The 61,661-nt window shown below is 38.1% G+C and overlaps 1 protein-coding gene across 1 annotated transcript; it reads left to right on the top strand.

Moving 5' to 3' along the window:
• Window positions 1-3,471: 3,471 nt before the first annotated feature.
• Window positions 3,472-46,578, top strand: LOC139145413 (xanthine dehydrogenase/oxidase-like). Its single transcript, XM_070716575.1, has 27 exons — window positions 3,472-3,584; window positions 6,435-6,492; window positions 14,593-14,689; window positions 14,845-14,953; window positions 15,306-15,494; window positions 19,817-19,981; window positions 20,704-20,845; window positions 21,071-21,238; window positions 22,320-22,396; window positions 23,775-23,871; window positions 24,071-24,171; window positions 24,266-24,453; window positions 24,766-24,976; window positions 25,490-25,592; window positions 27,631-27,682; window positions 27,936-28,062; window positions 28,308-28,427; window positions 28,585-28,809; window positions 33,314-33,505; window positions 33,903-34,048; window positions 34,695-34,776; window positions 35,042-35,266; window positions 43,571-43,645; window positions 43,877-43,929; window positions 44,500-44,680; window positions 45,510-45,698; window positions 46,342-46,578. The coding sequence occupies exons 1-27, from the start codon at window positions 3,510-3,512 to the stop codon at window positions 46,516-46,518; spliced, it is 3,624 nt and encodes a 1,207-aa protein (XP_070572676.1). The 5' UTR covers window positions 3,472-3,509; the 3' UTR covers window positions 46,519-46,578.
• The last annotated feature ends 15,083 nt before the right edge of the window (window positions 46,579-61,661 follow it).

Genomic DNA, 61,661 nt, shown 5'->3' with positions numbered 1-61,661 from the left:
ACCTTGAAATTGCATTAGCTGCAACTTTTCCCAGTATTTTCCTACTGATAGAAAAATGACTGCTCCTTTCCACTGTTCAGCTTGTCAACACAACACATGTTTTGCGTAATTTCGATTGTTATCGGTGGCAACTGAATGTTTGCCCAGACTAGAATTCAATCGTCAATGATGAAAGACCATAGTGTACACCATACGTTCAGTATACAAGGCTGACATTTGTATCACTTGCACCAGCCAAGTTAATTATCTTATCATCAAAGTTTCTTCAAGTGTCGTTCTACGTTAAGACTCCCCTGTCAAATTTGATATGTCGAAACTTTCTGGCTTGATCGTCTTCATTGGTTCGTCAGTGTGAATAGACACTATGGCAACGGTTATTTCGCCTGCGTTCGAGTCTGACGTGTACATTTCCTTAAAAGTTAGTCTGATGGCCTTATGAAGTGATCATACCCGGCAAAGTATGCGTCCTTGTTACGTGAACTTCGTATGCCAAACCCCGACTGCATGTACGCACACTACCCACAAAAAATGCAACACTAGACATTGTATCAGACGTCATGATAATCTTACGGCGTCGTCGAAAAATAAATGTTTTCACATATTACCACGAAATAGGGAGGTCATGTCAACATTCATAACCCTTGCATTGCTATATCGACGTATTTCTACAGAGACTGTGGGTGAGGTCGGACGATGTTTTAAAGTCGTTAAGTACACAAAATACTCTTCCATTCTTATGAGTACTTCTAACTCATCAATTTTGTTTAGAAGAAAACTACTACTTGCATCTGACACAATGACAGTATGTATCAGACATTAGCAGAAACTTTATTTTGTTGTTGTTGTTGTTGTTGTTGTTGTTGTTAATGTTGTTGTTGTAGTCTAGGCTATTTTCTCCACCATGGCCTTTCCCATTCTCCTTTCGACGTAGTATGTCTCTGTAGTTTTAACATGGTATATCTGAAGCAATATTCATGCTTAGGTTCGACGTAGTGTTACGACAGCACTAGAGATTTCCCACAATACATCACGATTTGTACCAACGTAGATTCCCCCGTGAAGTCTACCATGTCTCCATGTGTAGACAAATTCCTGGACCACTTGTAAAAATTCTGAGAACGTACTTTTAAAAACACCTTTCTTCTCAATTCCCATTTTAAAGGATTAACAAAATTGTGCTTGATTGAGAGAAGAGAAAGGATTTTTGTAAATTTTCCGCTGATCGTGTCCTCAGCCATACAGAATAAAGTGATGGAAAGTAGGGAGACTAGTTGCACCTGTTTTATGAAACAAAAGGATATTGATTTTTCCAAATAGAAAAGACAAAAGAAATTTACATGCTAGCTATTTTCAGAGAATGACCCCTTCAGTTGGTGATAACTTGCTTCCCAAAACTGTGACATTTGTAGTACCTGAAGAATGTAACTTTTATGGTTATTTAATGGTTTCTTTGAAATTATACTACAATATTTCAACGTACTATTAATAAATATATTAATCAATTATCGTGAGACTTCACATTATTGCTTTTATACAGAACTGAAAAAGTTAACTAACGTCGTTGGTACAAATCGAACAGCATTGTGGGTAATTTATTGTACTGTGTGTTATGATATCAATCTGACGTTGGATAAGGCCTGTGTTATTTCAAAATCCAAGCCAAATTCTACCTTCCACATACATAAGATTCCCCATGCTGGTGATAAACGACGCTGACACCACAGCCAGTAGTATGCTGGAATGCGAGCAGAAAGTATGAGAAAAGTTGTATTATTTATTTATTTATTTATTTATTTATTTATTTATTTATTTATTTATTTAAATTTATTTATTCAGATTTATACTTGTTAGCCCCCTCAGTCATGAAGACTGATTTCTGGCGAGTAGTGAAAGTGAAAAAGTCAATAACAATGATATGAAAATCTAAATAGATACACAAAGATAAAGTCAAATAAATGAAATAACATAAGAAGACTGATATTACAATAAATTCCTACGAGTTAAAATGAATGCAAAAATATCATTACCAACATAAATTACTGTGAAGGCAAAGATAAAAGGGCAAAATACAATATAGTGTATGACGTCACAGTTCAGAAAGAAATGAAATGATGCTTACAGAGTAGCCTAAAGCCTAGAAATTTGACACAAAAGCACCGGCCGCTTTATAATTACAAGGTAAAATATTCAAATAGTTTATCGAAATATATAGAAAGAATTGCAGGCTTTAGATGTTTTAATGGGCAAAAAAAGTCAAATTGTGCTCATATCTTGAGGAATACTGCTTGGTCGGTTTGTGACCTTTCAAGGATATATCCCCAACCTGCATACGCGCATGTCCTAATAGGTCTGTTTGTACCGCCATGACGTTATGTATAACACATCATTCCCCGTTTATTCGAGAGTAGAACCATTGTTTACACATTCCAGCCACATTACCAAACAATGCGAGAAGGGTCGTCAAACAAAACACGACTACGAACAAAGCACTTTCAACAGAAACACAGAGGGTAGTTTACTATATCTCGCTCCAGGGGTTATGATATAGCCATGATACATATAGTGATGCTGCAATCAGTGCAATGACGTCTTGTTGCCTGCATGAACTTTGTCCTGGATATGACAAACATAAAAAATGCATTATGGCATGTCAGCCGTCTGGTTTACGCCACGTATCTCCATAGCTTAGACTGTTTTCTGAACTCAACAATGAAAAATGCGACGGCAATGGCAAACACTTTAGTTGACCGCCATCTAAATTAACAAAATACACACATAGGTCGTCTACCTCCGAGAACTCACGAGGTTAGGCTGCGTCGGTTCACAAACACAGTGAGGGGGCAGGAGGACTTCATGGGGATACGAACATTTTGGGTAGTAGAGGGGAGACTTGAAAGTTTTGCTAAGCCTATAGAGGGGAGCAGAAAATGTGTTGTTCCCTTTTTACGATTCCAACGTTTGTGGGTAATTCAATGAAAATTTAATAACATTTTAATATTATCCAATTGTTTCCATGTTAGGCCTAATAATAATTAGACAAGCTCTACAACCATTTTGTTGCATTTCGTGACTTTTGTCTCGAAAACCTAAAAATGTATGAATTTTTGTAAAAAAAACAAATAATTAGGCCTAGTATCAGGGCAGAAGTTGCAACTGTTGATAACTTTTTTCCAATATTACATTGCAAAACATCAAACACAGCTTCTTCCTCTCTCCATATAACATGCTGAAGCACACGATATTCAGTTTGTCGACAAAAGCCTGTATATGCGTGATAATTGAATTAGAGTCTCGAGTCTTCACAAATTGTCAATGGTGCAAATTTAAATGCCCGGTACATATTCACAGGCTATGTAGGCAAGCTGAGTACTAGACAGTTCAACATAACTATACCATTCTGTCATACCACCACCACCACCCCCCCCCCCCGCCCCGGTTATTGTGAACGTAGCCTTACGGCGCCATGTTACGTTGACCTGATAATGGTTGGAGTAGACTAACAGTGTAACATGATCGATATGGAGGACGCTAAAACGCACGCTTCTCGTGATGATGAGCTGACATTTTTTGTGAATGGAAGGAAGGTTGGTTTTTGTCACTCTTTTTCATTCCCATGCAGTATCACGAAGAGATGATCGCTACAGACGGAGTTGTTTTATATCCATTTTCACTTCCTGTAATGTGGCTGTGGAAACGCAGCTGTCTGTGGTGGGGTCGGCTGCGTCTATGCGGGTCATCTTTTGGCTGACCTTTTGATGATCTACATAGATGCAGCCGTCCCAACCACAGACAGCTGCGTGTCCTTGGTGGGGTTGACCTTCTGATGACCCACATAGACGCAGCCGATCCCGCTACAGAAAGCTGCATTTCCAAAGCTGCCTTTAATGTAGATGACCTATTTAAATTTGTACACATTGTTTCCATACATCTTGTGCAAATATATCTGACAAGTTGTTTGGTTCACTGCCTCTCTGCCATCGCAAGCTGCGTTATGCATAAATGAGCACATTTACATGGTTATCTTTAATAGAATGGAGTTTTGTAGATGTTGATAAAAGAATAGAAAAAATATAATTTTTCATAATCTGCAATTGTTCTATTGGTAAGAGAGTTATTACTTTGTTGTTTGGTACATACGTTAGGGGGGATAATCATGCAATATGTTTTGTTGAAAAGAATTTCTTCCCAATTTTTGGTCAAATTCTCGTTTTCAGGAACCACACGTCACATACCAGATATCAAATTAGGATTTTAAGTTCTTAAGGATCATCTGATTAGCACATATTAAAATATTGATGGAATTTGGATAAGTAAATAGGAGCAAATTGGAAGACAGAAGTTCGGTGCAGCTTGCACACTGTTTTACAAAACAATATGCTATGAAATATCTATATATTGTGTCAAAAAGAAGTTTTGGGGTACAGATCTAGTAACTGAAGCCACGTTTTTCCTCTTTTATTTTTTTGAAAATGCCAAATATGATATTCTTGAAGTCCCTGATCTCATTGCAAAATATTGAGAATTGCTGCACATTTTACCTGTGTGTTTTTCTGGTAGATACATACTCAACTGTAAATTACTATTTCTTCAAATGAATTCAACGTAACTAAACAATGCTGATGAGCAACAAAAGAGTACACTTTGTGAAAATCTTAATAAACATTGGTCAGATTGTTTTGGCAAGGCAGCTAACATACCGTATTGCACAACAAATGTTGCATGGAAGTTGCCATGAGTGAATTTTAAAAGAAGTTGTGGTATAAATATCTTTCAAATAACCAGCTTTTCATTCACAGGATGCAGAATAACATAAGTAGATACACAAACAGTGTTATCTGTATAGACAGCAAACCTTGCTGCTCAATTCAGCAAGGTCAGGTTATTAATCACCAACTCTTAAATCTGTGGATTTACACATGACAATCTTGTATGATAAAAATGCTTGGACATTTTGTTTGAAAGGATCTTATTTCTTATTATTGTCTTATTACACCTCACTCATTCAACGTGCACTGCCATTGGTTAAACACGACTCACGTGACATGTAAAAGAACGTGATGATGCCCTCTGCGAATGTGATGATGCCCTCTGCGAACTTGATGATGCCCTCTGCATTTGATATTCCATGGATGACGTCATTTTACTTACTGCGCATCCTTTCTGCGCAAAAAAATTGTCGTTCGCTTGTTGTACTTTGCAGTTGGCAACTTATGGCTGCGAAACGTCATGCAGAGCTGTCACCGGCACAGTTAGACGATATTTTGATGCAGGTAAACAGCAAACGAACGAAAATGGCAACAAGGAATGCAATTTCTGTGTTCAGCGACTATACAAGCAACAAATTTGGATACGCCACCGAGGAGATCGGCAAACTTTAGCGGCAACCCTAGACTCGGCACTGACAACATTTTACGCTGAGGTCCGGACTCAGAAGGCGAACTGTACTCGAAGAAGTCTTTGTGTTTTTGTTTCTTTGCATGTTTGCTTGTTCGGTGTAATAAAAATAATAACACATGAGAGCTAGGGCAAGATCACGATTTTTTGCCTGCCCTCGGGATGGTGGTCATGATCGAAATACTGATGATGCCCTCGCCTACCTCGCTCTCATGTGTTATTATTTAAATATTGTCTATTTATAGATTTTTGTCTGTGTAAGCCAAGTAATGGCTTCTATAGAAATCCTTGGTTTGATGCTTTTAAAGGCTTTAAAACAGATGTACATATCTGATGCCACAGGTTTCTTGATATATTTAGGTTTGTGTCTGGAAGTTTCCCAATTTTTCTATGAAACTGCAATGCTTGTTTAACAGAATGGCAGTGTGGGACATACCATTATGATGTAGATGTGGAAGAAATCATTAACAGTTGAAGCTCTGAAGAATGCCCATTATTACATGTTAACTTGGTCTTCCATTGTGAAACCATGGACCTTCAAGAGACGAATTGTCTATATTAATTTTAAGCAATACAATATAATAAGTCACACTTTTAGTTTGGAATGGCAACTTATATAATTAATTATGATTTGACTAAAAAAGTTCGCGCGGCCGGAAATATCGGATTCTGCGTTTTCGGATGACACCCCCATGTTTATCGTTCTTGCTCTGCCGCCAGCGATGCACCAAGCAGGACACGGCCGTTGATAGTGGACATAAAAGTAGAAAGCAGTGGCCCCTGTTCATATTCAAGTAAGGGCAGTGGACCATAAGAAATGTTATTACACCTCACCTATAGTACTGATCTCGTGACTGGCTAAAAGTCCGCCACGTGACATTCCAAAAATGAGTGATATAACATGGCTCGATTCGCTATTGCCCTCGACTCTTTCCCACTACGCGCTAGTCGTTCGAACACAAGTTTGAAGTGCGCATATGCATTTGAGAAAACTACAAAGTTTACGTGAAAATCTGTGTTCGTATTTACCTCTCTAACAGATAAGGGACAGACAAGTGCAGCCAAGGATTACCTTAATTACCTACCTAAGAGACAAACGTATCCTTTTCAACCCTACTTCTGTCAATTCTTTGTGACTCATCCGTCAATCATTCTGTTGAAGGTATCCTCAGTGGTTTTGCTTCCCTATTTGGACCACACGCTAAAAATTTACGGTAGCACAGAATCACCTGCACACACATATCAAAGTATTTTACAACGACAATCATATCATACCAGTATATTGATGGCGATTGACCTGATCGGTCAAGACGTGAAAACAACGTAGTATATATACGACACCGTGACGGTAAGCGCAGCGAGCTCTCGGCAAGATTCGAAATTCTTTTATGGCATTCCATGCCAGAATTTCAATATACTATCACGATATAATGGCAATAAAGCACACCCAGCGACGTTATACAGCGAGATTTTGTCCAGTTCACTTCAAAAATGCACTCGCCATCGCTCGTGCATATGTGTCGATGGCTGGTCATAATCTCGGCGGGATACCGTAGATAGGTGTGCTATATATAAGCAATAGTCCATGAGCCAGATAGGTTATTGGTACCATTTGGGTGGGCAAATTCCACCATACATTTTCTGAACGCCCAAAATCTGAACTTTCTGAAAATTTTTGGTGGACAGGTCGCAGAAGTAGCTTTCTGTCTCAAAAGTTGTTGTCATGGCAACAATACTTACAATCTTAAAAGCTAAGAATTTTAGATAAAACTGATTTTCTAGGGAACGGTAAAAGATATTTACGTGATTTCAAGACAGACACTGGTACCTCACATCATGGCCTTTCAATTGACCCCATGACCTTGAACATTCTGGGTCAAGGTCAATAGGTCATGCCACATAACATCTCAGAATTTCGATTAAATAGAGCATTTTTCATAAATACTTTTCTGCTACATTAACATAAAATATGATAGAAACTCAAAAACTTGTTCAGACATAGCCACAGATATGTGCTCTTTGTAAATTAGTATGTTATGTATCAGGGATGTTGTTGGTAGTGAGAAATTACCAAGGCAACCATCAGTGTGTTTTCAGTTATACATGTACTCTATGAGCCAGGCCCCAATTATTGTCAATTGGTACTATTTGGGGCAAGCAGAGGGCAATCTCACACTTAATATATTTTTGAAAGTTGAAACTCTGAATTTGCTGAAAAGTTTTGGTAGCTTAGTAAATGGGTGAAAACCGTTGCCATAGAAACAAACATCTGAATTATTTAGAAAGTACAATTGTATACAAAAGTGAATATCCTGCTTTATGAAAATGTTCATTCCAAAATTGATAACATAAATAGGATATGTTACACATTCTAACTTTCACTCAAGATGTGACCACAAAGTCAAGGTCAGGCGTACATGACACAAATGAGGTCAAAGTTCAAAACATGGAAGTTTACATTTCAGGTCTCTTTTGTTGTGCACTTTTTGACATTTTCAAGCAAGGTGCACTCTTGTCAGCAAAGATGCACTCTTGTCTTTGATTATACAATATGTAATACAGTTTCAAATTTGCAAAGTTTGGTTGCTTTGAACAAACCTTTCCAAAAGTTGAGTTCCCCGAGCTTATTAAGATATGAGCCATGGCAGATACGTGGACGTAATATTTGCACATTTTTCGCCCGCTTGTTTTCAAGTTGATTAACATCCTCTGAAACATCCATTACGTTAGATGTAACAAAATTTTTCACAAACTCAATCGAGAAAATGATATTGCGTGAAAAAAGAAATGCCACTTAATCTTTTTTTACTTTATTGAAATATATATTAAATTAAAGATCATTTAGGAGGTGACTAATTGTATTTTAATCACCAAAGGTTAAGTGAATTTCCATGTCTGAAAAAATAAGTGAGTATATGACCACAACTTGAAACCAATGGGATGTACAACAAATGAATCACTCCCTTGGAGTACTAGTGAAGTTAAATTTCAAGATGTTTGATTTTATTACTTACACAACTCACTTTTCCAGTTTTATAAGAAATATCGCATGAAGCTGAATTATTTTATATGTTGATGATTTCTTTGTTACTTAATTACTCGGATATTGTATGCGCATGATATGTGTATTGTACATGCCTAGACAAAATTCAAAACTTTCAACAAAAGGCGAATAGATAGATTCAAAAAAGGCGAACTGAAGTTGCAATGCTACTTGCTGTAGCAACATGTGAACATTGAAACCGACAGTCATTAAATCAGCGCAACTAACTGGACCAAGATATTCACGACACAGCGATCATTTTTCAGGAATTAAGGCGGTTACGCAGTTTTTACCTCCGCTGTCAGTGACGTGGAGCATATCAGATAGGTGGATTGTCCGTCGTCATCCGTCATCTATCAACAATTGTTTAATTCTCTGCATGGGGAACCGCTGGTCTAATTGCTTTCAATACTGGTATGCAACTCATTTGGCTGAGTTCAGTTAGATTTGTTCAAATCATGGTGAAATTTACATATTTATATTTTGGGGCATTTCTTCCTTTTTATCAACTATGAAATGTGTTCGGGCCTATGTGGGTTTCTAGGGACATCCTGAGTGAGGTTTATTCAAGTTGAGAAGAAAAGTTTCGTACTTGAAATTTTTGGGCCTTTTTTCGTTTTTGTTTGAAAAACACAATTTTCTCACAATTATCTTTAAAGGTTCCTAGGTATTACTTCAGTTTCTTCAAATTTTGCTGATACTTGCATATTTATGGTAGAGATGAAAAACAAGAGCCCATTATTATATAATAGTAATACATGCATTTGCAAGGATGTCCTTGTTCAGTGTTCCTAAAATCAACATAAGCAGATGTATCAGTATTACAAAGTTTATTTACAAACAAAACCTGACCTTTTTTATTTTTAAGCAATACATAACAGCAGAAGTCTATCGGCTGCTAGGCCTCTTGTTAAAGCTTTTCCCATGTGACCTAAGCTCCGCCCCAATGGAAAATAACAACCAAAAGCATTTATCTGGAGATACAGGGTAGCTCAACATGAAATCCGGAAAAAGTTATAGTATATCGGTATCTCTTGAGATCAGACTACTTGTCCACTCGTTGACAAGCTTATAATCATCTCCCACTAACTACATGTACGTTGGTCCGACACAGATTCTCATTTTTGATAAGTGAACATGTTACTTCAATCATGAAAACAAAACCATAAAACTTTGCCAAATTTTGTTTTTAAACAATCAAACACACTTACGTATATTTGCCTTTTGACCTCTTTTACTGTCGATATGACTTTAGTTGACATTGCTGTGTACTTAGCACACAAAAGTTATGATTTTATAACCATTAATATACATGCAAAGGTATGTCCAATGTCGCTCTATTACTGTATCTGAAAATGCATTGATGGTTGCTATGGTGATTGCCGCCCTGTCAACAAGGTATATGATAAAAAACACTAGTATTTTAAAGAGATCGCATTAGCTCTTATAGCTGACCATAGGTTTTCATGTTTGTACTTTTTGGTTGGTAAAAATGTTGCAAAGCTATTTGCAAAAAAAATCCCACCTTAAACAATTTCTAAGTTGCTGAAGGCAATGCCTATTGACCTTGACCTACAAATCTAAAGGTCATGGGGTCAATTAAGAAGCAATGCGAACTATTGATATGCATCCTTAAATCAATCAAATATCTTTTGTCGTGTATTTGATAATCTATTTTACATAGTATGCTTAATTTTATTGCTTTTGAATGCTGATTCCACGACAACAATATTTACAATGAAAGCGTTTTCAGCAAACTGTCCAATGAAGATTTCTCAAAATTCAGATTTTCAGGTTTAAAAGGCTGCTTTGTTCCCCACTCGAGTCAAATGGAAGCAAATTGACAAAATTTGGGGTCTGGCTCATAGGCTACATGCATAACTGAAAACACACATATGGTTGCCTTGGTAATTACTCACTAATGACATCATCCCTGATACAAAACATACTAATTTCAAAGAGCACACATCTGTGGCTATTGTTGAGCAAGTTTTTGAGTTTCTATTATATGTTATGTAAACGTAGCAGAAAAGTATTTGTGAAAAATGCTTGATTTTACAGAAATTCTGAGATGTTATGGGCATGACCTATTGACCTTGACCCAGAATGTTCAAGGTCATGGGGTCAACTGAAAGGCCATAATGTGAGGTACCAGTATGTGTCATGAAATCATGTAAATATCTTTTGCTGTTCACTAAATAGTCAGTTTTGTATAGTATTCTTAACTTTTAAGATTTTAGTATGGTTGCCTTGACAACAACTTTTGAGACAGAAAGCTACTTCTGAGACATGTCCACCAAAGATTTTCAGAAAGTTCAGATTTCGGGCTTTCAGAAAATGTATGGGGGAATTTGCCCACCCAAATGGTACCAATCGACCAATTTTGGGGGTCTGGCTCACGGACTATAAGCAATAAAGCACACTCAGCGGCGGTATACCACGAGATTTTGACCAGTTCACGACATATATGCACGAGCGAAAGCGAGTGCATAGACGGAGTGAATTGGTCAAATTCGAGTGGCATACCGTAGCTGGGTGTGATTTATTTCTATTTTATCATAACAGTATATTGAAATTCTGGCGTGGAACGTCAAAAACGGAACTCTGCTCAAGTTGAGAGCTCGCGCGTGTGCCAGCCGTGGTATCTCGCCAATATATCAGGTTTCTTTCGCGTCTCGGCAAATCAGATCGCTGTATTTGCGGCACAAATGTACTGCCAGGTATGATATAATGCTTATTTATAGTATTTAACCACCCCAGCTCAATGTGTGCTACTACGTTTTCAATAGATCACTGAATGATTATGCACTCGCTATGGCGCGTGCAAATCGTGAACTGGTCAAACTTTTTTCAGTATGGCGTTCCTCGGTCTGGTTTAGTGCTTTAATACAAGCATACATTTCATTCTCTTATTCGTTTATCAAATAGTTTTGTACCGGATGTTGAACAAATACCAAAATGCTCGTTTGTATAACATTTTACGCGATCAAAATATGCCAAATGTTATAAAAAAACATTGTGTGCTACACTCACAATAGGTGCATTTGCAATTAAGGGACTGGTCAGTTTCTTCGGCCTGGGGGAGGCGTTGGATTTATGGGGGTCACCCTGTTTTTGACTTTGGTTATAGGGGTCACCAAATTTTTGAAATGCCCAATAGGGTGGGTCAGTGGGTTTTTTAATTTCGACATGGCTCATACTTGCAAAAAATGCATTGTGCCAGCCACAAATTTCATCATTCAGTTGCATTTTTCGGCGCGCCCTTCGGGTGCGTAACTTTAATAATAATAAGACATATTTTTCAGAGCCCCGTCCTAGTGCAGAACTTTAATATATCAGACATATATATATATCTGAGATACCTGTATGTTTATTTTTTCGGCGCGCCTTTCGGGCGCATTTCTTTAAAATATCAAATCATATTTTTCAGCTTGCCCTTCAGCTGTAAGACTTTCATATATAAGATATGTATATCTATCTGGATGTTTAATATTTTTCGGCGCACCCTTCGGGCGCAGTAAATTAATTAATGTATCAGCGATCTATGTCAGATATATCTTGATGCCTGTAAATTGAACGTCTGTTTTGCAAAGTGTACTAATCTTTATGATATCTGCAGTTAATTTGAAAAGCATGACAAGTTCCTGATATTTTTCAGTTTCCTCTATGAGAATTCAGTATTAGAAAGAAACATGCACTAATATTTCACAATCGCATTTTTCTTACAACAGTTCTGGACACCTGCTTACGCATAAAAAGATTGGAGTACATTCATAGCTCATTCAAAATACTGTATTCAAACTTTAGAATTGACACTTTTAAGTTCCTATCTTACAACTGACATGACAACAATTTCATTAAAATAATGACTGAATGTTTATATTATACCCAAAAAAATTATATATATATATATATATATATATATATATATATATATATATATAATATAATATATAATATATATATACACTGAATTATTCAATTTATATTCCACATTTTGTTTTACCTTTGCCGCGTGCGGGAGGAGGGCTATTTTCTGAAGTTGGAATAGGGGTGACTGTTTTCGAAAGTTGGAATAGGGCCAGGGGTGTCAGCCACTTTTTGACGTCGGCAAAAATAATCCACCGGCACCCCCTTCCCCGGTAGAAGACACTGACCAGTCAATCCGTGGCACAATAAACCAATTTTCATTTTCAAAAAAGAAAATCGAAATGGAGCTAATTTTCATTTTCAAATGGTTTTATCATCTTGATTATTAACTTTTAGGCCTATTTCTAAATTTAAAATCTTTGGGCTGAGATTGAAATATAGGAAACAGGTGTATACTGCTTTGAGGATGGCACTTTACGGCCATTCAAATTTCCCTCTGACAAACTCTATTTCCCACAATTCGTATTTCCGTTTTTACAATTTCCAATATACCAAATGTCCGATTTTCCCATTTCATTTTGGGCGTGGCGCTGATAGTATCTATGTTTGGCCTAGGAATGCATCAAATTGTGACAGTTGTTTGCGCGGACAAGTCGTTCAATGGATCGATACCGAACATACAAAGAACAATAGTGTTGCGGCCGCCGGAAAGGAAAGTCCGATATAATCAGCTTGACCTGACCTGCTGACGTTTGGCGCGCTTCCCGTCAACGTGGCAAACTGGAACATTGTGTAAATTGTGACAGTCATCAGCCCAATCAGAGCGCGGCATCCACATTTAATTTTATCTGATCAATTTATTCAGCTGTCAATCTTTGTACGCAATGATGTTCTGCTCATAATTATCTAAGTTACCCAAAATCATAGTTTTAATCCGTATGCCGGCTCACTTTATAAATTGCACCTGTTCCAACCCGATCAAAATCTAGACCTTAGAGGCGTTTGATATTATGTTTGAGACATCAGCGTCTAACAGTTCGTTCAGAGATACCACTTGCCCTGGGCGAAACATTTTGGAGATGAACACCTATTTCGCGGTGACTTCTTCCTTTATCACCCATTTCTTGAAAAGGCGGGGTCGACCTTTTGATGACCTGCATAGCCACGCACCCTACCCCGCCAACAGATTGCTGCACAGCTAGACAATTTGATGTCCAAGTGAAGAATGTAAGATGTATAATAATAAGATTATCACGAAAATACCGCAAAGGATGCACTATGACATCGGCGCCGTGCATCACCCTCCGCTTCGCGCCGAGCGATACGCTGCGCCAATGTCCTCGTGCATCCTTTGCGGTATTTTCGTAATAACCTAATATTAGGAAAGTTACGCGCCCGAAGGGCGCGCCGAAAAATGAAACTGAATGATGAAATTCATGGCCATCACGATGCATTTTAGGCAGGTATGAGACCATGTGGAAATTTAAAAACACACTGACCCCCTAATTGGGCATATCAAAATAGGTGACCCCATCACCAAATTGAAAAACAGGGTGACCCCCATGAATCCACCGGCTTCCAAGGCCGAAGAAACTGACCAGTCCCTCATTCCCGCTAATTTTTAAAAGTATTTTGTGCCGATTATCGTAACCAAGCCCCGCCCCGGTACATTTGTTCACACTGAGATAAATCTTACACCTTAATTCCAATTCGATACAATTATTTCTGCCATAGTATGAAAAGATACTGCGCCACGCCCGAAATGAAATGGGAAAATGTGGTATATAGGAAATTGAAAAAACGGAAATACGAATTGTGAGAAATAGAGTTTGTCAGAGAGAAATTTGAATGGCCGTAAAGTGCCATCTTCACAGCAGTATACACCTGTTTCCTATATTTCAATCTCGGCCCAAATATTTTAAATTTAGAAATAGGCCTAAAATTTAATAATCAAGATGATAAAACCATTTGAAAATTAAAAATTAGCTCTATTTCAATTTTTTTTTTTTTTTGAAAATGCAAATTGGTTTATTGGTTGGCCGAATTGTGCTACGGATTCCAGTCCCTAATCAATCTTGACAAGTGTAGTCTTCAGGCAGAATAGATTCCCTATACCGGACACCTGGTACGATAACTAAGCAATTGTCCGAGATAACCCTAGAGTGATTGACAACAATCTATTCATTCCTCGGGCTCGGTAAGGCTTAGTAATGTATTTATATCTATTTAAAGTTATCATTGGATCAGTTTTGATGTGTCATTACTAACTCCTTAACTCTAACAAGTAAATCTGAAAGGTGCTAAGCTGTCTTGTGGAGAGGGAGGATGCGGATCATGTACAGTGATGCTGTCAAGAGTTCATCCAGTCACTAAGGAAATAAGGTATGATGTGAAATGTTTATTGACATTTTCAACTTCTGCATTCACGCTCAATATAAACCTCTTGTAGACTTTTTAAAACAATGAAATAGCAACAATATGAAATCCTGACCGGCTGCACCTTCTTGACAGTATAAATGTTTACATTCTTTTTGTAGTCATGACTGCGTCTACGCATGTCTTGTGCCGATATGCTCAATCCATGGCATGGCAGTAACGACTATAGAAGGACTAGGGAGTGTACGAGACAGACTTCATCCCATACAGGTTAGAATGAATCAAAGTATAAACCCTGGTCGTTGTAAATATTATTGATACTTTCATAATCAGAGAAAGAATGTTATTGAAGCCTATGGTTGTTTTCAGAACAAACGTATTTGCCAGTGTAGCATTAAGGTAGAACGCGCCTCGAGGACAAATATTCGGACTCTGCAACTTTACGATTCTTTTCTAATCTTACATTTGTGGGGGTTCAGATACAGTAATGTAATTTTGCAAGTAAACTGTATCCGTCGTTAAACGCACAAAATTAAATCTAAGTAAATAATCTTCGACCTTGTTCGAATCTCTGATCACTCTGATTAAAATTATTTAAGCAAGTATGTCTTCCACTTACCAGGAAAGTCTGATCCGTTACCATGGTACCCAGTGTGGCTTTTGCACACCGGGAATGGTGATGACAATGTACACCTTACTTCGTAACAACCCAGCACCGACGAAAGAAGAAATCGAGATGTCATTGGAGGGAATGATATGTCGTTGTACTGGATATGCTCCCATTCTGAATGGATTCTACAGTTTCAGTCAGGTATGACGTCACAGACCTTTCGCCAAACATGCATGCATCCTTTAGATGCGTGATGGATAGAATATTTAGATCAATAGATTTACAGCATGTAAATAATATGTTATTTATAACAGTTAACTCTGTATTTTGGTGTATTGTGCAAGTAACTTTCCCTATGGAAAGTATGGCTTCAATGCTCTTAGAAAATGATGCAGGGAAACGTTTTCTTAGTACACTGTCACTTAAGTAGTAAAAGTTTACAATTACATACATTAATTATATGTATGAGCCTATATCTTTATTATCAACTTATTAATAAATGTAAATTATACTATAACCCAAACGGGATTCGAACCCCCACACACTCACGGCAACATCGCCTAGCTGCTAGGCCGTGCACAAAACCAGTCGGCCACTGCTTCCAACCCAAAAGAGTTGGTCACAGTAACCGACTTAGATGTTTCAATTCTGTGCGCGACCGAACAACACGGTGTGCGTGGAGCAGACGACACACAGACACAGTACACACACACAGTACACACATATATAGTAATCGGAAAAGCACGAAGCTTTTTACAAAAACAAATACAAAATGTAACAGCCCCCAAAAGTCTGCCTTATCTACCTATCAATCTATTTTGAGTTTGCGCTGACTGCTGCATCTCACCACGTCTCCTGGAAGTGTTATAGTTTTTTATTCTATTTTAGCGTTGATTTGTTTGAGTTTTCTTCGGTGGATTTTTAAAGTGTCCTGGACTGCCAACGGCTCTGGTTTTGTGTATTTCGTTGAGATTTGGATTCCTTTTTCGTGTTTTTCTGTTCAAGTTCCACGACGCCGGGCGGGTTCCTGCAGTAGCCAGCTCGCTTCTACACCTGTTTGATTCTTGGACTGTTTTTAATGCAAGAATGCGTTCTCTACTTTACACAAGACTTTCACTTTTTACCATAAGAATAAGTGTGAATGCCAATTACCATTACAGAAGACTTGATTCAACCGTATGGAACAAGCTGAGATCTCTGGGAATATGTAAATCACGCTCAACAAGACGTGGTACAACAGCAGGTACGAATCGTTACATTCCAACTCGATTAACATCAAGATCATCTATCAGTCGATACCCGCAAAGATCTGTGTTTCATCAGAACCTTATAAATGTTCCATTGTGCAAGCGATATTCTCCCCATAGTTACAAGAATCTTACCTGCTGTCTTGTCAACTCCAGATCTGTCAAAAATAAGTCTTCGCAAATATCGGACTTTATCAGTGAACATGACTATGATGTGGTTTTGCTAACCGAAACATGGCTACGCGGTGATGAGAGTGATAATTACACTATTGGAGAGATCACACCACCTGGTTATAATTTTCTCCAAGTGCCACGACAGTCCCGTCGAGGTGGCGGTGTCGCCCTTCTGTCAAAGTCAGTCTTGCAAGTTTCTAAGGAAAAACATCACCACCGTTTCGAATCATTTGAGTATTTAGAAGCTTCTATGAACTATGCCACGGATTACTGGAAATTTGTCATTATTTATCGTCCTCCCTCCACATCGAAAGGCACTTCTACCGTTTCAATTTTTTTGGATGAGTTCACGACATTTGTGGCTGACCTGACACTTTCAACGAAGAAACTACTGATAGCAGGCGATTTCAATATTCGTGTTGACAATAAATCTGAAACCAGCGCTCGTCGTTTGAATGAGATTCTCGATAATGCTGACCTGACACAACATGTTAAAGTTCCAACACATCAACGTGGCCACATCTTGGATTTGGTAATCACCAGAGAACCAGATAGCACCCCTGAAGACAACATTTGCATTCAAGATCCGGACATTTCTGATCATTTTGCAGTTTGATTTGCTCTTCCTCTCAAGAAACCCATCTCCACGAGAAAGGTAGTTACATCTCGTCGAATTAAAGATATAGACTTGGCAGATTTTTGTAAAACACTCGAATTATCTCCTATCATAAGGTCACCAGCAGCATCTTTGATCTTGCTTCTAGACCAATACAATGTTTCTATGCTTGATACTCTAAATCGTCATGCACCAGAGAAGATAAAAGAGATAACAATCAGACCAAATACTCGGTGGTACACAGATGAAATCACTTTGATGAAACAACTTACTAGAAAGGCTGAAAGGCGATGGCGAAGATCTCAACTTTGTGTTTACAGAGAAATCTATAAAGATCATTGCAAAAAGCTCCGTCAGATGATAGCGGACGCAAAAACCAATTATTTTCGTGATCTTATTAATGAGAAGATGTCCGACCAGAAATCTCTTTTCAACATCATCAACACATTATTGCACAGAAATTCAGAATTATCGCTTCCAAGACATGAATCTCCACAAGATCTCGCCGAACGATTTTCATGGTATTTCAATGACGAAATAAAGAAGATCAGTTCAGATCTCAGACACCATGATGGTTCATCTATAAATTATTCAGCAGATATTAATAAGTTATCGATCTTTGATCCGGCAACAGCTGATGAAGTCTATGAGATTATTATCAATTCTCCAAATAAATCTTGCACCCATGATCCTCTACCTACAATATTGTTAAAGAAATGCCTTGCCACTGTACTGCCTGCTATTACTGATATTGTGAACCTGTCACTTTCTACGGGCACTTTCCCTGACAAATTTAAAACAGCCATCGTCACACCTCTTCTGAAGATCTCTAATTTAGACCAGGATGTTCTCAAGAACTATCGTCCAGTTTAAAATCTACCGTTTTTATCTAAGATTATGGAGAAAGTTGTGTCAAGAAGACTCATCAATCACATGTCTGTTAATAATCTTCATGAACCAATGCAATCTGCATACAAAAAGCATCACAGTACTGAGACGGCACTGTTGCGAGTGCAGAACGACATCTTGCTTGCACTTGATCAGCAGAAAGTGGTAATGCTTGTACTCTTAGACCTTTCGGCAGCATTCGATACAATAGACCATGATATTCTCCTATCTCGATTATCAAATTCCATTGGCATTGATGGCACTGCATTATCCTGGTTTCGATCGTACCTGTCTGATCGAAAACAAATAGTCCAGATAAACCAATCTTTCTCTACAGCACAGTCATTGCATTACGGTGTTCCCCAAGGCTCTGTTCTCGGACCTCTGTTGTTTACAGTCTACACTTCTCCTCTTGGCGATCTCATCAGGCGACGCCATGTACACTTTCATCTGTACGCCGATGACACAATGTTTCAAAATAACCAGCATCGATTCAAGCATCAACATAATGGAAAATGCCATAGAAGACATTCGTCACTGGATGACCACAAATTTATTGAAACTGAACTCCGATAAGACGGAAGTACTGCTCTTCGGTTCTCGTCAGAATCTCTCAAAACTGGACCATGAATCAAAGTCATTAGAAATAGACAACTGTACCATCATACCAACTGCTTCTGCAAGAAATCTAGGGGCTAAATTTGATAACTCAATGAGTATGGATGGCCATGTCAATGCTGTGTGCAAATCTGCATTTTTTCATATCAGGAACATCAGTTACATTCGCAAGTATCTGACAATGGACATAACTAAACACCTAGTCCACGCTTTTGTTACATCGATACTAGATCATTGTAATAGTCTCCTCTATGGAATCTCTCAAAACAGTATGAATAAGCTACAACTTGTTCAGAATACCGCTGCCCGCCTCATCACCAAAACCAGGAAGTTCAATCATATCACTCCTGTCCTTCGCGAGCTCCACTGGTTGCCGGTCAACAAGCGCATTGAATTCAAGATTTTGTTGCATACATTTCGCATAATTCACAATAGTGCACCACCTTACATGTGTGATCTTCTTTCCAAATACCGACCGGTTCGTTGTCTCCGCTCTGAGAATAGTTGCATGTTGAAGTTACCGAGAGTTTCAACCAAGTCATTTGGTAACCGTGCATTTAGCTACGCTGCACCGAAATTATGGAATGACCTGCCGATTTCCATCAAACAGTGCACTTCCCTGGATAATTTTAAACGATTGCTTAAGACTCATCTTTTTAAACACGTCTATGGATTTTAATCTAGCCATTGTTTGACGCTTTTTTATTGTTTTGTCCACGTTTTATTTTGCTCTACGTGTTTTTTTTATCGGAGTTTAAAAAAAAAATTGTGAGTTTTTTACTTATGTCAAAGCGCCTTTGAGCACTTCATTAGTGGATATATGGCGCTATAAAAATGCTTAATAATAATAATAATAATAATAATAATAATAATAATAATAATATGTATCTACTTAAACTATTTTCTGTCTGTCTGTCTGTCTGTCTGTCTCTCTATTTGTGTATCTGTCTATCTTTCTGTCTATCTTACCTCATAACCAGGACAGCAGATGTTGCAATAAGTCGACAGGTGAAAAATGCTGTAGAGGAAAGACTTGTACTGGTGACAAATCTAAGGACACCAAAGACAGTGTCACCGGAAAAGAAAAGCACAAGTCGGCAAGCATGACCGAGACGCAGGATCTCATATTTCCACCAGAACTTCTCGTGAGTAGAGTCGCTGTGAAATTTTGTGTCTACTGATTTGTCTGTACTTAAGACATTTTGTCACCTTGCCTAGTTTTATGACTTCCTGGGAACATTTGATCAAACCACACTTTCGATAACCTAATACCAGATGACACTTGGTGGATATCGCTGATATCATTAATCTTGATTTCCATAATTAATTATTGCAGTGTCCAAACGTCAAAGCGTTGTTAGTAATTTTCCTATGATTTAGACACATTAGATTTTGAACCGTATCAGATCTAGGCCGTAAGCATGTTTCTGTTTATTCTGATTTGAGCTGCATAAATGGTGATGTAGAGGACAAGTTTTATGGGAATTTGCTTATGAATCATTAAGGTTAGGGGAACTCCCTCTTCGGCTTGAAACTTTGTTTGCATCAGACACTCTATAGACGCTGAAAGAATAGTTCAATGCGCTGTAAAATATCAGGCCAAAGGTGATGAATCGATAGGAGAAAAGGTCATAATCGACCGGTATAAATTCTTCGGCTACGGTATGTTTATCGTATACCTACTAAATTCTTGTATGAGGACACAATATCTTCAAGTTAAAGGCGTAGACCTGATATTGAAGTAGATAGCGTTGTCATGATAGACCCATTTACATAGTAAGTGTCGCCATCGAAATATTTCAATAAATTTCGTCATTCATCATAGGTGATTGTAATCGATGGAATTTTTTGGACATGTACTTATCAGGTCGATGAATCGTACAATGCGCATTTTTGGAAGTTTTCTATGAATGGCATTACGTGGTTTCGACCAACCAGTTTGGAAAAGTTACTGCAGCTCCGACATGAATACCCGGATGCAGTCATCGTTGCTGGCTACAATGACATAGGTTAGTAACAATGTAAAGGTTACCACTTTGTTTATTTCGTGAGAACTCTTGAAAAGTTCTAATCTTGTTTTGTCTTTTTTTTATCATGAATATGAATACATCATTCCTCCACTTTAAGTTTCAGTAATAATCATTTGAAATTGTAGATTCTGCAGTATGATAACAAGTCACACGTTCGAGGCTTCTAATTTGCTGTAAAATGAACTGTTCCCTGTACACTTTCAGGTCTCGATGTAGTTCTAAATGACCCGAAGCACTCCAATATGATTTGCATCTCTCACGTGCAAGAAATGAACACTGTATCCAGAACAAGTGATGGTTTGACAATTGGCGGCGCCGTAACATTTAGTAGGCTGATGGACTATCTGCAAGTTATAAATCAAAGTGTCTCCCGTAAGTACGCCATCCGAGGGACGTGCAAAATAAGTGGGAAAAGCAAAATATGTATGGGTTACCAACCATTGTCACTGGGCTACCAAGTTCAGAAAATGGTAGCCCAAATGGACTACTAGAGAAAAAAGTTAATTTTGAACCCTGCATGGCAAGGGATATAAGGATTCGATATCACTTTGTTTATATGCATGCATGTATGTATGTATGTATGTATGTAGGTAGGTAGGTAGGTAGGTAGGTAGGTAGGTAGGTAGGCAGGCAGGCAGGCAGGCAGGCAGGCATGTATGTATGTTTATTCATTGTAATCCACATTTGTTGTTATATCTACAAATATTCTTTTCACATTAACATTTTTAATCGTATAAACAATTTGAAAACTAAACATTACGTAAGGTGCATTCTCCCAAAATAATTTTTTGTTTATGGTAAATTGCAATGTTACTGTAATTATTTTTTAGTAAAATAAATACAATAATTGAAGCATAAGCTTTGAATACGTCTGAAATCATAGAAATAGACATCAAATCAGGTCCAATAATCGTTATCATTCAAGGTAACTAAGAAATTTACCAGGTCCAAGGAACATATTGAAAATGACAAAGGCAATGGGGTCATCTTGAACCACAAAAAAGTGGTGGTACCAGGTGTCCGGAATGGGTAAGCGTACCCTGCCAGCTAGCAGCACCCGTCAAGATTGACCCAAAGCGACAAATCCATTGTTATTTGGTGAATTCACCAAATTACTTTTGTGAGTCAAAATTTGGTTTGCTGTCACTCATCATTTGAGTAACAGACAGGTCATATTTTGATACAACATCTCCGTATCTACCGTAGAACTTCTTAAATGATTTCACTAATCTACTTTCTGAGAATCCTTGCCTCACTAACTTTTGAGCTAATGTCAGCCTTATGGCCCTGCTTATGAGGTCAAAGTACTACCAGTTATTCGTGTGCCTGTGAAAAAAGATCACAATCGGTTTCCTGAAACTATTGGCTACTTCAATATTGATAAATCCACAGATCAATGGGGAAGTGTGACATGATCAATAACCATTTTTCATTGTTTGTATTTTGGCTTCAGAAGAAGACAGAAGGTTGTTTAAAGCAGTCTTTGAAGTATTGAGGACTGTAGGTGGAATACACACAAGGAATACTGCTGTACGTATGGAAAAAAAATTTTGCAAACCTAGACACTCACAAGAGGGGTCAACGGAGGGGTAATTAGAAAGACAGACAGAATCATAGACTCCAAAGAAGTCGAAAGAAAGTACCTTTATGATACGATACGGTATTATGAAACAATAACAACAGTTGCCGATATAAAACTTTCCTATGCCTTAAATTCATCTGATTTCGATCATGAAATATCCTCAAGCGTGGTGGTAAGTGCCGGTCAATTTTAGCTCACGTGTTCACACACGTGAGCTAATGTCGTAACGGTTTCTGTCCCTGTGTGGTGCCTGTCTGTCTGTTTACACGATAACTCAAAATCAGGTTAACGGATACAAGTCAGATTTGGTAGACAGGTACTGTATGCTAATTGCAAGAACTGATTAGATTTTTGTTAGTGAGGCTTGCATATTAATGAAGTTATGAACTATCTTTTTTTCATATAACGGCTTCCAGTAATGACATTGTCCACATATATCAAGAAATACTGCACAAAATTTCATGAAACATTTCACGGTTTACAATCTAAGAACTTTTGATGGTTCTGTGAGTGTCATGTCAATTATCTGCTCATTTGCATATTTAATGAACTTTTGTAATTAGTGATGTAACTCTAAAATTCCTACACCAATTTTGATGATACCTGATACAGACATTGATCTAATAGATATCTAACTGTACTGTTAAGCACTGAGCAGTGTCAAGTTAATAAATAGCTCGTTTGCATATTTAATGAAGATTTGTAATTAGTCATATAACTCCGAAATAACTGCATTAAATTTGATGAAATCTGCTGCAGGTATTGATCGGACAGACATCTGACTGTGTTGTGACGCATTTAGTAGTGTGAAGTTAATTATTGGTCCATTTGCTTATTTAATGAACTTTGTAATTAGTGATATAACTCCGAAATTACAGCATTAAATTGATGAAATGTGATACAGATGTTTATCTGATACATATCTAATTGTCCCATTAAGAATTGAGGAGTGTTAGGTTAATAAACAGCTATTTTGCATATTAAAAGAAGTTTTGAAATTAGTGATTTAACTCTGAGTGTACTGTGCGAAAGTTGATGAAACCTACTACATATAATGATCTGACAGATATCTGATTGCTCTATGAAACGCACTAAAATGTAATGAATCTGTTGTAAACAACGTGAGCACATTAAGCATACATTGGGTGTTTGTTTGTACCAAGAGAGTCTCGCCATGTCACGCCACAAGCCACTTCCCTTCGTGCAGGTGTACCTTACATTGCTACCCCTAAAAGTATTTGCTAGATTTTGTGACAATAGTTTCAAGGAAGTTATTTAAGGATAAATTGCAAAGTTCAAATTCATGTACTCACTTATATTTTTCAGACTCTTGGCGGACATATCGTATCAGCCTCAAGGTTGTCTGATGTCCTGCCATTGTTTATTGCTTCAAGATGTCATGTAACTATTTGCTCTCAGAATGGTAAGCAATTATCATTGTCAAAGATCAAGGCAAGCCAATGCCGTCACTTTTGAGAAATTCGAAGCCACAATTTTACAGTAAACCAATATACCTATGTCTCTGTTGTTAATTATTGCTATTAGAATAGGTTTCTCCGAAACGGAAACCGAAGCACATTTTACCTTAAGACGTATTACTGGGAAAACGATTTACTTTGCAGGAGAGAAGCAAGAAGCGCTGCTGGACTTTCTGAACATAGGGAAGGCTCGTCTGAAAGTCGATGAAGTACTTGTACACGTCTTGTTGCCAAAGCCTGCTGAGGTAGGAAAATAAGTTTGTTTAATGGCTAATAAAACTTGTCAGTTTTTATAACGATAGGATAGTTTGTAGTTTGTAACACTTACCTCGTTTGCAGGAACAGTATATCCATGGATACCAGACGAATATCCCTCATCGACGTGACACTAACGATGTTTTTAATGCTGGAATGACGGTTACTTTCAACAATGGGTCAGACGTTGTTCAAGATTTTACTCTCTGTATTGGTGGTATTAAGGAAACTCCTGTCATCTGTAGCAGTGTATCTACCATTTGTAAAGGAAGGTACTTGGAATTCTTTTCAAATGCACTTGTCACAGACAGTACACGTGTCACACGCCATCAGCCATAATGTTGTTCTTTATATCTAACGGTATGCAGTTCAATACTGAGCACACGTTGGTTACCGGATAAATTAGTAAAAGTGATATTGTTATGCCGAGATGATATAAATTTGAGAAATTCAAACTATGATCGTTAGAGGGAAACTTTTGACGTCTTTTGTAATTGGTTAAGAATGTACACTTCCGACACGTAATACCCAATGACTGAGAAGCTTTCACGCCTGTGATATCATTTCACAATCATTTGTTTCAGACCATGGACCTGTGACCTTATGGAAGATGTTCTCGCTGAAATTGACAAGCTCCTTAAATTCACTTCATATGGTGTAACCATGATAAAAAGCTTTCTGTGTAAATTTTACCTCGCTGTTAATGAGGAAAGAAATGCCGACGTAAATAAAATCACATCACAGAGATTCTCATGCTTCGAAAGAAGTGAAACGGCGGGTGTTTTGACGTCAGCGGTAACTTTTCAAACTTGTTGTAGTTGTTTCATGCTGAGTTTGCTGAACTCTTTAAGATATCATTTTTAATTAGTTGTGTGGACGGTGAAGATAGTATATAATTGTTATTATATGCAAAACGTTTGTGATACATGTATCAGTAAAAGATAGATTTCGCCCCACCATACACCTACGTTATTAATCTTTACAGTCTGTGGCGGCGAATGTGCTCAAACACATACGGTTTTTTTTTTAATTGTAAATAGATTTTAAATCAAACAAGCATATTAATTGTAGAATTAAATTGTTGTGGTGTGCCAATCTTTCGCAATATCTATCATGTAGCTGCATCATAATTCACATTATCAAATTATTTTCTCAAATACTCAAAGAATTCAAGCAATACATAATGAAGAATAATAGTAATATATTGCAGTAAGTTGGAATGTAACACATCACTATAAGTTTGACAAAGTTTACATATTTTAATCCTATGAATCCTGATAGATCAAATGCTTGATTTATTATCAATAGGGAAGGGCTTTTGGAGGCGTCGGGGATCCTTTAGGTCATGTTTCATGCAAGCAACAATCTACCGGAGAAGCAGTTTTTATTGATGACATCCCTCTAAAATCAGGTAAATTTACATCCTCTAGATAACGTCCCTCTCTGTTATATATATATATATATATATATATATATATATATATATATATATATATATATATATATATATATATATATATATATATATATATATATATATATATATGGATATATATATATATATATATATATATATATATATATATATATATATATATATATATATATATATATATATATATAATATATATATATATATATATATATGTCCCTATTGATAAAGATTGAATAAGCTTTTAACGGAAATTAAGGTAGTACGTACATCGAAATAGAAGGACTTAAACGTCCTCGAACTTTCTGTAAGGCAATTTAAGCTATTATTCTTTTGGAAACAAAAGGAATTCAGAGGTCGGCATGCAAATTTTTGTAGCAGAGAAGAACAATTGCCTATTTACCTACCGTGAAATTCAATACGGTGTCCATTCCTGTGTTAACTTTGTGGGTTAAAGCAAATTTTAGATTTTTACAAATACAAGACGGTGAAAACAAAGAGTTTCAGAATGAGCGCCTCAAGTGGTGGAATGTAAAAGAATTTTTTAAAGTTTTAGAGTCCAAATATCTGAGAATGTTTGAAATGATACGCAATTAGCGATATTTCAGAATCGATATTTTCACGCTTCAATCGGTAACAGGCAGGACATTTAGTCCCCGGACAATTAGTCCACGGACATTTACCCACCCCCCCCCCCCCCGACTATTTACCCCCTGACACTTTCCACTCGGACACTTCCCACACGAGACATTTACCACCCGGATAATTACTCCCTTTCTTAAAAGTTAATTTGAAAGGATGTCTGATTGATTATCGTTATTTTCAAACAGTTTCAACTTTTTTTGACATAGCATAGAGACTGCCTATGATACAAACAGCGTTATCGAGTGTATTTTATATGTTAGCGATGAAGGAATTTGTAAATATTTTATGAAACATCTAACACACATTCTACCCGTAAAACATGAAACTGAAGATGTGTGTAACTTTCGGTGCAACTCGGTTTTGACTAAACAAAAGACAAAAATCGAAAAAGAGAAAAATATTATGAGTTGTCTGTTAGGGTAAAGGTTAGGTTTAGGGTAAGGCGATAAAATGATTCGTATAGATACATAGTCCGTTAACATCATATAGTTGTTATTTTAATGTCATTCATAAGCGCGATTTAAAGACTCACCTTTTTAAAGCGCTATTCTTAATGTATTGGAAGTATCATCATTTTTCAGTAACCTTGATGCGTGATTTATTTTTACCATTTACTAATGCTTACTCCGTAAAATTTTAATCATTTTTTTACGTTGACTGTTTTTACTCTGCAGAAACTTTCACCATTTTAACCATGTAAATTTTTACCTGATTTAATTGTTTTTACACTTTACATTTCTTGTCTTGCTTTGCTGGTATTTTTATCTATTTAAATTTTATATTATTATTATTCATTTATAATATTCATTTATAATATAATGCATGGTTAGACATACAGTGTCAATTTCGAGATTAACATTTCCACTGACAGCCGCAGACAACTCAGCGTGGCGTAGTGGTTAGAGAGAGGGTCTTTAGTTTCGGGCGTGTGGGTTCGCTTCCCTGATAGGCATAGGGTAAAAATTTGAAAAGGTACAAATCAGAATGTATGGTAACATTTGCCAGTACTAGAAAAGATGCAAAGGCAGTTTCGCGATTGTTCGGGAGCCTTCTTTTTTCATCATTTCCCATTTGACGCTTTCGACAAAGCAATATTGTCGTTATAAATATTATTAGGGGGTACATACAATCGCGAGCCTTCTTTTTTCATCATTTCCCATTTGACGCTTTCGACAAAGCAATATTGTCGTTATAAATATTATTAGGGGGTAAATATCCGGGTGCTAAATGTCTTCGGGGTAAATGTCTCGATGGAAAATGGTTGGTGGTAATTAGCCGGGGGTAAATGTCTGGTGGTGATTGTCCAGCGGGTATTTGTCTGGGTGGTAACTGTCGTAGAACCGTTTAATCATGTGTATGTTTTCTTTCGCAGACGAGCTCGCCGTGTGCCTAGTAACCAGCGAGAAACCCCACGCCAAGATCCTGTAATGTATCTCAAATTTGTGCTGTGTCTGTTTTTTGGATACACTCGTTCAGAATGATACTAATGTTATAATGAAGTTTACGGGATTTTATTTTTCGCTATTTCGTAAGAATTTATCGGGAATTTCTCGTGAAATGAATTGTATGTTCCCAAGATAAGCAGATCGCTTCAAATGAGAACTCATATCTTGAAAAGACTTGTGTTTAATTCATATTTTACAGAAGGTTTTCATTCATTTTATCCCACATACGCAGGCATGTCGACGCAAAAGAAGCATTGACACTTGAAGGTGTCGTGTGCCTTGTTGACGCTAGTGATATCCCGGGCAAAAACGTGTTATCAGATGTATGTGAAGACGAAGAAATTTTTGCTGCAAATAAGGTAACGAATTTACAAAAATATCATTTATAATGTAAACAAATATATTTGAATGATGTTATAATAATTTTCACAATTATTCAGTATCGTCAGTGACAAAAGCCTATTCTGAAAGTGTTAAGTTGGTTCCGCTCTGATGACTAGACTCAAAATTATAAAGTAAATTTTCTTATATTCAAGATGAAGATAGCGATTGAGTGAAACTCACATTATGTTGTCTGCTTTGCCTGAAAATTGTCTCCCAAAAGGTACACTGTGTTGGGCATGTCATTGCTGCCGTGGTCGCCGAGACTAAAGAGTTGGCGACTCAAGCTGCAAAACTGGTCAAAGTAGAATATGAAGACATTGAACCCATTATTACAATCGAGGTATAGTATAAATTTGATTTTTTCATGGCGTACCTTTGACAACATAGAACAGCGAATACACATAGTCACTGTATCTATATGTGTGTGTGTCAGGACATATTAATATAGATATCCTGCTTCTTCATGTTTTTCTCTTTGTCTTATACACTCCGTTCAGGAAGCAATCGAGAAAGATTCCTTCTTTGAGCCATGGCACGAAATGCATCACGGTCCTAGCCTTGAAGAGGGTTTTGCGTCATCTGAAAACGTCATCGAGGGAGAAGTGAGACTTGGTGGACAGGAGCATTTCTACATGGAAACACATCGTTGTATCGTCATTCCTGACTTGGGAGATCAAAGTATCCACGTGATCGCTTCAACGCAAGACCAGTATGGCGATTCAGTACGTAAAATTATCGGCAGAGTCCTTAATTATTCTGTTTTTATTACGTGAAGGCAATGTTCTCCGAATGAGTGTGTGTGTTTCCTCTATTTAAAGGAACAAAGTCGCTCACTTGTACCTTTTTTCATGAATTTTATTCAATATGATAAGTAGTTTTGTGTTGTTTGATTTCTTGAAACTTGCTTAAATACTGGTCAACTGTGCAAAACCTCAACTCTGCTTGCAGCCAGACAAGATTAAACATTAAGTGAAACATTTTAGTGTGTTACAAAAATCAAGTTCCTTGAACAATTCTAATAATGAATGGCTGAACATACATTGTTACATTAGGATAGGGCTTCATACAAGCTTTTTAACGAAATCTTGATTAGCGGTGCCTCTAAAAAGTATAGCAGATTCCCCTTACATCATGGCAATCTTTACTTGTCACAGGAAAGCAAGTGTGAAAAGGAAAAATTCATTTTGTCTTGAGGTCACAAACTAACTTATATGTTTACATTCAGCAAAGGGGTCATTTTTGACACTTTTGCATTTATTTACAGTCATTTTGCACACTGAAATACTTTATGTAAGTATTTCATGTTTTCTTGATATCACAAAAAGGTCCAAAAGTGCGACTTTGTCCCTTTAATATGACTCATCATGTTGAATTTCATCTTATTGGAGCCTAACAAAATGTAGCCTTGTCTCATCTATTCTGTATCAGTTTTTGATTCTGATGCCCATGATGCAACAAGGGCATTTTAGTCCTTTTCCGATTTGTCACGCTGTCTTTACCTCTTTTAACAGAAAACGATATCACGTGTACTCGGATATCCAGCCAACAAGATAAGGTGTCAAACTGCACGCATTGGTGGAGGATTTGGAGGAAAGAGCACGAGATCATCGCTTACAGCTGCAATTTGCGCAGTCGCAGCACATAAGTGAGTATACGAACAATTTGACGAGTCAGAGCGTATGGCAGAGGGGAAACTCACATCGATATGGGAATGAAACATGGGAAAAGCTACACAACATACATCGTCAAAATGTCTTCACTAAGTTTAGTTGCCGATGGCTTACGTATGTGAAAGACAAATTTGGAAACTTTCAAATGTTCTCTTACCAAGTCAAGAGTAAAATTTTGGGGTCACCGTGCAAAGTTTGATGCTAGAGAAACAAATTACCTAACTTTTACCGGTATTTGAAGTTCGAAATGGCCACTATCCCCTTCTCAATCTTTTGCGGAAAATGATGTTTCCCACTATCCAAAATCTCAGACAGTGATTTTTTTCTTACACCAGAAACTTTAAAATTAGCCCTAACAAGCGTCAGACAAGAAAACCATTAAAACAAGTCCCAATATCTGCCCCTTTAGCGCATTTCACCTTAAACATAAGGGAAATATGTACTACACCGCAAGTAAATCTTAAGAAAGCAGTCGAAGCTGGTTACTTTAAACCATCCTATTTAATAATCCAATGGTGCACTACTGTCATCTGTACTATATAATAAGACATTACCGGCCTGAGCAAACAATATTCTATCTGATGCTTTGATTTTGGCGAACTATAATGTCATTAAATTTACTGTTTGGGGTAGAATGCGCCTTGGGAACAGATATTTGGACTCTCAATCCTCTACAATTCTTTTCTGGTCTTCAACTTGTGGAGACTCATTTTGAAGTTTTTGATGTAAGAAAAATAGTTATTCGAAAATCGAAAATTGTATCCTTTACCATGGAGTTAACACAAGGATGGTGACCATTTTGAATTTCAAATACCGGTTAATCGTCTGCACTTTGTTTCTCTAGTACCAAAATTTGCACGATGACCGCCGGACCGATTTTTATACGTGATTTTGAAAGAGAAAGGTTGAAAGATGCTATGAGGAAAGTTTGACACTTTCACCTTCAAGGTACATACTGCCTTAATTTGCTTTAAAGATTTGATGATTGACTGTTTTATGGTAAGATAAACTAGTATATTATTACAACGAAAGGGTTTTTCAAACACAATACACAATATTAGGAAAATGTATTCCTTTTTCAAGTATCGGTCCTGTGAAGTCCAGTAAATCTGCATCAACATTAGTCTTCTTTGCCATCCATAGAACAGTTGCGTGTGGTTCGATACACGGCGGTCATCTTTTTATGCATTAGAACTAGATGTGAACTGAATGTGCTCACGTGTTCTACAACAGTTTTATTAATAGTAGTACGCTTCATAGAACAATAAGATATCTGTTATATATGGTCACTATATGTAGCAGGTTTAATCAACTTTCGCACAGTACTCTCAGAGTTAAAGCACTTATTTGAAAAAATTATTTGATTTGCAAATAAGCTGTTTATTGACGTGACACTGCTCAATGCTTCATGGAACAATTAGATATCTATCAGATCAACATTTTTAGCACGTTTCATTAGCATGTAATGCTGTAATTTTAAAGTAATATCACTAATTACAACTTGACACTTTTCAATGTTTCATAGCACAATTAGATATTTATCAGATCAATATCTGTAGCAGGTATCACCAAATTTGGTGCCGTAATTTCAGAGTTATATACCTAATTACAAAGTTCATTAAATATGTAAATGAACCCTTAATCAATTTCACACTAGTAAATGCTGCCAACACAGTCAGATATCTGTTGGGTCAGTATCTGCAGCAGATTTCATCACATTTGGTGCATTTATTCCGGAATTATATGACTAATTACAAAACTTCATAAAATATGTAAATGAGCTATTTAGTATCTTGTCACTGCTCAATGTTTCTCAGTACAATGAGATATCTACTAGATCAAAATCTGTAGAACGTTTCATCAAATTTAATGTTGTAATTTTGGAGTAATATCACTAATTACAAAGTTCATTAAATATGCAAATAAATCCTTAATTAACTTGACACTGCTCAATGTTTCATGACACAATTAGATATTTATCAGATCAATATCTGTTGCAGTTTTCACCGAATTGGGTGGCGTAATTTCAGAGTTATATACCTAATTACAAAGTTCATTAAATATGCATATGAACCCTTAATTAACTTCACACTACTAAATGTCTTATACCACAGTTAAATATTGGTATCTGCAGCAGATTTCATAAAATTTAGTACAGTTATATATTTCGGCGTTATATGACTAATTACAAAAGTCCATAAAATATGAAAATGAGCTATTTATTAACTTGACACTGCCAAATGCTTCTCAGTACAATTAGATAGATATCAGATAAATATTTGTTGCATATATCATCAAATTTGGTGCAGGCATTTCAGAGTTATGTCACTGAAAACAAAAGTTCATTAAATATGCAAATGAGCAGATAATTGACTTGACAATCACAGTACCATCAAAATGTTCTGAGATTGTCATCTGTGAAAAGTTTCATGAAATTTTGTGCAGTATTTCTTGATATATGTCGACACTGTCATTACCGTCTTCATAGGGAAACCATTATATGAAAAAAATGATATTGCATAACTTCATTAATATGCAAGCCACACTAACCAAAACCTAATCAGTTCTTGCAAGTAGCATATGGTACCTGTCTACTAAAATTTGACTTGAATCTGTTCAGACGTATTTGAGTTATCGTGTAAACAGACAGACAGAAAGACACACACACACACACACACACACACACACACACACACGGACAGACAGACTGCTTCCTCCTTTTATCGTGCTAAAACTAAGGAGGAACACGTAAGCTAAAAAAGGCGGCCGCCGTGTATCGTATCACACGCAACTGTGGACCATAGAGACTTCATTGAAGTGTAACTTAAATGTACATTATTAATCGAGTTATATGAATCATCAAAATTCACTCGAATCGTCCGCGCTCTTTCAAATTAGGACAAGGAAGCCGGTGAGGTGCGTGTTGGACCGTGAAGTTGACATGAGAATATCTGGAGGGAGACACCCTGTCCTGTGCAACTACAAGGCTGGGTTTTCTTCAACAGGTCGCGTGGTAGTGCTCGACATCAACATGTTCTTCAATTGCGGACACTCTACAGATTTTTCACATATGGCAAGTGTTAAATCATGTTTTCAAGTTATGTCTATCCCAATAGTCTTAAACATATTAAAGTTACATCTGAACAGATAAATACATGGCGATCATTACATGAGTAGTGTAAATGTTTAGAATGTTGCTTTTACAACTACGTTTTAAGATCCTCTGTCTTACGCTTCCCCCAAATCAGCGCTGTCACGTTTTGTCGCCTGCGTGGTTTACACAGCCCAAGCCAAGTACGTGTCCTATGTATCTTTCAGTCTACAATGCTCGGTTCCGGGCACAGAATTTCCATTCGACGACAATCGCACAAGGTTTGTTACTGTTTTGTCCTTTTACCGCGCTAAAACTAAGGAGGAAACTACTTTAAACCCGTAAACAAAAATGTTAAAATGTTGCTATGTGTTGCGCATTGTTAAAAAATCTTGTGTATGGCCGCATGCGAGGAGGTTATTACTTAAATATTCACCAACACGCTGTCGCTTTATTCAACTTCAGGTTATTACTGAAAGCATGAATGACATGACAAGCGTTTACAGCGTTCCCCGAGTCAAGATCAAAGGTTATGCTTGCAAAACAAACTTGCCATCGAATACAGCTATGAGAGGATTTGGCAAGCCACATGGGATGATGATATTCGAAAATGTACTCAGCAAGGTTGCTGCCTGCTGTGGACTACCGGAATTCAAAGTATGTGAATGTGTTGATGCTCAAACGTAGGGGTTTTATTTACATTAAAGTACTGCCATCTTGAACTCGTTATCCAACCTGCTATAGTCAGTTTTATATGAAACCGATACCTAGAGGTATAAGTATTTTCCCGGTGCAACAAGGCTCCCCACTGAAAGTACATAAATTGCACATCTTTACAAATGGCATAATATCTACTATCAGTAACGTCGGAAATAGGGTTAGGGTAAGGGAAGGATACAGCACAAGGGAAACTCTTGTAGTTTGTCACGGCCAGGTTGTATCTCCATTGCGTCAACGTTTGCTCTATTGAGGTCAACCTCCGACAATGCCCTTCAAATAAATTATTGTTTTTCCTAATAAAACACTGAAATTGTGAGCACTGATTTCTTTCAAGGTACGAGAAGTCAACTTCATGTCCGAAGACGAGACCACAATCTGTGGACAAAAGCTTAAAGTTAGTACGATCAAAGAATGCTGGGAAACATGTCAAGTAAAAAGTAATTTCACTACAAGACTTCAGGCTGTTGGTGACTTCAATAGGTAAGGCATGACTTTCCAATGGAGTAAGATTCATCTTTTTACTACAATTAAACACAGTATCTCCTCCCATGCACGGCGGTTCGATGATTGATTAAAATTATCATTAGGTCCTGAAGCCCACTGCTAAGCTCATTGCCCTGTCTGAACACTGCATCATATCCACCTCCATTCCTAAAGGGATTGTTCAGGTGACACAATTTTTCATGACTACTGTAGTCAGCTTGCCCAGGTAACAATACCCATCCTCACTCTAACATGACAAGTAAAATGGATATAAATAGCATGAATGCAGCTAAGTAGTCAAAAACCTTTGGACACCAGTCAAACGGTGTTCCCTGGGTCCTGGCTATTTACTCTTTCCCACAGCTTAACCCTAATGATTCTATATGCCAATGGACTGAACCATGTAGGTGCTTCGCCACCTCCGACCAATTTGATGTAGCGAATGTAACTTTTCGACTTCTCTGGTTGTTCTGTGAAGCGTACTACTATGAAATCAACCTGTTGTTAACCACATTAGCTCATTCAGTTCACATCTGGTTTATTATCACATGCTTGCCAATTAGCCTTCGGCTGGACACGAGAGTAGGTTGTCAGCTGTAGGTTTTCGCTGAGCATCACAACTTCCGTCGTTGTTTCTATACAGAACAACTAAGGGGAGAAAGAAGGGACTTTCCATCGTTCCAACCAAATTTGGCATCGCAACAAAGGGTTATTCAATAAATCAGGTGAGAAAGAATATGGCTTTGAATATGGGTTAAAACCCAAGTGAAGCATACTACCTGTTCAAGAGACTTCTACTTGATGCATTTTATCAATCACACTGGCGACAACAAAATGAAGTTATTCAGTAGTCACGAACTTCTGGACTGGAGTAATATCGACTCTTTATTGTGCGCTTTTTCTGCAGTATAACTACTAGTATATGCTACCCTCCGCTTTGATAAATTATGTACAACCCTTATTTAATCGCAATGTTTGTGAATGTTGTAGGCAGGCGCCTTGGTCAACGTGTACACCGATGGCTCAGTTCTTCTCAGTCATGGTGGTATTGAAATGGGTCAAGGTTTATACACTAAGATGATACAGATCGCCAGCACTGTCTTGGAAATCCCGGTAGATCGTATTCACATCTCGGATACATGCACAGCATCAGTGCCCAATGCACCATTAACTGCGGGAAGCCAGGGAACTGATTTGAACGGCATGGCCGTTAAAGTAAGTTTCTGGGATCTTCAACTTCGAATAAAATTTGATGGTTGTTGGTGATAGATTCAGAGTACTTGTCTTCTTAACAGAAGACTTAATACTATAGGTATAGTGTTGCACGCAACACAGCGTATTTTGCTTTAACTTCGAATAAGGTTCGGTGGTTGTTGATGACACTGACAGTACTTGTCTTGTTAGGAGTAGACATAGTATTAAGGTAGTGTTGCACATAACACAGCATATTTTGCTCGAAATCGCTTTATTGCAAAGGTTCATTCAATTTTCATCAATTTGTTAACCCAAGATTAAAATATTAGTTAGGTCACCTGAAGCAGTCGTAAATTGTGTGCGAATAGTGTAAATAATTCAAGCTTGCGCAAAACGCTCGATTTACTTGCTTCATTTTTCTCCCGTTTTCAACATTAAAAAAATGAACCCCGCGCTGGCCTGGTCCAATTTGTGAAATTTTCTCATTACAGTGTTTAAATACTATATAACAACACAACGTTTTATTTGGGAAAAACGTTCTTGCAATTTTAATAAGAGTCATTTCAATTTGCTTATCATGAATATAATCAACTCTTTTTTGAAATTCAGCCTTCAAACTCCTGAGAATAGATAATGCAAACAAAATTGTCTTTTATTTTCAACATATTGTTATGTAGGTCATTTCCCCCCACACTCATCATGACCTGAGTTCAATTAGTCTAGAACATTCTCAAGGTCACTACCCTTAATGACCTCACAACCTTGAATTCAATTAGTCATGTTTTGAATGTTCTGGAAATTTAGTTAGCTGTGTAAGAGAGACAATTTTAGAACAGTGATTAGCATGTCAATAATAGTTCTAGATTGTTCTTATATGCTTATGTAAACACATGAGTATAAATACTGGGACAGCAGGCTTGCAGTCAGACTTTTGGGATCGTGTCTCTTGTGTGTTACTAAACTTCAGCAGTAGTCATTCTCAAGACTTTTCAAGACCTTCACTGCCAACGCTGGATTTATACTGTGGACTTTGTGCAGCTTCAAGCCTGCAAGGACTGTTCATTCATCCAACTGACTGTTACAACTCTGAGACTGGAGCTTTGCCGTCCCAGCTGAGATAAGTAGTCTGTACACTTTTAAAGCTTGTACTCTATCCCTGACTTAGCAATTAGTTTTATTTTCGTAATAAATTTTGTTTAGACGTTAACTGCTGAGTTCACCCTCTTGTTCGTTTCTCTGCACGTAACAAAATTGGGGGCTCGTCCGGGATACGAATATTTTGAGCCGTTTGACAACATTTTGCCTACCTTTTCAAAACTACTTTACACTGTGAACTCAGCGAAATTTAATCATGGCGGAATTCAAGCCAGACAAATTTATGGAGGACCTTGATCAGGACACACTAAAGTCCCTCAGAAAAGACAACCTCATAGCACTGGCAAATTTCCTTAAAGTAGAAGTCAAAAGATCTATGCGCAAGCGAGAGATACAGTTCAAGATTGCAAAACATTTAGTTAATTCAGGCCATTTGAGGAGTCTGCCCTAAAAGATTATGAACCTGAGTCTTCCTTTGAACTCAGAAAATTAGAGTTAGAAATACAGGCAGATTTGGCACGTGAAAAGTTAGCAATGGAAGAAAGACAGAAAGAAAAAGAATTACAAATGAAAGAAAAAGAAAGGCAGGAAAGATTAGAAATGGAAGAAAGACAGAGAGAAAAAGAATTGCGATTAGAAGAACAGCGATTGCAGGTAGAAATAAAACGTTTAGAGCTTGGACAGTCAGGAAAATTCTTCCCTTCAGACAAGTTTGACATCACTAAGCATTTCAGGTTAGTTCCCCCTTTCCAAGAAAAGGATGTTGATAAATATTTCCTTCATTTTGAGAAAATTGCTCAGAGTCTGAATTGGCCTAAGGAGTCCTGGTCTATGCTTTTGCAGAGTGCTTTGGTGGGTAAAGCCAGAGAAATTTACATTCAGTTGTCAGTAGAGCAGGCTTCAAATTATGATTCTGTGAAGGAATTAATTCTCAAGGGCTATGAGTTGGTGCCTGAAGCTTACCGTCAGAAATTTAGGGATTGTGAGAAGGTGAAGGATCAAACTTATGTTGAATTTGCTCGAACAAAAGAACAACTGTTTGATCGTTGGTGTTCTTCTGAAAAGGTCAGTCAGAATTATGACAAATTACGACAACTTGTTTTGATTGAGGAATTTAAAAGGTGCATTCGGAGTGACATCAAGACGTTTATCAATGAACAAAAGGCAGATACATTAGAGGTTGCTGCATGTTTGGCCGATGATTATTCATTGACCCACAAATCTTCATTTCTCAGCAAACCATCCCAGTCCTTTTCATACAGAAACAATGCAGGTAAATTTAACTCGTCCTTTTCATCCAAGAATTTTTCAAAGGAGAGTAGAAAATCAAATGACAACAGTTCACAGAGTTCAAGTAACACTCCCACATCATCAGATCCCAAGTCTCAATCTCCTTCTGACAAACAGTTTGGTACACTTTCTTGTAATTATTGTAAGAAAGACGGCCATTTAATGTCAGAGTGTTTCAAATTGAAAAGAAAACGTGAAGGTCAAAGTGGTCAAAGTGGATCTAAGCCAACCGGCTTTATTTCTTCATCAACTCAATTAGAGTCTAATAATGTGTGTAACACATTTTCTGAGGTTAAACCCCTCTTATCCCCAATTAATGAGGTCAAGGTCAATTCTTCTCAAGATAGCATTATGGGTATTTTCGAACCATTTATTCATGATGGTTTTATATCACTTTCTAGTGATTTTTCTTCCGCTACCCCTGTCAAAATTTAAGAGATACGGGGCTTCCCAGTCTCTTTGTTGGCAGATACCCTGCCGTTTTCTGAAAAGTTATTTTTAGGTTCTAAAGTTCTTATTAAGGGGGTAGATTTCAATGACTACATTCCTGTTCCTCTCCATAATGTCTATTTGTCTTCGGACTTTGTTTCTGGACCTGTGACTTTAGGTATTAGGCCTTTTTTGCCTTTTGAAGGGATTCACCTTCTTCTTGGAAACGACCTTGCTGGGGACAAGGTCATTACTAATCCACTTGTGACTGATAATCCTAGTTTAGATCAGGATCCAGAGCCAATTGAACAAGAGATACCTGAATATTTCCTTCATGTGCTATTACTCGAGCCATGTCAAAGAAAACTTCTGAGAATCAAAATACTCTCAAAAATAATGTCACAGATGTTGACTTAAATGACACCTTTCTCAGTCAGGTGTTTGACACGGATCATTCCGTTATCCCTCGTGGATTTGAAACTTCCAGTAAAACTTCTGCTGACCAAAGTCAGACATTTTCTAGATCAAATCTCATTGCAGAACAACACAAAGACCCAGATATTTTGTCTTTGTTTGACAGGGTAGATGATGAAGGTAAAACTTCAGATAGCTCTGTTTCCTATTATACAAAATCTGGTATTCTCATGCGTAAATGGAGACCTCCAGACGTTTTGGTTGATGACGATTGGGCTATAAAACATCAAATTGTGGTTCCAAAGCCCTACCGTGCTGAAATATTGCGCCTGGCCCATGAAACGCCCTGGGCTGGTCACTTAGGAGTCAGGAAAACTTATCATAAAATTCTCAGTCACTTTTATTGGCCTAATCTCAGGCAGGATGTAGCACATTTCTGTAAAACTTGTCACACATGTCAAATGGTAGGAAAGCCAAATCAGACCATTCCAAAGGCCCCTTTACAGCCAATTCCTGCATTTCAAGAACCATTTAGTAGGATACTAATAGACTGTGTTGGGCCCCTACCAAAAACAAGATCAGGAAATGAGTACATGCTGACAATAATGTGTACATCAACTCGGTTCCCAGAAGCCATACCACTGAGAAATATAAAGACAAAGACTATAGTGAAAGCTTTAGTCAAATTTTTCACTTTATTTGGCCTCCCTAAATGTGTCCAGTCCGATCAAGGCTCCAACTTTATGTCTGGAATTTTTCAACAAGTAATGGATCAGCTAGGCATTAAACAGTATAGGTCATCCGCCTATCATCCAGAAAGTCAGGGTGCTCTTGAGCGATTTCATCAAACTTTGAAAAACATGATTAGGACCTACTGTTTTGACACAGAGAAGCAGTGGGATGAAGGAATTCATTTTTTGCTCTTTGCTGTTAGAGAGTCAATTCAGGAGTCTCTTGGTTTTAGCCCATTTGAGCTTGTATTTGGACATACAGTCCGTGGCCCACTTAAGCTCGTTAAAGAGAAATTCCTATCAGACGATGATGATTGTCTGAATATTTTGCAATATGTGTCAGATTTTCGTACGAAACTCTCTAAAGCATGTGAATTAGCCAGAGAAAATCTTGAGTCATCTCAGCAGTCAATGAAAACCAAATATGATAAAAGCACCTCAAAACGGAAGTTTGAACCAGGTCAAAAAGTTCTTGTTCTACTTCCAATTCCTGGCAAACCACTCCATGCTAGTTACTGTGGGCCATACCTAATTAATAAGAAATTGAGTGATTTAAATTACATCATAATAACACCTGACAGGCGAAAACTAAAACAGCTATGTCACATAAATATGCTTAAGCCATATTTGGATAGGGATAATCCTACTATAACTCAGCCTGTCAGTGCAGTCAGTTCAAACCATTATGAAGATAGTGATACTGAAACTGACTTGAGTGAAAATACTCTAAACTCAAAGCTGGGCTCGGTCAAGCTTCAGAACTCAGAAATCCTGGAGAAGCTGGAGTCTACAAAGTTGGCACACCTCCAGCCAGAACAACAACAACAGGTGAAAGAACTGCTCCAGTAATATAAACACCTGTTTAGAGATGTTCCAACGAGGACGAACGACATCTATCACAACGTTGATGTTGGGGACAGTAATACTTGTTCTTAAATCAGATCACAGTTATCGTATGTGCACGGACTTTAGGAAGGTCAACACTTTAACAAAGACAGACACTTTCCCAATCCCGAGGATTGATGACTGCATCGACCGAGTGGGAAAAGCCAAGTATGTGACGAAATTTGACCTACTGAAGGGATTTTGGCAAGTCCCTCTGACGGATCGTGCTCGTGAAATATCCGCCTTTGTTACACCAGACGGATTGTTCCAGTACAAGGTGATGCCATTCGGAATGAAGAACTCTCCGGCAACGTTCCAACGGATGATCAACGACATCATATCCGGGCTAGACGGATGTGCAGCTTACGTTGACGACGTCGTCCTGTATAGTGACACCTGGGAGGAACACATCAAGCTCATGCGGAAGTTCTTTGAGAGACTGAGTAAAGCAATGTTGACTGTCAACCTTGCCAAATCTGAGTTTGGTTGGGCGAGGGTAACTTACCTCGGACATACTGTAGGACAGGGTGAGGTAAAACCTGTTGATGCCAAAATCAGTGCCATTTCAAGTTTTCCCATACCAAACTGCAAACGACAACTGATGCGCTTTCTCGGTATGGCTGGTTACTACAGAAATTCTGTCCAAATTTCTCCACAATTACTGAGCCTTTGACTAACTTACTTAAAAAGAAAGTAAAGTTTGTTTGGTCAGAGCAATGCCAACAGGCATTTGATACACTTAAAGCCATACTGCAAAGTGCTCCAGTGTTGTCTGCACCAGATTTCACTTTGCCATTCAAATTAGCTGTGGATGCTAGTGATACGGCTGTGGTGCTGTTTTATTGCAAGAGGATAGTCATGGTGTAGATCATCCTGTTTGCTATTTTTCACGCAAATTTACAAATCCCAGAGGAACTACTCTACAATTGAAAAAGAGTGTTTATCTTTGATATTAGCTTTACAGCATTTTGAAGTTTATGTTACTTCTTCAAATCAGCCAATAGTGGTTTATATTGATCACAACCCTCTTGTTTTTCTGCAGAAATTTAAAGGCAAAAATCAGAGATTGCTAAGATGGAGTTTAATGTTACAGGAGTTTAATCTTGATATTAGACATATCAAAGGCAGAGACAATTTATTGCAGACTGTCTCTCTAGTATTTAGAGTTTATTGTTGTTCACTTTCAAGAAGTTTTACTTTAGAGTAAAAATAAAAAAAAAAATTGAGTACTTAAATCTTTTTCAAGATTACATTTGCAAAAGAAAGATTTTTCTTTGAAAAATTTTCTTTTTTTTGAAGAGGGGGTGTGTTATGTAGGTCATTTCCCCCCACACTCATCATGACCTGAGTTCAATTAGTCTAGAACATTCTCAAGGTCACTGCCCTTAATGACCTCACAACCTTGAATTCAATTAGTCATGTTTGGAATGTTCTGGAAAGTTGATTAGTTGTGTAAGAGAGATAATTTTAGAACAGTAATTAGCATGTCAATAAAAGTTCTAGATTGTTCTTATATGCTTATGTAAACACATGAGTATAAATACTGGGACAGCAGGCTTGCAGTCAGACTTTTGGGATCGTGTCTCTTGTGTGTTACTAAACTCCAGCAGTAGTCATTCTCAAGACTTTTCAAGACCTTCACTGCAACGCTGGATTTATACTGTGGACTTTGTGCAGCTTCAAGCCTGCAAGGACTGTTCATTCATCCAACTGACTGTTACAACTCTGAGACTGGAGCTTTGCCGTCCCAGCTGAGATAAGTAGTCTGTACACTTTTAAAGCTTGTACTCTATCCCTGACTTAACAATTAGTTTTATTTTCGTAATAAATTTTGTTTGACGTTAACTGCTGAGTTCACCCTCTTGCTCTTTTTCTCTGCACGTAACAACATATATTGTATCTTTACATGAGATATTAAATTGCGTGAATTAGCAAAAGATTTTTGACTTAATTTGATTGTTGTCATAAACGCCAACATTGAGGTTTTCTACTCAAAATATGTGTTACGTTCATCCTTCAAGTAAACTATTGCCAGCTTACTAAACTTTAGATATTCTACTTTTTGAAAATATATAGTATAGGGGATTTTCATGTAGTGTATGATAAGAAATATTGATTTTGAAAAAAATTGTGTTGATTTAATTTAATGCCCCTTAACTCTGCAGGCGGTACACAGTCAGCTCTGGAGTGCTGCACATATAAATGTCGTTAAGAACCATCTCATCATGGAAAGACCGCTTAGGAACACTTTAAGGCATGTGTGCGTGACATGTTCACTAATATTGCTTTTGCTTGAACACTCAACAGCCAGATATCTGTGCATAAATGGCACGTGTATACTTGTTTACATAATGCACGTGTTATGCACATGATGTTGTCCGGTAAAAGATTATTAGACTGAAACATAAAGGGTAGTTCATGTTTTGCAGGACTCCGAAGTGTTGTGCGTGTAAGTTTCGAAAATATATACTTTGCATTGGCTGTTACATGTTGAATTTCCATAGAATCTCTTTCTTTTCTTTGTTCAAAGCCGGGGGTCGTGTGTGTGCGTGGTCACCCATTCATTCGGTGTCTTTTGGCACGTCGGACAGTGTGGATAGTGTCTCGCGGGGTTCACGAAAAATGGGCGACTTTGTCCCTTTAACATATTGCATTAAATTGTAATTGGCGCTAACTCTGAAAAAAACAAGTAAAGCTGCTTCACCCATTCTGTTTCATTACCTGTATGTATAGTGCTACAAAACTACTTGGTTAAAAAACAAGAAATCGCAATCGAAAGAATCGGCCAAGCCCAATACCCCAATAACATACCTCATCCCTATAGTACCCAACACTAGTAAAAGAAATACAAGTACAATCCTTGCGTAGCTGTGTTAGCGTAGCAGGACTATGGCACCATTTTGAATAATCTTAGACTGTATAGTACGAAAATCTTTGGGTTAAGACTTGTATTATATTCAGCTATTTCCAAAAAAAATAGTTTGCAATAAGTCGAGAGATATTCATGCTTAGATATGCCAAACCCTAGTAACTGATGTTCACAGTAACACAGGAATATTGAAGTTTCTCACCAGCTTCGTGAATGAGATGAGCCCTGTAAGCTGCAGTTGTAAAAAGAATACTGGCGCAATGATCTTCCTTTTGTACCTTTCTTGAGCTTTTAATCCTTGCGATACCATCTCCTTGTGTAGCAGCACAAAAATAATGTTATCAGGCAAGACTAGATTGATGATGAAGTACGTTACATCCATAAACTCCGTTTGAGAATTCGACTTAAGGACTACTAAATGAGACAGAATTGACACTTCGTGAAAACATGTCAAATATTTGCAGTGTGGGAATACTTAAATCTACATTTTGTTAATGTTTTCGCTACACTTCCAAAAGCAAACATCGGAATGGTTTAAAAACATTTGTTTCGTTCAACTGTTTTACTTCCAAAGTAGTTAAATATCGCTATGGTGTGTTTTCAATGCTTTAGATTGCTTGTGAGAAAATCAATAGACGGCTGCAACCATACAAGGAAAAGAACCCCAGTGGTACATGGGAAGAATGGGTAAGTTGGTTTTATGTTTGTTTGTTTTTGCAGTTATTGGATACCTATTGGATAGGCAGAACTGTAAATTACACACCGTATTTATACATGAGGGACAATAAATACCTAACGACAACGGAAGCACTTCAACAACCTTGATTTTTCTATATGATTGATAGGTACATTTTGCGTTACATGCATACCAGAACGGAAGTGTGAGTATCTTTGATAATAAAATCTCTCTCAATTCAGGTCAATACAGCATATGCAAATTTCGTGGGCCTGTCAGCTGTTGGATATTATGGGTAAGATGTTTCTACATACATTCGTGCAATACTAGGTTTACCGTTACGGTTTCCGTAAATTTCAGAAAATTTAATTTTATCAATACGTTAACTCACATTTTACCAGCACCTTTGAATTTAAAATATTGGCAGTTTTAGAGAATTTGTTTGTTTTATCCCCAACTTTGCCAGGTGACCCCCCCCCCCCGCTATTTAAATCTTGATCGTGTAAGAGAATGCTGAAAGGTTAAGCTTTACTTCAGTTTCTAAAAGAAAGCTTTGACAAAAGTTTGTAACTTTCTGTTTCGCAAGATATGTCACCTTAATCTTGCTAAATAACCCACTTGTTGCCCATGTTTCAATTTTCACTGTGCTTTAAATATGTAATCTCACGGACGCAATTTTATAAAGACCTGTATGGTATCCATGTCGGAGATAAGTGCACCACCCCAGCCTCACCAGTGCATCCCTACCCCTGACCGAAAGGTCAGCTTCATCTCTGGCGAATTCATCATGTTAATCTTTTTAAGTCTCGACATAGTAATTTCAGAGACAGTATTAAATGTATCAGAATGTTATACTCTTTGTTAGTGACAACGAGTTGCATCCTGATCACGTGACCAAAAGGGATGAGCCATACAAATACTTCACATATGGCGTCGCCTGCTCTGAGGTCGAAGTTGATTGCTTAACCGGAGAACACCAGGTGATACGAACAGACATTGTCATGGATGTAGGGCGGTCTATCAACCCAGCTATTGACACTGGACAGGTAAACGACAGTACCAGTACTTTGTTTTCCAATTAACCGTTTTATGTAAATAATATTACATAATTCCTTGAGTGTCAATATTTGTCAGAGCCAGCAGTTAACACATTCAGTTTGGAGGCGGGAATTCAGAAATCATATCAAGAGTGGTTTAATGCAAAGGTACATCAGATGCACATTTTGAGTCACCTTTAGCTTCAATAGATATTATTGACGCTCATGATGACTTAACATGTTCTCATGTAATTGCAAGAACTGCTTGGTTGCCGGGATCGCGAACTCCCTGATTATAAACCCATAAATAAGCGAAAATATACAGCTTACGAAGGAAGAAAACGGTCATCACGATTACATGAATGTTACATACCATAGCAATGTCGAACAATATTTTATATCATTTCAGGACGTACCTGTGTGGAAAATATGCAAATTACTACATGGTACACAACCTCACCAACGATTAAAAAGATATTGCTGGCTTAAATTCAAATTCAAATGTAAAATTCAAATGTAAAACAATAATGGTCTTACTACTCTTTCTTCTGTCACATGACATCGGTTAACGTTATCGATTTCTTAAAATGTACAGGGAATGTGCCGTCAAAAACTATCGAGCTTTTACAACTCGCAGATTATTATCAAGGGAAACACAAAGCTTTCTTCCTTTAATTTATAAATGTTAATACACAACATCGCATCTTCTGGCACCTACGATTTCTTTTTGCACGAGTTTTAAGGGTCTGCATATGGATATTGCAGTTCAAATACAATCTGATACCGTAAAGGTTTCATTCTCAGTTTAATGAGATTTCTCTCTTGACATCGTCTCTAGATTCATGGAGCTTTCATGCAAGGCTATGGTCTGTTCATGAGAGAAGAACTCCTTTGGTCTGACAAAGGCGAGTTGCTGACCTGTGGTCCTGGCATGTACGACATACCGCGCGTACAACACATTCCAAGAGAGTTCAACATTCATCTCTTGGAAAATTCCGAGAATCCAACAGCGGTGTTCTCCTCCAAGGTAATTCTTACTTGTGGAGTCTCTCTTTGTCCGTTCAATGAAGTCATTGAAGGAGATTCACAACAGCTAAAGTTCTAAATGGGTCAAATCCGGAATTTGGATAGATTACGGTACAAACAAAACCATGTATACGTGAGCAAACGAGAATAGAAGTACGTGTATTTCATTACCCTTTTGTACATGTGAGTTTGTTTGTACCGCCATCTTGGGCTACTGGGTCTATACAACAAAGTGCGTTTTTTTCTTTTCTGGAGTAGAACCTCGCAGGAAATCACTCTGATCGGAACTGATGAAATAATCTGCAGGTTATGATCCATGCATACGACATGATACGACATACAGCTGACTGACCAGTCAGTATAAACATATCAGAATACGTGCAGGAAACATGTACAAATTTTTAAATATAAATCTGATACAATTACACAATATTTTCCACAGTAACTAAATGGAAGAAATGCATGAGACAATAGCACAAAAAAAACTTTTCTTCGAAAGCGATAAATCAATTTTTCCTTTGAATGTAAATCCATGGTTTCTGTATTCTTAAACTCTATAAAACTTACCGTTGAAGAATTCTTATGTTTGCGTTGATTAATTCAAATATTACGAACAAATAAATCAGGACAATGTCTTTCCACAGGGCATCGGGGAGCCACCACTCTTCCTAGCTTCATCGGTGTACTTTGCCACGAAGGAAGCCATCCGTTCAGCTCGAAAAGACTCCGGACTTGCAGAGGATGATTTTCAGTTGGACTGTCCTGCAACAGCCAAGAGAATCAGAATGGCTTGTGGAAATCAGTTTAACTTGACCGACTGATGACATGAACTGCTGAACCCGCATCAACCCAATTTATCCCCAATTTCTCATCACAAAACATTAGCAATGCTTAGAAATTTTGAACCGATAGGGATAGAACAGTTTGTCTGTTGACGATGTGGTGCTCTTGGGAATTGAATGGATGGCATCAATGAAGATAAAAGTAAAATGCGTTAACAATTTGGAGTAAACAAACAATTACACATTCCTGGTGTCATGCTAATCCTTGAAATTAATATCAGATATTAGGAGAGGGGTTTACAATCGTTTTCTTCCACTATGTTTTCATTGGGTGCAGTATTAAGTTAGTATGCGCATCGACAAGGAAATCCTTAAACTTTCCTTCAAACTTTCCGCAAAGAATCCTGCATCTATCCTTTTTCAAAATCAAGAATAAAAATCCGGGGTAAAAACTTTGGTACTAGAGAATCAAACTACTAAAGATATATCGATATTTGAAATTCATAATGGCCGCCATCCCTGTGTTAACTCCATGGGGAAAAATAAAAGTTTAGATTTTCAAAAAAAAGTAAGACAGTGAAGTTTTTTCAAAGAGCTTAAAAATGAACCTCCACAAATGGTAGATCAGAAAAGAACTGAAGAAAGTTTGATTGTCCGAATATCTATCCCAGAGGCGCATTATAACTTAAAAGAGGGATTTACAATCGTTTTTTCCACTGTTATAATTCAGTGTAGTGCAAGAACGATGGTGTAATGTTAGGATAGCTGGCAGTTTTTATTTAATCTATGAAAAAGTCAAAATATTTGTCCAGGTACCGTACAGTAGTACTATGAATTTAACAATTTATCGTTTCGTTTTTATTGAATGGTCAACTTTGGGTTCTCGATATTTCTGAGATACTTTATATGCTTTTTCTCCGGTTGTGGATTATTTGATATTACAAATATTGTCAAAACATAATTTCAACACATTACGTTGATTTCTAACAATATTGACATAGTTCGGTAATGTTGTATGTCCGTTCCCTATTTCCATCTTCAATACTGGACAACTGCAAGGTTTCATATTCCGATTCATGCCTTGATCATAAAGTGAAAGATTCAAAACTATTGCAAGGATTTCACTTTAAACTGTTAATTTTCCTGTTCTTCTAAATAAAGTTGCAAATATTGAAAACTCAATTCAAGTGACCAGTTGATCGATTAACGGCGTATCAGTGCATTGTGACAATATGTGCATTCGTTTATATAGCGGAATGTTTTATTCAAGTCATATAGACGGGCTCAAACATCTTCTTTAAATTATCATTTTAACAAGTAGACAAGTAATCTCTCTCTCTCTCTCTCTCTCTCTCTCTCTCTCTCTCTCTCTCTCTCTCTCTCTCTCTCTCTCTCTCTGTGAGTGTCAACGTTAAACTCTTTGTATTGTATACCTGATCATTAAAAGAGCCCCTGGCGATGTCCTCCAACAACGTGATAAAGCGTCGACGATGACACAAATGATCGCTGCTACAGTCGGGATGTTTTTGGAGCCCGACTTGAGACATATCGGAAGATATGCCATTTTATTCTGTCCGCGGGGTCTTGGTTAAATCTGACTTCAAGATTTAAGTTCTTGCATTATTTTACGCATCCGGTTTCTTGAATTCTACCATGTTGTTAAACTTTAGAGATTCTGGACACTCGTATACCGTTTTTTTAATTTAAGCCGAACTCTATCCTCCATTGCATTTAGAAAACCTATTTTTATTCATAAAATGTAAACATACAATTGATAATTTCATAAAAAAATTGATAATTTGGAAATTTTATACAAGATTTGCAAAGATATATTTTGTAAATGTTCGAATATTACCAAAAATAGCAACTCGCTCTTCGGTGACATCCGCTCAGCTCGGAAAAGGTTCAAACGCTTTTTTGGCAGGTATCGCAAGCTGGTAGATAAATACAAGATTGAAACCATGGCCGGATGGTGGCCGTTGCCTGGCTTGATCTACATCAACGTTTTATTATGACGTGTACAGTGTGGGTGATGTTCTTCCAGTTATCAAGCCAGGCTTCACTACATCCTGTTATCAGCTCTTCTCAGTCTACTGCAGCTGCCCCGCATTGGGACGGGCGGCGGTGGGTTGAGCGCTTTGGTCTCGGGAACCCTTCCTCTCCAGCTGCAGATACTGTCTTGGCATTCAAAAGGTGTTTAAATTACCATCTACAGGTTGACTTCATATATCTCTCTTCGACAAATGATCACTGATGGCATCGGTGACATTTGGCCTTAGTTAGTGACCACTACCTATCTGACTTATAGATTGATATATGGCGGGTGCCACATGTGGGGCAGGATGCGCTTACTATTTTCGAGACACCTGACATCACTTCTTGGTCTTCTGGCCAGAGGTCCATATATCTTTCTTTCATGAATATGACTTTGTTTGTGTACCGTCTATTTACTGTCTGTTCTGTGCTGTTTTGTGTCTATGTTTACACTATTGTCTTGCGAATTCCGACCCTACTGTCATTGGATTATGGATTGGTATAATTGCGATTATTTTAATTACACTGTCCTGCAACGGCCAAGAGATACTGGCATGTGCAAATCAATTTAACTTGTCTGACTGATGACCCATGTCGACTCTACATTCGCCCATACGCAACACATTGCACTTTGTGCCAAGAATAGACCTGAAGCAGCTGTGGACAAAACAGTCTATATGTCATCAATGTAGTGATCTTGAAAATTTGTATACATTCAATACTAATATGCGGCACTTCAAAAACATCTCCTAGATGATTATGACTTTAAACATACTTATCGCAATAGTTATCGTGCTTTTATTGGGGTTTTACAAAATTAACGGTTGCTAAGGGTTTCCAAAATCCATCAAATGCAAAGTTTTCATGGTTTTCTTTGCAAAATAAAGATTTACCATACGATTCCATGAGACGCAGGTTTGCCGCGCGATTGGTCAGTGACATCACACATATACAAAGTTTCACAGGTCTACTTTAAAACGTTTCAGCTTCTACAAATTTGCACAAAATTATCCAAAATTTCAGAATGTAACACATGAGATACCTGTTTAGAGCCCCTAGCATTGATTAGGTTATCTATTTGAGTATAAACGATTTTTGAACAGGAAAATATCTACTGTGTCATTTTATGAAATTTTAAAGGGTTTAACGGCGATATCTCATAAACAGTATGGAATTTTTGTAGAAACGCATTCTTATCTATATTCTCATATATGACTTCAATAGTCCTATCAAAAGTCAGCTTAATTGGTTTACAATTGACAGAGTTGAAAGATTTTGAGCACTTTCAAGTGACAGGAGTCGAAAATCCATAGAAAACAACGGAACGGTAAGATTTTGCACGTGCAAAAGTGCGCGTTCCGAACGTTGCCAGCGATAGCAACCAACACGCGCTTTGAATCCTTCGGTATCGCCTTAAATCAAAGTAAAACTTAAGTTGCCCACGCGGCAATAGTTTGAAAATCGATGATTACACGCAATATATTGGTGACCGTTCTCCCTTATCGATGCAACAGCATCTGCCGTGTCCTGCCCTTGCTTGCCGATTATGGTGTGTAATTTTGTGTGAGGCATTCTGCTTGTTGCTGGGCTAAATATGCCTACAGGCCTATACAATAAGCTGTACTGTACATAGCATTTGTACAACGTAGCTGCGTGGAGTAAACTCAGCGATATAATGTGCCGAGTGTATTGTCTCAACGATCGTAGCCTTACAGGACTTTTTAAATAGAAATACACCACTGATGCTCGTTTCCGATCTTAATATTTACTGTTGCATAATCTTGAGTATTACAAAGGCGTTAACAAATTGAGGGACCGCTCCCTTCTTACTCCGATGGAAGTTGAGAAGACTTATGTTTACACAAATTTATGCTATTCCTTGGATCGATTTACTGACAGCTGGTACCGTTGATGACTGTGTGGAGACTTTTTATGATTTAATTATGCCAGCTATTAAAGACCACGTGCCGCAAATCAAACTTCGTCGCCGCGTCCCTCCCTGGTATGATGCAGAGCTTATCGAAGCTTTAAAATTGAAAGAACTTAGACATCGTGCCAAAAGACGTATACCTGTGCCTGAGAATATAGAACTTTTCAAGCAGGCTCGTACCTCATTCCAGAAACTGGCGAAATTGAAATACAATGATTATGTTGCATCTGTTTCAGCAGATGTCAAGTGCAACCCCAAGCGATTTTTCTCCTTTACTTCAGCTTGTATGAAAGGGACAAAATCGCGTATTCCTGGCACTATAGAGCTGGTTGGGTATGAAGCTTGTAATGAGCAAGCTCAGGCCGATATTTTCAATACCTTCTTTGAATCTGTTTTTACAAATGATGACATCAATACCATTCCTGAATTAGACACTCAATTACATGATCCTTTGCGTAAGTTTGCTATATCTGTGTCAGAGGTGAAGTTAGAACTTTTAGCCCTGAATGAATATAAGGCAATGGGTGATGATAATTTGCCAGCGATAGTTTTAAAAAAATGTGCTGATGCACTTTCCATTCCACTAACTTTCATATATAATCGGTCTATCCATGAGGGAGTTTTCCCGACAAAGTGGAAGAAAGCTTTGGTTGTACCTATACACAAGAAGGGTATAAAAACTAACGTTAGAAATTATCGCCCAGTGTCCCTTTTGTCAATTGTTTCGAAAATGTATGAGAAAATGATTTCAAGGCATGTATATAACCATGTAAAGTGTGTTTGTCTGAACAACAGCATGGTCTTTTGCCTGGGCGATCATGTGAATCTAATCTATCTGTCTTGCTTAATGAAGCTCGTATTGCTGTTAATGAGCAAGACAGTTGGATGTTATATATACAGATTTTTCCAAAGCTTTCGACAAAGTAAATCATAAATATTTAGTTTACAAACTTAGTAAGTATGGAATACAAAACGCCCTCCTTGACTGGTTTAGTAGCTACCTAACTAATAGATCCCGGGTAGTTAATGTTAAAGGGTGTAGATCAGACCCTGTCTTAGTTAAAGGGAAACCTAAGTCCAGCGACATTGACCGTTTATCCCTTCCAAAGTCACCCTTGAATAAAATGCAGCTCAAATTTGCAACATAATTGCACGCGCCGACGACTACGGAGCGACGAAAAGGGACATTGAAGTAGACGACATTTATGGAAATGAGCTCGGAATTCCATGGGCGCGAAAGGGCTCATGGGAGGAGCGTGCGTGACGTCATCGGCGATACACGAACGTGTGTAACAGCTTACCAAAGCATTGGAGTCTATGACTGCAGCAGTGCAGTTCTGCACGTTACGACTTATGCTCAGTAGCATAAAAAATGATTAACTGTTGTTCACTTGAGTGCAAAAATCACTCAAGGAAGAACAAACTGAGTCAGCTTTTATCGTCGTCCCACAGAACAGCTTTTTCGAAGACAGTGGCTAAAAGAAAGTCGGGCGAGTTTTAAAATCTTTAAAAGATAAAAAGTTATGTTCTACTTCTTTCATGATGATTGTTTTATAAGGGATTTCGGGATTCTGATACCGATACAAGACTATACTACACAATGCGGTTCGTATCTTGACATGCTGAGTCAGCCTACTATCGCCGGTTTTAACCAGATAAATATTAATATTGGCGATTTCGGGACTCTAAAATCCGAAGACGGAAACTACACAAAGCGTCTCTTATCTCGACAGCCCGGGTCTGCGAAATCGCCGATATATACCCAATAAATATAGGCAATTTCGGGACTATATCTGGTAATATTGATATAACAAGATATACTGGAATGACTTCTCGCCTATTGTGTCTCGGCACGGCGGGTCTGACAAATCGCCGATATTATATTTACCCGATAAATATCAATTGCGCCGGGACTCCTAGGCTAATGCAGACGATTCAGTGTGGCTGTTTTCGGACGACCTCGGTTTTCGGACATTTAATGACATGCTGTTCGTTGTACTCACTTCGCTCTGTATTGATAGTGTTTTACAAGTCATGTGACAGATATTAAGTCAAGTGACGCTGTTGTCCCGCTTCGGAAGCTATTTCGGGCTACAAACTTAGCCACACCGTTCGATACAAGGTGTCAAACGCAACACACGGAGACAGCCCATGTCCGATATTTAAGCGCCATACACGTCGAAATAAGCTTATAGTTGCGTCGTCCATGGATTAGACGTAACTAATTTATCACATATTTTTACAAACAGTTTTCTAAACACATCGAAATTGAAAATCGGGGTTTGAAGTTTCAAAATATCAATATTTAGCCCCTATAATCACATTCGAAATACGATGTCCGATTACTGCGATAGCAGTCCAATTACTACGCACTCAACATGGGTCAACAATTTGGCAACTTTGACCCCCTAAATAACACTTCCGTCCTGTTACAGTTTGAGGACAAAAGCTTTCTGGGAATGGTGAGGCTCTTATTGAAGAGAAAATTAGACATGATAAAGCATTAGAAAAATTTGAACATGATCGCAACGTCTGGTCAGAAAAAAGATTACTCCAGGCTGACTGGGAAAGAGAAAATCAAGCAAAGGATGCACATGCTGCGGCAGAATTAAGAGATACAGATGCAGAAATCCTAGAAGAAGCAGAAGCGGTGCAAAGCAAAGCAGTTCAATTCTCAGATTATTATCAGCCAAGTCAAGAGCAAAAAAAATATGAGATGATCTATATTGCTGGAGGATTGGTCGTGGGATGGTTTATCTTCCGATAGGGTTACACCGGTAGGCGGAACGACTACAATAATTCAATACAAAAGCTAGTTGGCCAGTTATTGAAATTGATCATGTTTCCATCCTGATCTGTTATCCAGATACGCATTGAATCATATGGTCTGAGCCTTTTCTCAATGGCATGGAAATGAGCCGTCTTTAAAATTATAAGAGATACTCAACATGGGGTCAACAATTTGGCAACTTTGACCCCCTAAATAACACTTCCGTCCTGTTAACAGTTTGAGGATAAGCGCAATAAAGTTTCGAAGGATATGGTAATAAGATTTCGCAGTGCTCGTCATTTATGAAACGGCTTTGAGCGAAATTCACTACCCTGTCCGAAAAACTGTCACTAGATTTACTTGCACTGTGTGGTGTCGGCACGCCGGGTCTGCGAAATAAGATATTTATCCGATAAATATCGGCGACTTAGGACTTTAACTCTGATACTAGACGATACATTGTCAAATTGAGGGTAAATGTCCGATGTATATCGGAGATTTCACCACCTAACAGATCCGACTACCTCTGTCCGACTCTAAGTTCAAAAATAGCATCCATGGCCGGTAGTCAAGAATACTGTATGTTTTACATTATTAGATTTATTCATGCACGAAATACATGTTTTACATGCAAAGCATTTGTTCATTAAATGTCCACACGAACTTTCATACACTACTATCGGGACTTCGTCGAGAGGGCCGATCGGATATCACCGTGAGTTTGGGAGGGCCTTGCACGAATTACATTCTGTACAGGTAATACATTTTTACTTGGCGATCGATCGGGACTTGAACAGAGGACATATCGGACATCATCGGGAGTTTTGACTGGTCTTGTATGAAATACATTCTTTACAACAATAGACGATACTGTCTTTTTAAATAGCGGGCAAATATCCACTATATCGGAGATTTCATCACTTTGTAGATCTGAGTAAGCCCGACTTCCTAAGTTCGAAACGAACTTCGAAAAATAGACGACACTATAGATTTGTCGAATCGCGAATAAATATTTTCCGATACATATCGGAGATTTCGCAACCTTAAAGATCTGGCCAAGCTCGACTTACATGGTAACACCATAGACCCTCGAGGGTCTATGGTAACACATACAATCAGTCAATCCTTCCGTATCATTCACGAACCAAAAATTAATTTTAAGCGACTGGTAAAGAAAAACTATGTTTTAGAAACGTAGCGTTGAAGGATCGCAGGGTCACTCAGTGTCTCCAATTCAGTTCGGGGTCTGTACAAGCACAGTGACTCCCTTCGTGGAATCATACACAAAACGCAAACAACCAAATATGAACGATGTGTGGAGATGCTTTCATGATATCTTGGTTCAAATTAGTATGGTTTGATTTCAGTCGGGGAAAATTAATACTCGATGTCAGAAATATCGCTGTCCGAACTCTCCATAGTCGTCTTACAAACGCGCTGAACTGTTTACAGAACTCCTTCAGCTGCAAGCTACAATCGTCTGTATCGCCGATGACGTCACGCACGCTCCTCCATGAGCCCTTTCGCGCCCATGGAATTCCGAGCTCATTTCCATAAATGTCGTCTACTTCAATGTCTCTTTTCGTCGCCTCCGTAGTCGTCGGCGCGTGCAATTATGTTGCAAATTTGAGCTGCATTTTATTCAAGGGTGATTTTGGAAGGGATAAACGGTCAATGTCGCTGGACTTAGGTTTCCCTTTAAGTCCGGGGTTCCGCAAGGGTCACAACTGGGACCACTGTGTTTCATTCTTTATTTAAATGATATATTTGGTAATTTTAAATGTGGCTCCTTAGGCTTTGCAGACGATCTGAAGTTGTTTAAGATAATACGTAGTGTGAATGACTGTTCAATGTTACAAGAAGATATCAATTACTTGTCCACATGGTCTGAGAAATGGAAAATGCACCTTAATTATGCCAAATGTGTAGTACTTCGTCTTTCATTGAAAAGATTGCCAATTGAGAGGATTATAATATTGATGCTCACAACTTGAAGACTGTTTATAGTTACAGTGACCTAGGCGTGACACTAGACACAAAGTTAACTTTTTCAACTCACGTTGTTTCAATTGTCACTGATGCTCGAAGACTACTTGGCATGCTAAAAAGGTTTGGCAAACGGTTGTCAGTGGATGCATTGCTCGTGGTTTACAAAACATTCATTAGAACTAAACTCGAGTATGCATCAGTTGTTTGGAATAGTATTGACAAAGTGTACTCAGACAAACTGGAAGCTGTACAGCGTAAGTAGTAAGTATTTGTTCCCTTCCGTGACAAATAAGAATTTTTTACACCCATTTTATTCATTTATCTAAAGGAAGTGAAGGAAAAATTAACCATCCATGTAACTAAAGTATGACCCTGACCTATATATGAACTCACGCGCAACAATTTTGGCGCAGCAGTGCATTGTCCTGAACTTAGTGGGAAATTTCCCGCTGAGTCAGGTCCTGGACTTGCGCAATGTGCTATGACTCACTAGGTAATCCACTATCAGTACATCTGTCGGATCATTTGTTAGATAGATTCTGACTGTGCTGCAGCTCTGCACCGTTCCAGTGCCCATTCTGGAGGTGGATGTAAGTATATACTCGTTTTCTGGTTGTGTGAATTTACTATGTTTTTCCTACGCCTATCGGAGCGAGATTTTAGTCCCTCCCATACAGTAACCGTTCCGATCTTGAACACTGTTGCGCAATACCTTTTCCAGTAGGGACTTTCGCAATACTGCTTTCGCAATACCCTTCCAGTTGCTTAGCAACTTGTCACGTGGTTTCAGAGGTCTGAAAGTCTACAGTTTTCAGAAACATTTTCTACAGAATTTTTTCTGAACGACTCTAGTTAACTTGTTCACCCGATAGATAAAATTTTAGTAATTTCCTCTGAACTTAAAATATGTCGGAAGACCATTACTTCAAACAAAATGAGACGTTTCAGATGAATAACACTGATATCTAAAGTGTTCACTCTTTTATCTCTACGTACAAATGTAGTTCCTAAGTCATTCTCTACTCTATTCCCTCCAACAAAACATTCAATACTCATTTCATTACGATCTTTATCGATACTTATAATAATATCACAAGTTGTTCTGTTATCTGTTTTCATAGCATAATATCCAACCAAATCGTCAAACTCGTCTCCCGTAGCTAACTTTACACATCTAATGAGAACTGTACCATGTTGAAGTATTTTCATATTATCAGTCATCTGTTGATTTACAGTCTGTAAAGTGAGAACAGCTGCCTCATCACCGACACTTTTAAGACCCAGTTTCTTTAAAGTTGTGTCCCAAAATAATCTAACTGGAACTCCGCTAGCTGTATACGAGCAATAATTCTCCCCCTCGTTTATCCACCTTCTTAGTGTATTATCTGCCTTCATTATTGTATTAAGAGGACTAATTTAAGGTGAATCGGTATACCAAGAAGTGCAATGTATGGATTCGTAGGAGTAAGCCAACTACGAAAATCTAGCAACTTGTACTTGTTAACATTGCTATCGAAATAAATAACATTTGGAGTTCCTGGCAGTTCAGCAACTCCACCACTAATTTCACTATCCAATATATCTAAGATGTTACGCGGTACGTTATAAGGCATGAATTTCTGACTATCTCCATCCCACGTCAGAGCAAAAGGAGTAGGATCATTCGAAGCCTTTGTGGCGTCTATTATGGACTCATCAATGTCTTTCAGTTCAGAAAATTCTACAGCATGCTCGTGGGTTTGCACCGCGGCAGAGGCTAAGACAAAAAGTTTCTCGCGGTCCTTATAACGAAGAACGTAATCCTTATTATGATTACCTGCTATCTTAGTATTATTGTTCACTTTAACATCACTTAAATCTTCAAGCTCAAGATTTTGTACACGAATTGCACCTAGACCGGAGTTACTTGGACCAGACATGATTAACCTATATACAGTGAAAATTAAAATAATACCTTGTAATAATATACAACATACAACGATGATCATTAAGATTGTAAGCAAAACAGGCAAACCGGTTACTATGTATTTTAACCCTTGCATTGACATATCACAGTTTACGAAGATAAGGCTGCTAGAGTGTGGACTGTACAATTCATGGCATAACATAACATCGACGAATAATGTATTAAAATACCAAGAAGGCGACCAACCGAAGAAGACTAAATCAATACGACCGGGTAACTACAATATCGATACGTTAAACAAAGCAATCGGGTTGAAGCAAAAAATTAATTTTGAAAAATATATGCCGACAGGCCACGTTCTTCTAACTTTGGCGAAAGATATTAAAGTCTATTTCAATGCCACAGGTAGCTTCGCCAACGTCGTCGGCTTTTCAGATAAACCTGAGAACAACCCCGTGACAAAAAGTACTATGAGTCCAGGTCGAGCAGATTTCTTAACAGTCACTGAATATATAGTTCATTCAGATGTTGTTGATTTTACTGGAAGTTATGTTGGCTTGGGCTCTGACGAATACATACAGGGAGTAGTATCAGACTCTTTACAAACACTTCCCATTCAGGATACAAAAGAAATAGGTGAAAAGGTCACCTATAATTTTAAAGACGGCTCAATTTCCATGCCATTGAGAAAAGGTTCAGACCATATGAGTTCAATGCGTATCTGGATAACAGATCAGGATGGAAACATGATCAATTTCAATAACTGGCCAACTAGCTTTTGTATTGAATTATTGTAGTCGTTCCGCCTACCGGTGTAACCCTATCGGAAGATAAACCATCCCACGACCAATCCTCCAGCAATATAGATCATCTCATATTTTTTTTGCTCTTGACTTGGCTGATAATAATCTGAGAATTGAACTGCTTTGCTTTGCACCGCTTCTGCTTCTTCTAGGATTTCTGCATCTGTATCTCTTAATTCTGCCGCAGCATGTGCATCCTTTGCTTGATTTTCTCTTTCCCAGTCAGCCTGGAGTAATCTTTTTTCTGACCAGACGTTGCGATCATGTTCAAATTTTTCTAATGCTTTATCATGTCTAATTTCTCTTCAATAAGAGCCTCACCATTCCCAGAAAGCTTTTGTCCGATAATATTTCCTCCTGTGAATGCCGTTGCATTTAATACAGCACCGAGAACTGTCATTCCTATAGCTGAAGCCATAGCTAACTGTATATTATTACAAAGTATAAGGTTCTGCAGGAATAATATTTTTCTGTTCAAGGAGATCTTTGGTCGCAACCGCGGCAGCAGTCGCACCGCCTAATTTTGCCAATCGAATTAAATTTGGTCGACTTGGATCGCCCATATCCATTTTCAGAAATTTGCTGGAGATCATTAGATATCCCATCGCAAGTCCTGCGATTACAATACCATCGTACATTGTGTTTACAACTGTTTTAGTATCCATGATTGCTGACTAGTATATAAAATAAAAAAATAAAATAATTACGGAGTTAATCCATCTCATACAATGTAGAGGAGCTGGGTCCTCCCTCCCCTCCCCTCGGAACCCCTGTCGGAACTGTTCTGGAGGGAGCTGCTACGGGCTCTGTTTTTTTCGCTTTCTGGGGAGGATCTTTCCGGAGGGGACAATTATGTCGAGCACGCCCCCAATATAGCCCTAATGCAGTCAATGAAACTCCCACAATTCCTAAAACAAGATAACATTTATTATACCATTTATTATCGCGTGAGCTATCACACTGTTGTGGTACTCTATCGAACCCCTGTCGGAACCGTTCTGAGAGGGACTCGCTACCGCATCATCCCCTTCATTACTTGGCGTTTCTTCTCCCTGTTTTGCCTGTTCCATTCTGCTACTCGCTTGCCCGCAGCAACTCTCCCTGGATGCTTCGGCGGTAACGTCACTTTCTCTATGTTGCGCTGTGGCGTAGCCGGAGTCGTTTCCGTTTGCGGTGTGGGCCCCGTCGTCGTTTCCGTTTGCTGAGTCGGAATCGTTTGCGAAGTTGAATCCATTTATTTCAGGTACTATATTAAACCCGATTTTTTTAAAATTTAAATGTTTACCCGTAATTAAACCGGTGGAAATTAGAGCAATCACGGGCCCCCACGTGTAGGCTATCCGTCCTGATAATCGTTTTATTTCACTGTTTAGAATAAAATCCTTTTTAAGATCAGTGGCATAGTTATCTCGATCATCGATTGGAACTACCTGACTTATTGCGCGGGCTCCTAGATCTATGAAACTTTGAGTGATGGTATCACTTATAAGAGAACTGTATTTCGCTTCGTACATTTTGAAGGCTTTATCCACCGTTTCATCTTTCCATTTTTCTATGTCAGCAACTGAAATCTCCTTGCCAAAAAATAACTTACTTTGACCACTTGCGATGACACAGAGTATTTTTTCACGTTTAGTCTCTATTATGGATCGAGCGTCCGACGCTGCGGTTGGCCCTTCGGAATGCGCTGCCATATTTGCCGCTGCCGATGACTTTATTAAATTCTCCATTGTTTGCAGTATGTTATCTATTCTTAGTAAAAAATAAAAAATTCGTTTAAACCTGAATCCGAAATAAAGTATTAACATAGTCTGGAATGTTAGTACGATTCCGACAGGGATTCCGGGAAAATTCTCCTCCATTTAAATCTATCTGTATATAGAAACACGAATAATGAGTACAGACCTATTCCCTGTTGCTTTTCAATTGAATAAGACGAGCGTACCGACAGTACAGCATGCTGATATTCCTTCCAAACCGAACGGGGGAGTAAAACCTATTCTCATGGACTTAGAAATATATGTAACGCCGACAGATAAATTTACTTTTCATCCACGGGATATATTTAAAGATAACGTAATCACTCATCGATCAGCGAAAGAAAGTAATGTCTGGCTGGGCAGCCCGCATATGAAATATTGGGACCAGCAACTGAATTTCGCTGTATGGTGTAGCACTACTGGTTGCGGTATATCATTCGCCCATCTCTTTGATAAGAAATTTCCTCCGCAAATACGATCATTCTGCCGTTTCCATGTATACTTTACAATACGTCGTATTCTTCATGAAATGGGCGTTGCACTTCCAGACGATACCCCCACCTTCAAAGCGGGCGACAATCCGTACAATCTCGTCCAATATGAACTTCTATGTACAGAATTTGGAAATATAAGTCCAACGAAGTCCGACTTTCGATATCGAAAAGGCCAAAATAAGGGTCTTGGTTATGGTTATGAATATTACACTAATCGTGGGCCCGTTAGACAGCCTGCTGCTGTATACAATGGACACGACTTTTTCCTCTCCTCCGACGGAGGTGTTTTCTATACACATACAATTTTTGGAAAGAAAAAACATGTACTGTCCGACAAAGAACGACCGCACTACTATTTCTTCCGAAATGATGGATCGGAGGGACAATATAATAGTTTCATTCCTCTGAAGGGAGACTCTGGATTGACAAAGGCTGGCCTAGCCCGCCTAAACGAAAGTCTTGAAGCCTACGTATATTGCATACTCGGTGCACAAGCGAATATTCGCAGTACCATAGTAGGTGATACTGGCAGTGCAGAGCAAGTCCGAAAAGAATTCGGCGTTCTCCTCGAAGATGAAATTCGTAATACCGACAAAGTAATCAGTTATAGGCGATATCAAGACACAATAATGAATACTGGTGTCAAACTTGATATGGCAGTTTCACCCAATTTACTTCTCTTGCCATCTAAAATGGTTATTCTTTCGGGCCCGGCAATCGCAGGTTATAATAATGAATTGCAATACGCAACTGAATCTATGGCCTTCGGGGTGAATGGTGATATAAACACGGAAGTTCGAGAAAGTGCTATACATGAGATGGAAGGGGAAGAGGATCCCGTGAAGTGGCAGGACGAGCCTGGAGGAGCGACTAACAATGATGCGAGTCGGGGGATCCCCCTCCCCTCCCCTCCCCTCCCCGGAACGGGCAGCATCTACGACACTCGGCGCAGACCCTATTCACGAATACGGCAAAATTGGTTTGTTATCTTTAGCAATATTCATTACTATTGTAGGTACTGGAATACTCTAACTCGAGCCAGTAACTTAAAAGAACTAGAAGAGATTCATTAATGTACAGTATATAGATCCGATCCGATGGCAATGTTCGCAACCCCACCATTCAACATGATTGTAACTGGACCGACAAATTCTGGCAAAACTGAATATGTAATGGATCTCCTCACCGGTTCGTACTTAAGGAAATTCGAATATATAGTTTTCATTTGTCCGACATTCATGAACAATAAAACGTATAATAGAAGATTCATTTTCACAGATGACAATGTATTTGTGTTTCCGGTCGGACTCGATGCTGTGAATGATACACTAGCCTACGTGCATAAAGAATGGGCCGGCACGAACACTTTAATAATCCTCGACGACTGCGCCTCGTCCAAAGATATGAAGAAGCGCAGTGATGTTTTAGTCAAACTTGGTTTCAGCGCAAGGCACGACGGATTATCTGTCTGGGTTCTAACTCAACAATATACTAGT

This window comes from Ptychodera flava, chromosome 1 (genome assembly GCF_041260155.1).
Source record: "Ptychodera flava strain L36383 chromosome 1, AS_Pfla_20210202, whole genome shotgun sequence".
Taxonomy (NCBI): Eukaryota; Metazoa; Hemichordata; class Enteropneusta; family Ptychoderidae; genus Ptychodera; species Ptychodera flava.
Note: the sequence above shows the minus strand (reverse complement) of the source record. Positions and strands in the feature narration are given on the sequence as shown.

Excerpts from the sequence above, each read along its gene's own strand:
- LOC139145413 (XM_070716575.1), top strand. The coding sequence starts at position 3,510 with ATGATCGATATGGAGGACGCTAAAACGCACGCTTCTCGTGATGATGAG. Across the intron at positions 20,846-21,070 it reads TGCTGGCTACAATGACATAG|GTCTCGATGTAGTTCTAAAT; the intron begins GTTAGTAACAAT and ends GTACACTTTCAG. Across the intron at positions 43,930-44,499 it reads TCAGCTGTTGGATATTATGG|TGACAACGAGTTGCATCCTG; the intron begins GTAAGATGTTTC and ends ACTCTTTGTTAG.